Source organism: Lactuca sativa, chromosome 8 (assembly GCF_002870075.4).
Source record: "Lactuca sativa cultivar Salinas chromosome 8, Lsat_Salinas_v11, whole genome shotgun sequence".
Taxonomy (NCBI): Eukaryota; Viridiplantae; Streptophyta; class Magnoliopsida; order Asterales; family Asteraceae; genus Lactuca; species Lactuca sativa.
The window spans coordinates 20,895,018-20,967,106 of NC_056630.2; the positions used below are offsets into that span (position 1 = coordinate 20,895,018).

Sequence of the window (72,089 nt, forward strand, 5' to 3'; positions counted from 1 at the left end):
CTTCCCTCAAGTGCTAAGGGTTCACCTAGACTTTAGGGAGGGTTAAAAACCCTAGAGAGAGAAAGTATTTTAGAGAGAGAAGTGAATTGGTGTGGAAAATACGAGAACTCTCGCATGTATTTATAGGCTGTTGGCTTTGGACAAACGTTGGGCGTTCAGCAGCTACGCGCCACGTAGCTTCGGATAAGGTCAACACGCATCGCTTCCCTGGTGATGCATCGTGGCCACTCCTCGGACCAAGTAGAATAAGTATGCGCAGGGCTCCCTTCTCGCACACGAGGCGTTCCTCGTACGCGAGGCGCTTCTGGGCTACGTTGGGCATCCGAAGTACAGGTGTCAGCATCCGAAGGCGAAGCGTGATCAGCAAGCGTCGGCTAAAATCCGGCCACGTCATCGATTTCGCTCCAGACTTCGCAAATTCGAGTCTAAACTTTGAAAATTCATAACTTTCGCGTACGAGCTTCGTTTTCGACGTTCTTTATATCCACGCGTAGGCGGGAACGTACTCTACGACTTTCATTTAGACTCTGTCGGCTACTTTTGAAATTATTTTAAAAGTTATATTATTAACAGGCCGGGACAGGATTGGTCTGTTAAACTCTCATAACTTCTTCATCCGACGTCCGTTTTCGTCTGTCTTTTTATCGTTACGCTTGTATTAACGAGATATTCGATTATCGTGTAGGTTGTGTCGGCTAAAAACCATTCGATCTAATATTCGAACTTCGGGCTGTACACTGCTAAGCCAAAACTTTGAAAAATCATAACTTCCTCATACAAAATCAGATTTGGGCGTTCTTTTTATGGACGCTCTCAGTTTAACGTATTCTATGACTTAAAAGATGTAAAATGCCTTAATTTGTGATACCTTGTTGCATGTTTACATATTGGGAAGTATGGAAGTAATATACCATTTAATAATATTAACAGAAATTGATCATGATTACTTAAGGAGGTTTGTAGTGTAATACTTATGTGATGAATTAATAATTTATTTATTAAAAAGGGGAATACACTTAGTAGGGCATAAAGGGTAGCAACCTAGACTTAAGTGTGTGTGCCTTATCCGAATACTTGTGAGGGTCTTATAGGTTGGAAGATACCTAAAAGGAAAGAGCTTAAGCCAAATTGTGATGTCGAGTGGTTTTTCTAGACCACCACTTGGGACATGGTTCATGGACACTAAGGTGTTCAAGGGCTGGAGTGATATTGGCATAATGATGGCGATAAATCAAATATCATGTTTGGGTGGGAAGTTTCTAGTGATGAGAAACAATGACAAGTACCACTCTCGAACGACAACGGGCATACTTGTATGTGTAATGTCATTGTAGCAAACGTAGTGAACCAGGGGCAATGTTATGAGTGAGAGTCGCGCTTGGTGCATTGGGTCAAGTCGGTCACGTTAGTAGTGAATGAGGTTTTTTTACCTCTTGGGTTATTGATGGACCCAAGGTTAGTAATTGACCTAGTGGGGTAGGGTTTGGTCGGTCGCTTAGTCGTGAACGTTTTTTGCCTTCAGGTTAGTGATGGACCTACATGTGGGGTGTATTCCTTACGGGTTAGTGATGGACTCATGTGTGGGGAATATATCTTTCATTCTAGTGATGTACCCAGGGCTAGGTTAGCACTAGGTAATATTTATCCAATATTAAAAGATAAATAATAACGATAGACCTTAACGATACTCCAGTGATGAACATGTGATGTGTGTAATGTATATGATGTGTTTGATGTATGTAATGTATGTGATGCATGTGATGTAAGTGATGATATGATATGTGTTTTTTCCTAACATTGTACTTATGGTTGACTCACTTAGCATTTGATGACACTTGTTTCTTTTCTTGTTGTTGCATTGAATTAGTACAGGTAGCATAGTTTGTCAGTTTGGTGAGGAGCGGCTTTTGAGTAGTTACATTCTAGTTTATGTCTTAGTATTGATACCAATTGGACATGTCATTGAGTTTTCTTAACACTGGTTTTTTTTTAGAACTTGTTTTGATTTGGTTTATGAACTTTATTTTGATGAATGGTGTTTTTGGTAATAAAATTAACATTGGTGATGCTCTCACAAAATTCAAAATAAGACTTCCACTAACGTCTTCTACTTCAATAAATACTCTAAAAAAACATTAGGTGAAATATTACGATGTTACAGGTTGGTATCAGAGACATTTCGCGGGTGAATTGAATACATAGGTTGGTGTTCAGACTCACAATGTAGATTGGCTCAATTAGGTGATTTAGGATCTTCAGGGGGAGGGTGTGTGCTGAGAAATTTAGAACAGTTTCTTGTAACATTTTGAACTTTCCTTTCTTAAATTGTTATGTATACCTAAAATTCTTCGTTATTTAGGAACATGTCACACGCTGAAGGGAATTTCAATGCTGAAGGAGCTGGTGGGGTCATGACAACCATACACCCGAGACACCACCGTTTATTTTTCAGACCCCACCTATTGGTCGTTATCCACAAGCCCATCCAACACGTAGCGAGCACAGAACCGCGAGTGTTGCTATCATTACTAATCTATACAAGCATCTTGAGGCACAAGATGCTGAGTTATGGAGACGTAATCGGGCTATGGAGTGGATGCAGCAGGCTATGCAAGTTGTTGGTCTCTTACCCCCGTAGGATAAAGAAGTGGAGAATAAGGAGCCACGATAGGTGATAACTGAGAGTCGCTCAGTTTCCCAGGAGTGGAGTAGGGAGCCCACTAGAGATCGTGACAAGGTTCGAGGTAGTTCCTTTAGAGCATTCACGGACCACAAACCCCCTGTCTTTTGAAGAGGAGATAACCCAACATTGTGCATGCAATGGTTGCAAAAGATGAGATAGATTTTTTGTTCAAGCTACTTCACAGGAGTCATGGAAAGTTAGTTATGCAGCACTGAAGTTGGATGGTGATGCTCTATAGTGGTCGGAGGCATTAGATTATGTTGGTCCTAAGGCTACACTTCAAGCCATGACCTAGGAGGCCTTTAGCCAAAGGCTTCAGGAGTGTTTTTGTCCACCGAGGCAGATGAGGAGGATCGAGCCAGAGTTTCTTGCACTGGAAAAAGGAACTATGTCTGTTGTGTAATACAATTCCTAGTTCTATAAGAAGCTACAGTTTGGGAATAATTACTGTCTCACCGAGGCAAAATAGGTGGAACACTATGTTGAGGGGTTACCGGCTGAGTATAGGGCTAGTGTCAGGCAACACATCACTTTGGCAGATGCCATGGACGAGGCTATTCATATTGAAGTTGATATGGAAACACCAGGGCATTATGTTGCAAAGAATGGTGAGAAGAGGAAGTGTGAGGGTTCGTCTGAATCCTCTCGAACAAAGAAGGGTCACCAGGACAAGAAGGCTAATAGGTCGAGCTTCTGTATAAGGTGTCATTCCTCACACAAGGGGTCGTGCAGTGATAGTACTATAAGTTGCAGACGTGGAAAATTGGGCCATAAGTAGTTAGATTGTAAGAATGTTGAGCCACTCATATTTAACTGTCATCAAACAGGGCACATGAGTGGGAAATACATAAATCCTAAAGTGTATCGAAGTGGCAATGGTGAGAAGACTGATGCACCAAAAGTGAAAGCGTAAGCATTTCAGATGATCATCGAGGTGGCTAGATGCAATGGTGAGGTACTCTCATAACTTTATCATCTATGTGTTTTATTTATTATGTGTAAGTCTCTTTGTTGCTAGCGGTGGTAGATCATTTGTATTTGCTACTTTTTGTGCTTGTTTGGTGTCAGTTCAAAGTTTTTCTGAACTTTTGTGTAGACATTGTGATAGTGGTAGGGAATCTTGTTTTCGTGCTTGGGGATATATCTGATGATTGTCATATTGTGATGGTTAGAAACACTTTTTCCTTTTACATGGACTCTGATCAAGATCAAGTCGTGCGATGTCATCAATGATATGTTTTGGTTGTCTAGTAGTCGAACTAAGATTCTCTATGCTAAAAGTGTGTGCAAGTTCCATGTTTTGTGTGAGGTTATGTCTGATTTGTGATGAGAGAACTCTAAGGTTTGTTTCCATCATCTGTACTTTAGGTCGAATAAGTGTCCAGCGAGGAAGTGTGAGGTTTCCTCAATTCATGCGATGGTGGGCTCAAGGAAGTCACTGGCTACCTTTTGTTGGGGTGTTCAAGGAGTTTCGATTGTAGACTGTCGAAGGGTGACATTGACAGGCCCTCATTGGGTGAGAAGTAATTCCTTTGAAAATCGAGGGAGATTAAGAGACGAGTGTCCTATTGTTAGACAAGTTGTAACTCGACTAGTTGACGCAAGAGGTGGAAGAGTTGGTAGATACCCTGATTAGAGAGAGAGACCAAGAACATTACATGAAACGAGTCACAATCATTAAGTTCTAATGGAGGATGGATATAGGTCAGAAGTGACCTAGGGGGTCAGAGGAGACATGAACTTTCGTTACCCTAAGTTGTTCATATCGACATCAGATTTCGAGGACAAAATCATTTTAAGGAACGGAGAATTGTAAGGACCAGAAAATCCTTCTGTTAACGAGGCTAACCTTCTGTTACTCGAGAATTAATTGTATAAATCTATTTTAATTATGCGAGTATTAAAAAGGAATAACTAAAAAAAGATATTAATTAATATCTAAAAGGAGTCATTTATATTTAGCAACCATATAATTTAATTAAATGATTTTTGGTGGGAAATTGAGGTAATTTCTATTCATTAAAAGGTTTATTATGAAGTGAGGGGCCAAGGGGTCATAAAAATGAAACGTTAAATGTTAGATTATTAGGGTTAGGGAAGCTTGGAAATAAATTGTGATATTGGAGGTACCAATTGGTAAAATTGTCGTTTAACTTCCGAGGAGGAGGATCGATACTCCTCCTTACGTCCATTCCTCCTACTCATTATTCATGGGATTAAGAAGCTAACTCAAAAAAATCAATTCTTGGCTATTCCCTTGAGTTGCGATGTACGAACAGAAGCAAGAAAAAATGGCAACTTGGGTTGGAGAGGGGAGCAAAGAGTCAAGAAGAGATCGAGAAAAAGGGAAGAAATCTTCGATCCTTGGAGGTCTTTTTGGAGCTATGAAATCAATCCTGATCTTGGTAAAACTCCTTATTTCTTCTTCTTCTCATGTTTTCATTTCAATTTCTTGAGGATTGGTGGAATTGGTGAATAAATTTTGATGTTAATTATCATATCTTTGTCCTCCTTATAATCTCCGACTGTTCATATGGTTGAATTCAAGTTTATTGTGAGAAATTTGATGTTTTTTATGTCAATTTCAAGAATGAACTCTCCCAAGAATGTTATGATTCATGTTCTTGAAATATTCCAAGTTTTTTAGAACATTGTATTCCTTGGTGATTGATAAAAACTCATGTTATTGCTATCTTGATTCAAAGGAGTAGTTTTTTTTTGTAAAATACCATGTTTTGATCCATCCAAAAGGTCTTCAAAACATTCCCTAAAGGTCTTAATATTAAGCTTAATGGTGGAGGAAACTCAATCCTTAGTGGTGGTTTCTCTTTTAGCAATGAACTTTGTTTTCCCATAAAAGCAATGTACTTTGAATCATGGCTTGAGGTTGATTTTGTTATTTTAACTTCTTGTCATTATGATATTGTTAAGAACTCAATTTCCATCTTTATAGTTGATTTTGGTTACGGATTAATAGGTTAAGTTGTCAATTAACCCTTAAAATGCAATGTTGGGAAATTCTGAAAAAATACCAATATGTCCCTGCTTTGAAAAAAAATCTATAAAAATAATCAAGAGTCATATTAGGGATCCATAAACACTAAGAGTTTGAATATTTAGTCTATTTTATCCATGATATTTTCCAAGACCTAATATTGTCCCTAACCAAGGTTAAAATCATCTTTTTCACTGTCTGATCAGAAATTAGATGCACGGACATGTTGTCATGTAAAATTCATAGAAAAATCGTATTGACTTGTGCGAGCGCTTTATGAAATACTAAAGGTCTTGTCTACTATAATATAAAAATATATTGCAACTTATTCAAGCATAAGTTGGGCTAAAATGGCCTTGAACAGGCTGTTGTTTCAGGTCAAAAACTGAGAATTTGACCTACTAATCAATTTGCATGTTTGGGTAGTAAATTGTCATTATTTATTCATGTAAACTTAATAATAATCCATATATTTATATTTTAATAAAGGAAGGTTTGATACCTCATTTCCTACAAGATTTGAAGTGAGGGAAGGGTGCTTGTTTGACAAAGGTGAGTCAATCTTTGTTGTTATTTAAAGTACTTGTTAGGGATTCCACATCTTAGAGGGATTGGAATGAACCTAGGTTTTTTAGGTTGAATGTACCCAAATTGTGAATGATATTTTTATTTGAATGATGTTTCCTTCATGCTATACTTTTTGGTTGTTGTTTTGATGTGAAGGGTGTGATAGGTCCATGATACAATGAGAGATTTGTGTTGATTGTATGTGAATATATGCATGCAATAATTTATTGGTATTATTTGTCTATGTTGGTTTGGAAAATGCATGCTAGTAATATAATATGCCTTACTGATGAAGAAATGATGTGAGCATGATTATACAAAAGATGTAAAATTCCTTAACTTGTGATACCTTGTTGCATGTTTACATAATGTGAAGTATGGAAGTAATATGCCATTTTGATATTACTAATTAAAATTGAGCATGATTACTTAAGGATGTTTGTAGTGTAATCCTTATGTGATGAATTAATAATTTATTTATTAAAAAGGGGAATACACTTAGTGGGGCATAAATGGTAGCAACCTAGACTTAGGTGTGTGTGCCCTATCCAGATACGTGTGAGGGCCTTATAGGTTGAAAGATACCTAGAGGGAAAGAGCTTAACACAAATGCCAAGTCCATTCCTAAGGTACATAAGGGACCAAATCTTCTTGTGGTGGCTTCATGTTCCCATTTGTTTCAACACCTTGTAATAAGTTCATAAAATATAATTTTATAAAGTTTATAAAGCTTTAATAAATTAAGTGCGTGAACTTTTGATCTTCAAAATGGTCACCATCTTCATTCTTGTTACATTTTTATTAAAATAAACTATTGTAACTACCTATTACTTATAAAATAAACAAAATGCAAATTATCTATTTAATTATTACACACCATGTGAATAAATAAATATTACAACCATCTTAAAAAAACAACACAAATAACATCATAATTGGTCAATGACTAGTTTATGCACATCATACACACACACGCACACACACACACACACACACACACATATATATATATATATATATATATATATATATATAGAGAGAGAGAGAGAGAGGTTCTTTTGAGAACCAAAAGATTTACGAGAACTTGTGAACTCATAATCAGCTCATCATTTTTCAACACCAAAGCCACCAATCTTCTCCAAATGGTGCGTCTAAACCATATCTAGTCTCAAAAAAAACTAACGATTTTTTTTTGGTTTTTTTGTGTGATTGTTGATGAGCACAATCAGTAGTCATATTGAATGCTGATTGTGCACATCCACGGTAAATATGATTGTTGATTGTGCTCATCAGCAATCCATGTCACTACTGATTGTACATACATGCAAATTTCAAAAAAAAAATGTCAAATTTTTGTTTGAGTTTAGATATGGCTTAGACGCACCATTTGGAGAAGATTGTTGTTTTTGGTTTTAAAAAATGATAAGTTGATTATGAGTTCGCAAGTTCACATGCTTTTTTTAGTTCTCACAATAACTCAGTATATATATATATATATATATATATATATATATATATATATATATATATATATATATATATATATATATATATATCTTTATTACTTATTATGCAAATTTGGTCAAAGGCTGAATATTAAGAGGTACAAACCATTAGTGCATCATGTACAATGACTTTATGCATTAAAAGAATACTGAATCTTATCCGGTCAACATTTATGAAAAAGTCAAATAAGATGATGATAAGATTTTGAATTGGTCAAAGTTTGACCAAATGTTCCTCATATCCACTTCAATCGGTAAATACTAAATTTTATCCGGTCAACATTTATGAAAAAGTCAAATAAGATGATGATAAGATTTTGAATGGGTCAAACTTTGACCAAGTGTTCCCCATATCCAATTGAATCGGTAAATACTGAATCTTTTCCGGCCAACATTAATGAAAAAGTCAAATAAGATGATGATAAGATTTTGAATGGGTCAAAGTTTGACCAAATGTTCTTTATATCCATTTGAATCGGTCTAATACGATGTACACGTTATAAAGCATTTCATATAAACTGGAAGAGACACATTGATCTAGCATTCGTCTATCATGAATGCCTAGCCATTAACCGCAAAACCTTGGTTCTCTCTCATGCTCGCTATCTCCTCCTTTGGTTTTTCTTTCTACTAAAATCGAATGAGCCAAAAATTTCTTACGTTTAATCCTAGCCCAGGTATAAGAAATCTCTATCTGTTCGTCCTTTTGTTTAACAAATTTTTTATATCATTTTGTTGATTCGCACCCGTCGCTTTGCGCAGGTAAACGACTAGTATGTGTGTGTGTGTATACATATATATATATATATATATATATATATATATATATATATATATATATAACAACACTTTGTTTTTTTAAGACAACTTTTATGGCTAAATCAATGCATGAAAACTTTAGTCATAAAAATAATAATTATAAACATTTTAAAGTTGATATAGAAAACATATTTTCTTATAAAAGAAAATCAAGCATGTTTTCCAAAAACAAAGATTATACCAAATAATATAATAATCGAATCCAAGCTTGAAAAAATGGCTCGAATACCAGGGTTTTTTTCAAAAATATTAAAACTACGAAATTAGTAATGGACGTATTAAAATTTTAATAATAATAAAACTAGTTTATACCCACCAATGATCATTTTGCAATCATAGAAAAATAAAACAACTACAGAAGGAAAAAGAATTACAGCGTTTGAAGACTTTGATTTCTCTCGAGAGGTTAGAAGTTGATGAAGATGATAAGAACACAAAGGAGGGTTCATTTATGATTATCGACTAATTAAGAGTAAACCACTTCAAGATGCTAGAATTCACTTTTATTAAGCACTATTTACGCCTTAAAGAACTTATACCAAATAAGCCTTAAAGGAGAAGCAACTTAGAGCACTCGGACTACACAACACATTGCAAGAGAGAATAGAGGGAATGCCATGAAACACCCATGGTTTTTTAGAGGAAAATAGGAAGAAAAAAAAAGCAACCATTTCACTAGATGAAATCATATCTCTTTGTAAGATGTATGGTGTGTAAGATGCAAGTCAAATAAGCAATCCCTATACCCTTACAATCCTTGCAGTTTTGGTACAAAGAGAAGAGACTTTAGAGTGTCTTTTACTCAAACTTAATACTAGCATGTGTATCTTTCATATAAATAAACTAGCTTTATATAAATGGACTTCAATAGGTCCGAAAAGATGTACACAACATATAAACTCATACCTTATGATTTACTAGTTGTTTTCTCTCTAGAAGAATATTATTTTTCATAAATAATAATTTTCCAATTAAATACAAATGTTAATAATATTTATTAATAATCAAATTACTAATAAATTAGTGATAACTTGCTAGGAGGTAATAAATTAGTGATAACTTGCTAGGAGGTGTGACCCTGTAGGATCATATATCATTAGCAAATATCCTTCTATAATTATTCTTGGACATATAGATCTTTCAAATCAATGATGACTTGATATCAGGATCTTCATCAGATGAATGAGAAAGTAACATAAGAAAGAAATCGATTAAAAGCATTTATAGAGCACTTGCAAATGAGAATGTCCTTCTTAGTGAGTCATTTTACCTTTTCCAAACTTTTAACTTAGCTGAAGAGGTTAAAGAGAATGTGAAACTTCATGCTACAGAAACGAGAACAGAACTAGTTTTAGAAAAAATATGGCAAGAAGACAAGCAAATTATGTGTCATTACCAAACCCTTACAACTTGTAAGCTATATTATGCTCGAGAAGACAAGTTAACTAAAAATTAACTATATCTTAAGCTTCAAATTCTTTGTCTAAAGCTTTTGTTTGACCTAACCATACTTTCAATCGTCAATGCTTCACGACTCGTATTCTCTTTTTCCACCCAACAAATAAATCCACTAAGAGGTCCCTGACATCACTATTTTGAGACTGAGAGACTAAGAGTCAAATTACCCTTCAATGATGTAGTGTTATAGTCGATGAAATTGAAATCACAATGTACCTTTTGTGGACAAGCATAAAAGGGTCTTCTGTGGTTGCTCGGAATGCATGAGGTTCGTATTATAGTAAGGGTGAGCAAAAGCAGGTACCCGCCCTAATTCTTTAGAACAGGAACCGGCGGTCCTTGAAATCTTGGAACCGGAACCGGTGGTTCTTGAAATCTTGGAACTGGAACCGGTTCTGGTACCAAGTACCCGGTTCGTATTTTTCTTTCTTATAATTTAATTGTTATAAACCATAAACTAACCATATATTATTAACTTAAAATTAATAGTGAACATTATAAATTACTTATCAATACGATTATCATGTTATACTAGGTGTAAGACCCGTGTACTACACGGGTTTATTAAAAATAAAATTTTAATATCAATATTTAAACATTAAATTTAATATCAATATCAATTTTAGAGCTCTCATTAATTATGTCATTTATTACATTATAAATATATCATTTCTTTTTCAAGGAAGCATTTATTTCTCTCAATATTGTAACCGAAATAAGTTATGATATGTGAACATATCAGAAAATTCCATATGGAAATAAATAAATTCTAAAAATCTATTAAGATGTCATGTGTCCAAATCAATGAGGACATGACATGTGGCAGAAAATGGGTTTTATTTATTAGTATAGATGCGTCGAAAACCAAATAGCGTTAAAAATGTTGAAAACAAATGAAATTTCTTAGTGGATGTTTACATATTGTCACTCTCTGTTACTCTATCAATATTTAATTGATTTTCGAATTCTTCCATTGTTACAGATTCTCATCGTTTTAACATATGTAAATAATAATTAGCATCTTATTATCTTATTAGCAAACCATTAAGATTAATGTTTACAATGGAGTTTCTGTAAATGAAAAGGTCTACACTCGATGTCCAAAAACGAGAACCATCTTATTAACAAACTAATAACACGTCTAAATTTATGTTAGACCATTATATATATATATATATATATATATATATATATATATATATATATATATATATATATATATATATATATATATATATATAAACCGGTTCCGACGGACACCCAATGGGTAGCAGCTGCGTAAAAATGAAAACCGAAACTGAAACCGGAACCGCTTAAGGCAATTCCGGTTTTGGAACCGTCGGTTCCATGGCGATTCCAATTTTGAAAGCGGGTACCTGGTTTTGTTGCTCACCCCTATATTATAACATCACATCCAGAAGAGCATGCCACCATATTAATCGGATCCTTCATCTTTAATTTGTCTACAGATAATTCCAAAGAAAAAAAAAAAGAAGGGAACAAAGAAGAGGAGTTATTGATCATGGGAAAAAGAAACCTCAAACCTAAATTGACTAAATTACCCCCACCTATGGGGGTCGCTAAGAGCAACACTGGGTTAGAATAAGAACAAAGTGTACAACACATTTTGCGTTTAAGGACTCCACAGATGGAAACCCCAACTTAGAACCATAAAACAAGGGCCATTCGTGTAATTTACTTTAAAATTAATTAGTTTAGAAAATTAAATCATATGGATCTTTTATAATTCTCAAGTCGTTGCTAGTTTTAACTATTACAATTAAAAATTAGGAAAAAATTGATATATAACTTTATTTATGTCAAGCAAATATGTTGGTAGTGAAACAAGTTAGTACTAAGTATATATATATATATATATATATATATATATATATATATATATATATATATATATATATATATATATATATATATATATATATATATATATATATATATATATATATATATATATATATATATATATGGTTATGAAGAAAAATAAATGATACTAAACCCTACATAGGACGGTGTCCGTTCTTGATGGCCACATAATCTAACGTAACTAGTTAACTTATTGGGCCTAAGTATGACAAATTGGGCTTATGTGAAAAGCCTGGGCCTGGCTGTGAACTCCAAGAATTGATTTTATTTATAACTTTCATAACAAATCATTCATGAAAATGTCTTACAAAATAGTGAAATACTACAATACGTAAATCCTTCTCGCTCCACCATTTTACCAAGGGTTCAATACTTCAACCATAACTGAACCACCACCAATCGTTAACATAAATTTGGGATACGCTGTTCAAAAAGAATATGCAACATATTCTATAATCTAATAAAAAGAAAAGATGAGCAATTCCTCAATCTTTTTACATTTACTAAATCATGAAGAATTAATTACAAGAAATCAGTTCAAACAAGAACAAATTGACAAGTAACATGGGAATTTAACAAACAACTACATATAATTACTATCATAATTATCAAATGCAAGCTTCTCGTATGGGTGTGGGTGGCATCGCAAACAGAATCTCGAGATCAGGTGGCTGAAAATATCCATTTTCTGGTGGGTTCCGCTGCTTCGAATATGCCTGTTTCTTCCTCGGCGCTGGTGGGCATGTCGCCGGAATCCTACACCCACTTTGTTTCGGCGTCCGACAACCATCCTCAGTCGACAAATAACCACCGTCTACCTCCATTAAATCGAAATCAATGGGTTCTGATTTTTGTTTGAGAGAGTAATTTGGTGGCGAGTTTCAATGGGGTGGGAATTCGGAACATATCACATATGATATGATTATATATTTATATGAACGCTAACTTCTTCCGGAAGCTGTAATTTTGACACTGAAATACGCGGGATCAGGGTGACGTGGATCCTAGCTGGAATCAGAAACCGTGTTGATCTGCTGAGTCGGTGTACAGTGTCGGGGTGATGGAAGGTTCAGGAGAAGATGGTGACATTCGAATGTGGGGACTCAGGACTTTTTGGCGCTTTTATTTTATCACATATATGTTGAATGTTTTTTTTTTTTTTTTTTTTTTTTTTTTTTAATGTTAGAAAATGAAGACGTCGAATTAGGAGAGGACTCATCAAATAATCGAATTTCAAAAGTTGTGAATGATATCATGTCATGCACTTAATATGTTGCCGAATAATATATAGCAAGTTCGTTAGCACAAAGGAAGTGTCGTAATAAGTTACAAGGATAATATTTAGTCTTTCAATCCTCTGACCACCTTCACACGCAATCACATTCATTGCTTCACGTCCCCAAATTGTCCTTTCGATCAACCTCCTTTCTTCAACCGCATGTCTCCCACATTCGCTTCAAGCAAATCAAACAATGATGAAAAGAAAAACAAATGCTCTCTAAATCTAGTCACAAAAAAGGCGTATTATATGAACCATTCACAATCACATGTATAAAGGTTTGTGGACTCTCTTCCTTAATAAGTTTGAAGTTTCAAAACTTTATTCCTAGGGCTATCATTATCTGCCATTGTTGTCTCATCAAGTAAGTTTCTAAAACGATAATTCACAATTAGGGTACTTCACTATCAATTGTTTCCCATGTTGAGTTATGGCTTTGAATTTGTAGAAATTCAAGCTTCCATGGAGTTGTTTTGAGGATTTTCTATCCTAGTTTCCATGGTTACCGAATTTTGTGTTTCCTTTGATGGTATGATAGTTTTTTCTAGCTTAACTTGTTATAATTTATCAATTATTTACTTTATCTTGTGAATCGTACTTCCATTGGTGTCTATTTAGCTCTTGGTGGATTTTTGACCTCCTTGTGTGTCATTAAATACTTGGGACTTAATGGCAACCAACGATTAAGTCGTAGACCTTCATAACATCTTAATCTTATGTGAAATAAGTTATATATCATGTTTTGGTGTCATTTGGTAGAATATCATTCGTCACATGTTGTAGAAATACCAATGTTATGTTGGTTGTGTGATTAATTGTCATTTTGATATAGCTTTTTAAAAAAATAAAAACTGGTTTTTTTTTTTTTAAAAAAAAACTATGAACCAAACTAGTTTTTTAATATAATTTCACTTCATAAAATCTTGATTATAACCGAAACCAGTTCAGACAAAATCAGATTTTTGTAAAACCGTTTTTTAACCGAACTTTGTTAAGAACCGATATTAACCAGACCAATTATATTTCAAACACATTTTAAAATAATCTAAAATAATAATAAAAAATGATAACATTCCATAAATACATATAAGAAAGTTGCCCAATTTTTAATTTTTTTTTTTGGAAATAACCGTGTTTGAAAAGTGGTTAGTTTCGAACTCATTTTCTCTGAAAAATTAGTTTCAAATATTTGGTTATGAAAAATAAATTCTGAAATATACATCAGATCGTGTTGGAAACTATTTCTCCAACAATTCGTTTGTTGTAGCTATTGTTATATATTGCTTATTAAATGCTATAACACATCGGAATCTTGTTCATTAATTATTCTGAAATACGAGTTTGTACATTACGTTTGGCACTATTACATTAATTATTCATTACTCCAAATGTCACTTTAACTCCATTCTAAACAACTACAACCTACCATCTTTCCCTTCTTCATGTTCATGTTCATGTTCATATTCATATTCATATTCATATTCAATAATCAACATGGTTTCCAACAAGAAATCGCATACAAAATCCTTCCTTTCCACCCCTGCAACATCCAACCACCATCTTCATCAATCACAAAATCTTTATGATACCCCAACAACCTCGTCTTCTCTTTAGCTACCTCCAAAATCTCCCGATCAAACGCCACCTGGCGAAACCCTATCCGTTGATTCCTCACCTGCCATTGTTTATAAGTCTCGGGTCTCTCAATCCTTTCACCACCTTCACACGCAATCACATTCATGGCTTCACGTCCCCAAATTGTCCTCTCAATCAACATCCTTTCTTCAACCTCACGCCCCACATTCGCCTCAAGCAAATCAAACAAAGATGAAAAGAAAAACAAAGCCTCTCTAAATCTTGTCACGAAAAAAGGCGCGTTATATGAACCATTCACAATCCCCTGTATAAAGATTTGTGGATTCGTTTCTTTAATTAGTTTCAAAACCTTATTCCTCGGGCTATCATTATCCGCCATTACTGTCTCATCAAGTAAGTTTCTTAACCTGTAAGGACAATTCACAATTAGGGTTTCTTCACTATCAAGTTCAAGATCTTGGAGTGTAATTGTTTCCCATTTTTGAGCTATGGCTTTGAATTTGAACTTTACACCAAACGTTTCCGCGTAATTGGATAACCGAGACCCGGTTTCTTCGACCCGTTGTGAAGGTCGGAATCCGGGACAGGGGAAATCGATTCCGGTGATGCGCAATTCCGGTGGGCCACCCGGTCTAGACGAGAGACTTTGGATTACAGAAGGCCATTGAAATCCGTAAAAGATTCCGAAATCTATGATATGGAGTTTTGTTTTGTTTTGGGATGTTTGGATGATGGTTTTGTTGGAAACGAAATGTGAGAGTTTAGTGAAGGGGAGGATTCCAAGGAATAAATGGTAAGCTTTTAAGATGTCGATTGCTGATGTGGGTTTGGAGATGAGGGAATTGTAGATTCCGGTTCCGGAGCCAGCCATTCTTGCTTCGAGACCGATGGAAAAGTAATGGGCTAATCTTTGCATTCCGTCTCCTGTTGGTGATGCGTGTTGTCTTATTTTCTTTAGTAAATCGGTTACACCAATTTGATCATTTGTGGAAACGGATTGTGCACAGAGGGTTAAAAGTGTTCTTAAATCTACTACTTCTTTTTTACTACCTTGTTTCTTACCACGGGATTTGACCGGTTTTGATTCCTTTGGTTGACTTTTGAAAGGATGAGTTTTGTTTCCACCACCATATAGTAGGATTTCATCAAACATCTTTGATCTAACAGTTGGTTCAGCATAAACTGCAGATTGCTTGGAAGTTCTTTCATCATCTGAATGATCTTTGGAATGATGATTCTTCTTTCCTCTTGATTCATCTGGAATGGAATTGATTTCATGTTTGATCTCTACTTTGACTGTATCGGGAAAACTTAGAATACTCACAGGTGAATCCACGACATTACTAGTACTGCTTACTGAGGGATGGAATCTAGACTGTGAATCAAAATCGATCAGAGGATTAGGTAAAAGAGGAGAATCGGTAACATCACAACTAAGATCTCTACCATTAATGTAAGTGATGGATTCTGATGTAGCATATTTATCATACGGAAGTTCTTTTTTCATAAGAGCATCATAGAAAGATTTCTCTGTGGCGTGAAGAGCAGCGGATTTTTGAAGCATGCAGTTCTTCTCTTCTATATCTTCTTCCATAAGCATCTGGTTTATGTACTTGAGAACTAAGTCACTGAAATCGAGATCTTCATGATGATCTCCTTTATCGTTCAAGGAAGATGGAAGGATATGATTACTAGCGGCTGAATCAGGTAAGCTTGTAATGGAGTTCCAATCTATAGATGACTCGTTGAGATTCATTGCGTTTAGAAAATTCTGATCCGATAGAATTGAAGCATATTCGTTGCGTTTCATTGCATTCAAATTCAATGAACCGTATTCCACCTTCAATCGCCCATCCATGACCATCTATTCAAAACCATATAACCTAAATCCCTGAAAAACAAAACAAATTGAAACTTCAAAATACTTAATTACGTCGGATTTTAACATGAAAATGGAAAAGAAGTAGAGATTTCAGTAACTTAAATTAGCAACAGCTGAAGTAAATGAACATCAACAGATGCTAAGCGAGTTCCATGGTTTTCATTTTATAAAATTAGTCGGAACAAAAGGAATCAAATACGAAAGGAAATTGCTTCATAAAAGTTAAAACCCTAAATCATTTGTAAATTAAAGGATCAACAGTAATACATAGACATACGAAGCATAAAACAAAAAAGTAGCTTTCGTTGAATATAAGAAGATTTACCAGAGCCAAAACTTAGACGAGATCAAGAGAAAAGGTAAAGGAGTCGAGAAATCTTGGTTCTGAAGAGAATTGGGGGTTGACTATTTAAACCAACAGAAAGAACTTGAAAAAAGTGTTAATAAGACAAAATTTGGCGAATGATCCTTCTGGTTTCAAAAATTAGCAATTTTAAGACAACTTTGTAAAACGCTACATCCTAGTTTTATGGTTTTAAAATTTTACATGGAAATAAGGTGGTATTTGTTTTTTATAAGATTTTTTGTTTATTTTATCTGGGAGTTGTAGACCATGAACACACATTGTAAGGTATTAAACTGGTAATACCTTAATGCCCAAGACCAAACAAAGGAGAAATAAGAAAAACTGTGGCAAATGATTGTATTGCTATAAATCTCTATCTAAACTAAGGAATACATACCATTATTTATACTAATGAAAGCAGTAACCTAAACCAATAAGTAATATTTGTTAAGCAAGCAGACAACTTCCTAATATAAATCAAATACTTCAAATAAAAAGAGTTTTCCCAAAATAACAATGCACTCATAAATCTGATTAACCCAATAGACATTAGTATTTGTAGACTGTTTATTTTTTAGAAAACCACAAACCTAAAAAGGTTTGAGTTTCTTCTTTTTGACGAAGATTTAAACTAAAGTCTTCTAATCTATTCAAAAAATTTATATTCTTATTTTGGTAAATGACCACCATCCCTTCATGTCCTATTCCACTTCATTCATCTTCTCTAGTGGCTATCACTGATGACCAATAACAAATTAAACTGACATAATGTGGATATGCATCTAAAATCTGAATATCTTCGTAGTTTACAAAAGATGTGATTTACCAAGAAAACTTCATGAAAAAAGCATCATCTTCGTTGAAATTTTCATCATTATTCGCCAATCGAAAAGGAATAGGTTGATTTAATTCAAAGCATTAAAGTTTGGGTTCTGTTCAAAGCTTCAACGTTGATATTCCATTCAAAACTTAATTTCTTCCTTGATTTTATTGATTAAAACCCCTAATTTTTTTGAAAATTCGAAACAAAAAAAACAAGATAATCATCTCACTACATGTGATTTTTGATGAATCTATCTTCCTGTTTGGTTCCATGATAGTCATTACCCCTCACTCATACATGTTTGTTGAGGACCTTAATGATCCATTCCTTGGTCTTTTCACTTTCTCCGCCCTCCATTTGTACCCTTTGCCTCAAAATGTCCCCATTACCGAGGTTTCTTCGTAGTAGCCTCTGTTCCGCCTCCAGTAATACACAGGTCTCCTACAGCCACTTCGGTTAGTGCTAGACCTCCTCTTAATAGCTCGAACTTGGTTGTCCCATTATCTCCCAATCAATCTAACAACCCCTTGGGTGATCCTCAAACCACATTCTTTCATCCTATGACTACCCCTAAGCTTGATATAATCGAATTCATTCAAAGACTCAACGTTCATTTTGATTTCTCATCTATAGTTCCCATTAATTATGTCTAAGTTGTTAAAGATTCTAACTTGTTTAATGCAATGAAATATGGGTTTAATGTATTTATTACTAATAAAAATTCTTCGATGTTTTCTCCTCGGCTGATAAGGAAAATATTGTTAACTCCATTTGGTTATTTAAAAAGAAACAATATGAATGGCTCTTTTTCCTGATATAAAGATCATTTTATGGATAATGACAAGAGTCAAAGTCCAATAATTTAATTGATGAGACATTTAGTCCCACTGTAAAACCATTCACCATTCATATGGTTCTATCTTGTTGTCTCTTATCACAGGTCGGTTCACCAACTTAATATGAATAACTTATTTCTTCATGAGCACCTTCAATAAATGGTCTACATGCAAAAACCACATGGTTTTAGAGACCTGAGATTTCTTAACCATGTATGTCGACCTGTAATGATCCTTATATGGCCTTAAACATGTCATGCATGGTTTCACCACTTCGCCTCGTTATTGTTTTGTACGAATCACTTCTCGTTCATCAATAATATCGGCTTCTCTCATATCTACATAAATTCTTCTCTTTTTATGTATTGATATGGATCCAAGTAACATTTTGATGATGAGGTATTTTCAATTTTAACCCTAAGTATGAAGAGCTATTGCATTTTAGCCCTTATGTATGAGAAAGCTTGCAAAATGGCCCATAGTGGCATTTTTGTAATTCTAGCCCGAGGTCACATATGTTGGGCTTACGTGCGAGATCTTCAAATCCTAATTTTTAGGGTTTGGACCCTATATAAACATCATTAAATCTTAAATGCTCACTCCCTCACCAGCCTCCATTGCAACCCTAATCTCTTATGTGTGTTCCTTTGAGCCTAAAACTGTATCTTTGTGGTGCCTTTGAAGCAAGGAGAAGATAGAGGCACCAACTTGGAAGATCAAGGCCTCATAGATCAAGGAACACCTCACCTCCAAGTTTCATTTTGAGGTATAAAGTTCTAAACTTGATGATCCTATCTCTAGATCTTGTTTATGTTAAAACTATATGCTTATTAGCCTCATATTTTTGGTTCTTTTGGGTATGAGCTACCCTAGGCCCAATGAGTTTTCCTTTTGGACGTTTTAGGTTGTTTGAGTGATAAAAATATGATATTGGCTCTTAGTTCTCCCCCATGCATGAGTTTGGTTGCTTTAATGGCTTAAGATGTTGGGGGTTTTAGTGTTAAGCACTTAATGGCCATGCAAGACCATAAAGTTGGAAACTTTATGGTCAAGGACAACATTTGGGACTTGGATCTATAATTTGGACATTATGGATTAAGTATTAAGAACTTAATGAGTTGGTTGGCTGACCAGGTACGTACGATGGGTGTACCAAAGGGTACGCTACGCGTATGCAGTCTATGCTCGACTCCTCGGTCAAACAGAGTACACCTCGTGTACACATTGTGTACGCCCCCGCGTACGAGGCTGGGTTGAGTCGGCCGGTTTGTTGAGTTTGACCAATTTTGACCAAAGGGTATTTTGAGTAATTTGGTATCAATTTAAGTTAGGCAATATTTTGAATAATAGGTGTCAGTTAGAGATGATTTTCGAAGCAAAGATTTTATTCAGCTTGTGTTCAGACTGAGAGGTGATCTTTTGTCACTGTACTCGTGGGTCGAAGGCGCCAATGTCGTCCCACTAGATTATGTATCGTGGTTATAGGATAGCGATATGCTAGTATAGGATTAGTTAGTGGAACTATATGGATATCTATATTTGTTGGTTTTGTGTTTATGTTGTTTGTTATATATGTCAACATATTTGTGGTTGGGTTGAGGTGGTTCTGCTTTGTACTGCAAGCCAAGACACCTAGGGCGGTCCGGATAGGATGTAGGCCCTGCGAGGTGGTCCAGTCAGGCCTAAGGCCTGTAGAGCAGTCCAGATAGGTTGTAGGCCCTACGAGGCAATCCAGTCAGGCTGAAGGCTCATATTTGCATGCTTTGTTTGTTATGTTGTGTGATGGTACTTTGAGGAACTCACTAAACTTTGGCTTACAGTTTTAGTTTATTGTTTCAAGTACTCTAAAGGATCAAAGGAAAGCAAAGGCCTGATTGTGCACATCTTCCTATTTTCATGATATTGATTTTTAGGACACTCTGACATGACTTTACTTTAAAACGATGGTTCCTTTTTTGTAAACAATGATGGTTAATGGTTGTTTTTGAAAAGTTTTAAATTTTTATGATTTTTAGAGTGTTACAATTTAGTATTAGAGCCTTGGTTTGAGAAAATTGGATTAAAATTTGTGTGAATCCAAACTCAAACCAGGGAACTACAAAAGTTTTTTTTAATGGTTTTCAAAATTGTTTTCAAGAGAAACCAAGGAAGGATGCGATGTGTACAGTCATTCGGAGCAAGAAAGTATACCCTAAGTTACCCACACTGTTATTTGATATTATGTTTATGGTAGAATAGAATGCTAGTGGTAGGCTAGGGATCTTCATGAATTACATGATAGAATTGTCTGATATGTGATGCCAGATAGCCTAGGATTATTTCTTGTTAGTGGCTCAGTGTATGTATTATAGTTGTACATAACTAAGATTCTATAGCCTGAGAATGTTTGGTTTAGCATTATTTCATGTTCTTGTTTGATGAAAAACATAGGTTAGAATCAAGTATTCGACTGTCTATAGGATCCAGTGTCATACACGAGTGTTGTAGGGTTGGTGGAAGTTGCACGGAGGAGTTTATGTGTGAGCAGCCGACCAATTAAGGAATGTGTAGGGTTTGATGAATTGAACGTGCTTTTTGAATATGAACCATCAAAATAAAAAATAGTAAAATGTTGATATCATACAAATTCTAAAAAAATTTCTCGAATACCTTTTTTAACACTTTTAAAATCATCATCAGCATCCAATACGATTGCATCAACAACTGTGTTTGAAAATTTTGATTTGTATCCCTTCTCCTTCATTATTGAACTTCTTCTAGGTATCTTCATTCCTGCTAAGTACATTGCAGTGAATATATAGTGTTAAATATTATGGGAAATTATCTCAAACAATCATCAGATTATTCGATTAAATCTTTTCCAACAGAATTCTAGAGTGGAAGAGAATATATGGTTGCTTACAAAGATTTGTAATCTTAGATATCTTTTTTTTTTTGAACGGCAAATACAAATATATACTAAACTATCTTAAATTATTCCATATATGCCCATAGTGGGACTTGAACCCTTGACCTCAATGAGGGAGGACAACATTTGATACCGCTGGACTAGAAGCCTCTTTACAAGCACAACACCATCGCATATAATTTATAGCTTGTTGTAAAATCCTCTCTAATAAATGAATGTTTTTTGTCACTTGTCACATTCTCATTCAATTTGTCAAATGTCATTTTTTGTTTATTTTGAATTATTTTTTTTTCCACATGTCATTTTATGAGTTTTTTCTATTTTATTAAATTTCACATAATATTTTAATGTAATAATTGTAATAAATATAGTAATAAATGGATATCAATTTCATTAATGAACTTGCTTTTTAATTTAAAATTCTCAATACTAAAGTTCGTTAGTTTCTTTTATTTATTTAAAGTATTTGTTTAAATTTAAAAGATAAAAAATATTTCCATTATAATAATTCATTATTTTTCTTATAAATTCAAAGTTCTCAAATATTTTGACTTTTATATTTAACTTTTATTTAAATTAACACATGTAATACATGAGTCTCGCAACTAGTTTATAACATTTACAAGCAGAACATCATCTCATATAAGGTTTGGTTAAAATGTGGATGACATCTATTGTATAGACGTGTGTGGACACTGTTATTTTATGAAAATAATTAAGAGATTATGTTATTTGGTAATGTAAATACGTTCAATCTCACATAAATATCGTTATTATCATGCATTCTCACTAAAAAAAAATTCATTTTTGTTCTCAAGTATCGTTTTTATAGAATACGATTATCAAGAACACATTCTGACAAAATAAAAATAATAAAAAAACCATAATATCATTATAGACGATTCAATTAATAAAAATCATAAGAAAAACCAAACAATAAATTCTCTTAGTTATTCTCACATAATAACATCATCCACATGTCTACACAATAGATGTTCATGCACATATGAGCCTAACTCATCATATATATATATATATATATATATATGGGAAAAGTGAATATACCCTTGAGGGTACTAAGGTTGTGTACCCTGATTATTAAAACTACGTAGTTTTGACTTTTGATGTTTTACTCCTTTTATTTTTGTTTGACTTTACCCACCATCGTCCCCTTTTCCTCCTCCCTTATCTCTCTTCATCAGAACCGTGTATTACACCTCCTCCATTCATTCGCTACACCTACAAAAGAACAGTCACCGTCGATTCATTCATCACACACTGATGCATCAAGAACAAAATTTTCTTCCCTTCCTTTACCCACCGATGTTCGCATCCGCCACGACCACGAATGAAACTGGAATCTAAGCTCCCTTAGCTAATATTTAGACCTGCTTTCGCTTCAATTTTGGTTTACCGCCGCAGCCACCGACGAAGCACAGAGAAACCCTAATTCGCACAACTCCACCACCAGCAACTCGGCTGAATCCACCGGTTTTGATCAAACCTGCAAGACATGTGCCTATATGTAGCCATCAACCAGCGATTTCTGCTACAGAAATGTTGCTGATAAATCAAGAAAATCTTGAAACAAACGAGAAAACCCCAAAACCAAAATTAAAACCTCTTCATTGGGATAAATTGAGAGCAAGCTCTGATCATTAAATGGTGTGGGATCACCTCAAATCCAGCTCCTTTAAGTAAGAAACCTGTCGATATTCTCCTCCTTATATGTTTTTGTTTTTTCTTCTCATGTTATGATTTGGGGCCAGATTCTTTCCTCAACAATCAACCATGAAAACCAAGTTCTTGATCCAAAGAAGTCTCAGAACATCGCAATCTCATTGAGGGCACTTAGCGTGACAACTGAGGAAGTTTGTGATGCACTTTTAGAAGGTGAGCTTCTTCATTTCTATTTACACCACACCATAATTTATAAACGACACTGTATCAATCACATTATGCACCGATTATACAGGCAATGCAGATACACTGGGCACCGTGCTCCTTCAAAGTTTAATGAAGATGGCTCCAACAAAAGATGAAGAACGTAAACTTCAAGAACATCAAGACGATTCACCTCTCAAAATTGGTCCAGCTGAGAAATTTGTCAAGGCTGTTCTTGATGTGCCTTTTGCATTTAGAAGAGTTGGTGCAATGCTCTTTGTTTCCAATTTTGATTCAGAAGTGGAATACCTCAAACAGTTGTTTCAAACTCTAGAGGTAAATTTTAAACACCATAGCTCTATTTAACATCAATTGTAAATGACAATATTCATTGATTTCGTGTTTTAATAACTCCCAAATGTTTCAATCTAAATCAGGTTGCTTGTGAAGAACTTAAAAACAACATGATGTTCCTAAAACTGCTAGAAGTTGTGCTCAAAAGTGCTAACCATGATGGCAATCAATGCCAGAAACTTGGTCTTCAAATTGTTTCTAGTTTGAGTTCGGGTCTTTCAAATGTCAAGAAAGCTGCTGGAATGGATAGCACAAGAGGAGGTCATCAAGATTCATGCCCAAGAAGAGGTGTCACTTTCTGTAGTCAAAGAAATCACTAAGTATTTCCATGGAAACTCAGTGAAATTTGAAGCTCAGCCTTTTAGAATATTTATGGTGGTGAGGGATTTCTTGACTGTTCTTGATAGGGTCTGCAAGGAAGGTGGTTCCATAAACATGGAATCCACTCAGAAACTGCCAGTATTGGTAAACCGAGGTCTAGTTTTTGATGGATTTCATGGAAAGCGACAGTACTTTACTCTAATTACCAATATACGTAATGTACATTGTTTTTATTGGTTAAAAGAGTAATTACATTGCTATTTCTTGCAATTTGTCTTTTCTAGTTTTTTAATGAAAAAATTCTGTTTTTTTTTCTATCTCAGGTTGAACAAATTTCTTTTACTTTTTTTTTTTTTTAATTTTTAATTTTTATCTGTTTTTGCTATCCAACATTAGGGGTAGTTTTGGAAATGTTTGTTTATTTATCTTTACTATGAACATGGATCACCATTTTATTCTACAAATATCATAACATAACATTTGGTTTTGTGATAAACTTAAAGCCAGAAGATATCAGCTGGATTAACCCTCGATTGCTTCCCATTTGCTTGTGTATCATTTGTTTGTTTGTTTACCCGGAGGTATATTGGGCATAACATAACAATTAGACCAAATGCAAAGAAGTTGAGTGTTTTATTCTTGCAAAGATAGAAGATATCATGGGGGGGTTTCTCAAGTAAAGTGAAATCAACAATTTTCAAAGAGAAAACCTTGAAGAGAAAAAAAGATGATGATTTTTTTAGAATAATGGTTAGCAATTTTTTAGAATAATTGTTTGTCATTTCAAGTCACTTTACTCATTGTGTATTTATATATGCGATTTTTTATGAACCAAACATCCATGAATGGTATTTGATTATTGATCATAATAGATGATATTTCGCATGCTCAACAAGTGTTATGGATGGAAATAACAGATTTACGGATGTTTTGACAAAAAGTATATAAAACATGTATTTTGTGGATTGAGCTGAAATACCAACAAAGTTACATTTTTAACCCAAAATGACAACAAACTTTCGTTTTTAACCCGTAATTGCAGCAAATTTACATTTGTAGCCCAAAATGGCAGCATACTTCCGTTTTTAACCCGTTGTTGCAGCAAATTTACATTTTTAGCCCAAAAGGACAACATACTTTCGTTTTTAACCTGTAATTGCAGCAAATTTACATATTTAGCCCAAAACGACAACATACTTTACTTTTTTCACAAAATACCCTAATACTTTTGTTTTTTCACAAAATACCCTCGTACTATGTTTTTTTTTCACAAAATTCCCTAAAATTTTCGTTTTTTCACAAAATACTCTCATACTTTTGGTTTTTTCACAAAATACCCTAATACTTTTGTTTTTTCACAAAATACCCTCGTACTATTTTTTTTCACAAAATACCCTAAATTTTTTGTTTTTTCACAAAATACTCTGATACTTTCATTTTTTTCACAAAATACCCTCATCCTTTCGTTTTTTCACCAAATAACATCATACTTTCATTTTTTTTCAAAAAATACCCTCATATTTTCGTTTTTTTCACCAAATACCATCATACTTTCATTTTTTCACAAAATACCCTCATACTTTCGTTATAAACAAATTGTGGCAGCCAAATTTCAGTTATAAACACACAAATCATAAACAATCAAGAAATTTCATTCAAAAACATTAAAATTGTTAAGAAACATCAATAACTTCTATAATATTCACATATCAATTGTGCGTAAAACATGGAAAAGGTGTAGTTAACCAAAAAAAGAATGTCATTAAGCATCTACTTTTTCTTTTGCTTATAGTAACAACATGTCTCATCATTATGTATCTTGCAAGGATTCATCCGCCTGATCCATGAAAAAAATAAATAATTGTTAATATAATTGTTAGAGTTGTAAATCATGAATATTAAATTAATATAATAAGAACCTTTCTTTTTAAACAACTAGTAGCGTAATGGCCCAATCTTTGACAGTAAGAGCATGTTCGTTTTTTGGGGGCTTCTAAAGAAGACTTGATTCTACTAGCAATTTTAGGACGCCCTTTTGTAGTAGTTGGACCAAGAGGATCACGGACAGATAACTGTGGCATCATATCTATTTGCGAAGCTCCCATACAAGAACCTTGAGATGCATTCTCCAAAGACATAGATTTCTTTCGATTTGTTTGATCATCTAAAAGACTTATCAATAGCGTATTGACTTTTTGTATCTCTGAAGGGGAGTCTCTAGCTTGTTCAATTAGTTTTGTAAAATTTGAACGGACACACCATAGTGTGTACGCACTAACTCCATTTTCATTATTCATTTCTCCGATTCTGATACTATCACTACCTAGTTTGTACCTAGCATTAAGGGTCCATCGTGGTAAAATATAGTGACTCGGGAGTTCTTTAACATGCTTCTTCTTCATCACATATAGGCTATGTTTACATAAAATCCCATTTGTCTCATACTTAGCACAGGAACATGTGACGCTAACTTGATCCAAAGAACGAAAGGTAACAATGCGCCAATATTTTTTATCAACATCCAATTGCCCAACTCGATATGTGCTTTCTTCTGTAGTTTTTCCTATAGTCTCATGAGTCAAATTGGTAATAGCTTCGGTCCATTCTTTTTTGAAAGTATCAAACATCTTTCTAGTATAATATTGACCTGCTTTTGCTTCGATTGGATGCACTGAAGAAAGAACCGGCCTCGAGTTCATAGTCTTGAAGTCTTCATCTTCTTCAGCGGCCCTTCGAGACTCAATTGCTTTGTCGTATTGTACAACAAATTCATTCAACATGGTCCTCGAATTAACAAATCCATCAAAAAATGAATTGATGCTCTCACTTCGTCCGGTTGTTGTCATACCAGCAAAGAAAGTATCTTTCAAGAAGGGTTTAGCCCAATGTATACGTTGGTTATACATGTCACTAATCCAACAATTGCTTTCCAGTTCATACTTACTACGCATAACCTCCCATGTTGCTTCAAATTGTTCAATGGTGTCGCTATTTATCCATTGTTTGTGCGTTTCTTGAAAATCACTGTAACGGGAAACATACGATCGAAGGTGCTCGGTTTCATGCTTCATGATATGCCATGAACAGAAACGATGCCGAGTCTTCGGAAACACTTTTTTTATTGCATTTCCCATTGCTTTGTCTTGATCTGTTATAATTGCCTTCGGATACTTGTTAAACATACATTTGAGGAAATGTTTAAATAACCATTCAAATGTCTCTTCCTTTTCATTTTCAAGCAATGCTCCACCAAAAAGTATAGACTGCCCATGATGATTGACCCCAGTAAAGGGAGCAAAAGGCATCTTGAACTTGTTAGTCATATAAGTGACATCAAACACAACAACATCTCTGAATTTTGTATAAGCATCTCTTGATCTACCATCAGCCCAAAAGATATTTCTAGGATACCCATCATCAGACAAATCCACGACAAAATACTGGTCACTATCAACTAATGTTTTATCTTGAAAATGTTTTATAAGTCCATAAAACTCCTTTCCTTTATGTTGTTTTCGTTGCTCAGATAAGACATCAGCACATTGCTTTGAAGTAACATCAGCTATATTTGAGGTTTTCATTGTATTAACAGCCTTTTTAATTTGAGAAGGTTTCAACCCTGCTTGACCAAATTGCACCATAAGAGATTTACCTTCTATTGAACGGTGGAAACTGCTATGAGATCGATGCTTCATCACCTTTGTAGGTGTCATGGTCAAGTCGTGATTGTGTGTGTCATTAAACGAGTCCACCAACCATTTTCCATCCTCCTGTCTTGTTATTCGAAGCTTTGCTTGACATCCGGTTCTAACATCTCTACGACGTTTTTTCTCATTTTCACTTGAAGCATTTTTGTCCATCCTTTTGAAACCTTCTTTGTTGCATACATATATCTTCCGAAAAGGCTCATTTGTTTTAGGATTTTTAATTGTGTCATCTCTACGTATACCAAAGCCATGTAAAAATGAATAATCATTATAAAATGTATAGGCATCATCGGGTGTATCAAAAACCTTTCCAAGTATACTTTCTTTGTTAACTTCATCTTCGTCAAATTCAATGTTCTCACCGATACTATTTGTTTTTTCACATTCATATGTTGCTTCCAAGTAATCATTTGTGTCACTATCTTCGGTTATATATGGCTCTATAGCTTGATTAGTTGCTTCGGCTTCACTCATTGTGGTCTGCAATAGACAACGATGCATATTTCCAAATAAAAGATTAACACCAAATTATTTTATATTGAATATAATGGAAACATTATACATAAAAAAACAAAATAACAAAAATTTGCAATTTGTATGAATTCTTGTCAATTTCAATTTGTATGAATTCATGTGAATTACAATTTGTATGATTTACCTTAATTGGCTTCCATGGAATCGGAGCAGAAAAAAATCATTCATTAAAATACATTACAGCTCATAACATAAAAAATCATTCGTTAAAATACATTACAACTGATGACTTCATATTCAATTCATTTGTTACTTTTTATTATTAATTTTTCATTGTTTGCAATAAGTTGGATCAAGTTCATCCAAGTTACCCCAAAATATAGACTTTAGATGGCACCATGAAGTTAGCTCTTTAGAATAATGAATTGCCTAAACTAGCTATAAACAATGAAACTGTGTTTAGCAATGAGGTATATATCTTCAGCAGCAGCAGCAAAAAAAAAAAAAAAAAAAAAAAAAAAAAAAAAAAAAAAAAAAACGCAGCATTGCAGACCGCACGCACACAGGACCAAAAAATTGAAATTAAGGACTACATGTATGAATTGAAAACGATTCCAATTAATAACAAAAAATACAAACCTTGAAACATCATAATTAGTTGATATAAAAAACAAACGATTAGAATCAAGGAAAGTCACATACTTTGAAGCCGTCGAATTAAAAAAACAGGGGAAGCAATCGATTCCTTGTCGATTACAATTTTTTTGATTTCAATTTGTTGTAATTTTTTTTCCAGCTCCCTGAATTGCGATTCCAGATTGTATCATTCGATTTTAGTTGAATCCGATTTCTTGAATATGGAACGAATCAGGAACGTGATCACGTAGTCGATTCCTTGTCAATTTCTATTTTTTATTTCAATTCGTTGTAATTTTTTTCAGCTCCCTGAATTGCGGTTCCAGATTGTATCATTCGATTTTAGTTGAATCCGATTTCTTGAATATGGAACGAATCAGGAATGTAATCACGTAAGGAAACCTGCATACTTTTTTTAAGGATTTGTTTTATTTAGAAAATTAACCCAATAATCAAAACTACGTAGTTTTAATAATCAGGGTACACAACCTTAGGTACCCTTAAGGGTATATTCACTTTTCCCTATATATATATATATATATATATATATATATATATATATATATATATATATATATATATATATATATATATAGGTTCATACGAAAACATAAATATTACGCGAAAACGCGAAAACAAATTTTATCTTAAAAAAATCAAACACATTGACTATAAAAATTAAATTTATTTGCAATAAATTAAAGATAATAAGTTTACATTGAATTGTGTTATGATAATATAGATTTAAAAACTGTTTTAACAATTATTTTTTTTCATGTCCTTAAACACTTTTAAATTAATGTTCTCATAATAAAAATGTCAAAAATCATGTTTTGTTAATATGAAACAGTTTCTCATGTATTATCGTTTATCATCATGTAGTTCGAAGTTTGGATGGATTATTGTCCAAAATATATGGTTAAGGTGGCACAATTTCATAGTTTTTTCTTGTTTCCGCGTTGTCGCAAATTATATATATATATATATATATATATATATATATATATATATATATATATATATTAAAAAGATAATATAATTATGTGACAGGTAGTTAAAAAGATAATATAATTAATAAGTGTTTATAAGCAATTATATGAACTCTATATTAAATACAAAACGGACATTATTGGGCAAGAAAAATAAGTGTTATGAAAAACTGTAGAAATTGATTTTTTTTTAATTAAGTTAAATAGGCAAGTTTATTTTACAATCAAAAGTATACAGTAATTTTTTTATATATACAATAATTTCTGTTTTATAATGTTAGTACAATACAGCATTTTAAAACACAATTTGTTATGTATAAAAAATAAATTTGTTATATACGAATCACTTCCATTTTACAATCACTAATCATCATTGTATGAAACTGATTATTTAATTTCATAAATAATCATATAATCATTAGTTCATGACAAGTTTATCCCAATATAAATTATAATAAGCAAATCTTTCTCACAAGATGCGGTTTAACTATCAAATAATTAGTTTCAGAACTTGATAATATAATTAACACTAAGATAAAAATTAATACACTTACAGTGGAAATTTATTTCCATATTCCGATAAGAAAATGAAAATTACTGTTTGGCATCAAATTCAACTTGTAGGTGAAAATATCGTAATTTCCATATCTATGTAAAGAAAAAAAATACTCTGACCTAATCATTTAAGAGCATATCAAAATAGATAACAATCATATATATTTTATCAATTTTATTTTCATATACTTACATATATGGATACGGAACCGTTAGAACCGGAACATTTAGAACCGGTCCGGGTTCTAAGTTTAAAGAATGGTTTTATCTGGGTGTCGGATCCTTTGGGTCAGGTAAACGGGGCTTAAGAATCAGAACCGGTTTCTGTAAAAAGTTTAAAACATACATATCTTATTCGTTTGAAATTGGTTGGCATGTGGTTTTTTCAAACCTATAGTTTAAAGTTTATACGTGAATTTAAACTATAATTTTTTATTTTTGGTTTCATATCCATTGACTTACAATCCTCTAAAATTGGGATATCAATGCTGCATTTTTTTTTGTATTATGTGATTTTAACGTGTAATTTAGAGTTTATATATAATTTTAGACTATAATTTTGTCATTTTTTGTTTAATATTCAATGACTTACAGTCCTCCGAAGTTGGGATATTCAATGTCAATAGACTAAACAATTACCAAAAGATTCTGGTTTTCGCAGGTTTTCCGGTTCTAGACCCACTTTACCTAGAACCAATTTCTATATACCGGTCCGGTTTCCAGTCCTACAAAATCTTATTAACCAGTTTCCGGGTTTTCCAGGTCGGGTTTAGACCCAAACTATAAAGAAGATAAAAGCATAAAAAAGAAAGCGAATCATGAATCAAAACAAAGTTAAATACATTAGAAAATTTACAAAATGCACAAAGGAATCAGATGAGCAAACTTACAGTTGTGTCAGAATGCCATTATTTCCCAGTCCCAAATAATTTACAAACGGGCCCCTTAGCAGTCCCTCTGTTACGTTACCTGGTACCAGTACCAGTACCAGGTACCGGAGGGACCACTGTTTGGGCCAAACGAATCACAATTACTAAAAAAGATGGACAAATGAAATTACATCAACTTCTTTACATTGTTGTCTTCTGATGTTTCTCATTTTGATGTTGAGACCAGTAAGCATGTGCTGCCAGGACCCGGTCAAGAAGCTCCTGTGGGACCGGCTCTCCCCTTCTTTGTTGAGGCGAAATGCTTGCTGTGTGAACCAAAGTTTTCCACTTATCCTGTTCATAAACCAAACCATTATTATATTATTTTTTATCCAAATTTTTTATTTATGGAAAAAAAACAGAATTTCGTATTTGTTACCTTCAAGTCCACGTATGTTCGATGGTTTGCATCATCAAAAGCACGCATTTTAACATCACGCCATCTGCAATTTTTTTTACAAACAAATATTATAAATAATAATAATAATAATAATAGGATTATTTTTTAAAAGTAAAAAAAAAAAAAAAAAAAAACAGAGACCTTCCAGCTCCAAGGGTTTCAACGGCTTCCACAAGTGCTTCTACTTCAGACACTGAAAAAGGTCTTCTGGTTCTTCTTTGTGAAAGTTGATATCTTTTGGTAGGTTTTTCACTCAAAGGGACAATTGAGAGTATCTCAGGATCTACAACCACAAGAGCTTTTGAATCTGCCACTTGTTCTTCTCCTTCTTCTTCACTTCTTGCATTCACATGTTCTACTTCATTCTTCTCCAAAACAGGACTACAGGGTATCAACAATGGAGTTTCTTTATGTATAGGAGATGGAGATGGAGATGGAGAAGAAGGTTCAGGTAAAGTAGGCTCCAATGTGAATCCTAAAGATTCAAGATTGCATTTTTGGGAAATCCCTGTTTGTTCTAATGTTCTGTTGTCATCTCTAACTTTCTTGCCTTGAACAAGTACCCCTACATGTAATTGACCTTGTAGAATAGCTGTAATAGCCTCCATCACACTCCTCTAAAAAACATAATTTCCATAACATAATATATGTTTAGATCATATGAATCTAGAATTTAACAAAAAGATACTCAAAACTTGACTAATTTCATTAACATACCTTAAGTGAACCCACAGTTGCAGTCTCGGGTACCTCAACGTATAATTCTGGCACTTTAAATGACTTTATGCTAAATTTCACTAAAACCAAGAAAAATCATACGTTTCAGAGACTTATTAATTATAAAACCTAATATAATATTCAAGAGAGAAATACCATGAGTATCTTTAGTGTTTACAGGTTTTGAGCAATGATGGAAAGACTTCCTCCTTTTAGATGCTTTATCTGCTTGATACTGTTCTCTCATGTATATATTTTTCCTTTTATGGTAAAAGGACCTAACTTCACTACCTAAAACAACCAATAAAAAGTATCAAATAAAAATAAAACATCAAAATATTTAGTTTACTAGAATGGAATATTGTTATTACCATAATCCTTGGGTTTTGGAGCTACTTTACGATATCTAGAAGTCAACATATTCCTTATTCTTTTGTATCCAGCATGTGATCGTGACCCAAACGCCCTCCTTTTACTATTATAATGATTATACCTAAAATAATTTTCATCATCATCTCTAATATCTATCTTCATATTGCCTCTATTATGCCTGTGAACATGATCGCTGTAGAAGGATAGATGTAGCCTACTAGAAGATTTCTTTAATACATGATTATTTACACATGATTCCATTTCCACCTCATCCTTTAACCCATACGTATTAACTGCACTTAATGCTTCTAGATCAGTGGGTTGACTAGCTAGTTGACTCTCTATAGGAGTCTCGTTGACTATGTTTTTGTCTTCAGAAGCTTCCATTCCCAAATTAGTATCGGTTTTCTGTATGACATCACAAGTTGTAGAAACAGAAGCGCGTTCTAAACCAGAATCATTATCGGAATGTGGGAATTCGTTCACGGTTGGGTCAAGATTAGTGGGTTGACTTTCTGTACCACTTCCTTGATCATGATGCTCATGTTCTGATGTTGCAGGTTTGACTTTGACTTCATGTGGTTCGTGTTTATCAGTGCTGGAAATAGAACTTTCACTCTCCTGTAACAACTTGCCAGCTACAGCTGCTAAAAGCTCAAAAGCACAGATTTCACCACCTTCTGATGGTTTGATTTGTGAACTCCTCCTCCTCTGAAAGAAACAAACTGAATGTGTTAATTGAAATCTGGAGTTTAAGATTGTTTGGTGAAGGAAATTTTTTAACTTTTTTTAACTCACCCTCAAGGATCTAGGAGCTTTAGGTATCACAGGGGGTATCAAACCATGAAATCCTCCATAATATATTCTCTTCTTCACCACCATATCTTAGGAATGCATGCTAATGAAAGACCATCAACTATAATCACGCACCAATTGTGTCTGCTATAATATCATCAAACTCAATAATTCAGTTTAGTGATGTAAATGACTCCTTAAACAAAAAGGCTTTATGAGCTAAAAGATCATGAATGCCAACAAATGTAAGTAACCATCTCAAAAAGTTGATTATAAACTTAACATTCGATGATGTTTGATTGGTTAAGGAAAGAACATTATTGCACTTGCAACACATTATGCAAAAAGTTTACTTCTCAAAGCTAGATTGTAATGGATACTCTTCAATGGTATGATCCAGAATTGAACAACTAAAAGTAAACGAGCAGATAATTTATAAACCATGCTGACCCATGAGCTAGATCTCAGGATCTGGATATAAGATCAATGATGATAAATATAGGGAAAAAATCTATAAAAGATGACCTTAATTAGTCCCCACACATGAATTCAATGTTGCGGTTAGTCAAACACTGTCAACAGAATATACGAAAATGACAAAAATAAAAAGAAAAGAACTCAAAACCCATGCAACATCGAGTTAACATCTTAAGAAAAGCTGTCCACAGATATAATCCAGCATTAAAAGTTCATAATTGTTATGAATTAATCAAATCCGATTTCACCGTGATTTTTAGCGGAATTTCGCATTAATTACATCGTAAAATTGTTAACCAACAAGGTTTAATCGGTAAAGGACACAAATTCAACGCGATCGGAGAAAATAGTATATGTTGTACGAATCCGATCCGATCTCCATACGATTTAGGGAATTCTCGTAACAGAAAAAAGGAGGTTTAGCTTAAACCCCACGGAGATCGGACCAAATCTCGGCAAATTGTACCTAACAAAACAGCGATTTGCTAGCGAAAACCAAGGAAAACAAATCCATCGAAAAGATTGACGAGAAATAACATAGATCAGGATCGAATTACCTGTCCGAAGAGAAATTGATTGATCCGATTGATTCGTATGTAACACGTAACTGTACAGTTCGATTTCGATAATTACGGAGAATTTTTCCAAACAACCTGTATTAATTATAAACAGATTATTGCAATTATAAGGAGGAGAAGATCATTTTAGAAAAAGTAATAAAAACAATACTCAAGAAATGGAGAATTGCAGTGAGATGGAGTGCTTTAAACCCCTCTTATATATTTGGGGATGTGGTTTTGTAGTCATTCACCATAGATTCCGAAGATGGATATGTGTTAGTTAAAAGGGTACAAGCGTAAATTTCCCATGGGAATAATGTTCAAATTTCAATTATTATTATTTGGTTTTAATAGATTTATATTTGATACATAATAATAGATCACAAAAGTACTTTCACTTTTCATGCGTAGTATCAACTAGTTATGTATTAATTTTTTTTTTCTTCTAAACTGAAATATTTTATTAAACAAACACTATCAAGAAACTAACAATAGGAAAAACCAAACGTCATGAAGAATTAAATTTGTTTCTTTTAACTAATATGACCAAGAACCATTAAACTTATTATATTGAGATTTAAGTCAAGAAAAAACAATGATATATGAATCAAAAGATAACTTGAGGCATTGTCTTTCATCCCTTAAAATGTCGGTATGATGTTTCCTAAATAAGTATCATGCATCTTAAATAACCAGATTATGTATAAAACAACTGTATATCGGTGTCTGTGTAATCTTCTTAACCTAATAGAAATATATCATCTAAATAAGGACGACATGTCCATAAAAGATCTATATGTAATTGAAAGTATGACAAAACGTTAATTTAGATTAAATGAAAGATTGGCACCGTATAGAAGGTGTTAATAAAGGGGTTAGGTTAAAGGAATTGATTGAAATAAAAATTTAGTACTAATTTTAACATTTTTAGATTATTGTGATATTAAATACATATCTTTAATACTCGGACATGTATGGATGTGAAAGCTGGGTAATACAAAGGTGGAGGTTAATTTAGTTTTAACCTCTTAAAATGAGTGCATATGTATTTTTACCCGTTACGATATATATGTCACTTACTTATAGCATGAGCCTTTTCTTTTAAACTGAATTATAAATGTATGTTTTAAACAGCGTCTTTTTGAAATGTATGTTCTTATGAAAGATTTTGTATGATAATATATTAATATTGTTATAGTACATTGCATACACTTTGCATGAATGATATGTGCAAAGTGAAGGATTCTTGTGGTGTGCTCATACATACATAATGAATGTGAATTTCATATTATTTGGCATTGATGGGTTGAAAAACTCAACACAAACTCAATTATTTTGTGTCGTGTCGCGAGTTATGTCGAGAATTGTCAGGCTTATATCATACTTAGTTTTCAACACGTGGCTTTTATGTAGGGATGAGGCTAAAGGTACATAAGGTAGGTCACCTGACCCAAATAAAATATCTTTTTTTTTATTAAAAGTTATATATAAAAATAATTTTGGACATACTTTAAATATTTGAGAGGACATACCTTAATATTTTTGGCATATATATATATATATATATATATATATATATATATATATATATATATATATATATATATATATATATATATATATATATATATATATAGGCTTAGGTTATTCTATTCAAAGTCATTATTATGTTATTGTATGTATAAATGTGGACCAATCAATTTTACTTATTTTAAGAAATTGATTAATATATATTATTGAATTAAATATAATTGAAAAATATCATCTAATTTAATTGCAATGGTATTTTAGTCAATTAATATAATTTTAATAAAGGAAAATTGCATAATTTAAGGGATCATAGATTCTATTAATTTTAAAAATCCAATTTTAGGAATTATAATTCTTTTAATTCGGACATTCTGACAGAATGTGTTTATGAGTATATTCAAAAATAAAAATATTCTTGAACCATAAATAATAAAAATATTCTTGAACCTATTTCTTGATCATGACTTTAAAAACTTCTTGTAGAATAACAAATTCTTGAATAATCAATTGAAGAATAAAAACAAAAAATACATTATTTGTTATAGAATACGGGTAACAATTGTTAAGAATTACCTTTAGTGTTAAAAAATAAAACTAAAAAAACTTTCAAAACGGGAAAGAAAACATCAAAATCTAACAACGACACTAATACATTCTAAAAGAATAATGTTGCTTATAATCACTTTCAATTTTGTGGTCCGTTCTTCAAGCATCAACTTCTGTGAAAACAAAACCAAATTGTAGTTTAGATTTCCAACATAATTAGAATTCATGATTCCATTCCAACCGAATTGGAATTCGTGATTCCATACAATTCGTGAACAAATGTCATTGATCTTCTTCAATTGTCCATAATCGATTGATTTCAACCATTCTTACGAGAATGACATTTTGTGAGACTAATACCAGATGAGAATTACGTTCTATAAGAATACCATTCTATTAGAACACATTTATTCTCCTTATCTGATATACGAAAACTTGCAGGCCTTGCTTTTGCTTCTCTCCTTTACCAGTTCCAACCTCCAGATCCTTTTTTGATAATCAAAAAGAAATATCAAACTAATAATCCAACTTAAAATTAAAGTTCAGTGAAACTTCCAAGTAGTCTTACTTGATACCAGTAAAAATAGATGACCTTAAAAAAGTAATTGGAAGAGATGCAAAATTTCATTATGGTTTTCAGGAAATTACCAATTGCATGTGATAATGATGTCAAAACATCGTTTACTGAAGCAAATGGACCAAATGTCACCATAGAAAAAGGCGATGGAGCAATAAGCTTTGTTGTTGATTCTTTACGCAGATCAATCTGATAAATATGTTCCAAAAAGATAATGGCTAAATACAAACTCATTTACAAAACTGAAAAAAATGAAATAAGTTATAGGAGTTTTGAGCACCTCACAACGTTTTGTTTTATCAACAAGGAATCCTAATGCCTCTCCATTAAGAAGAATGGCTAGAACCCCCATGCATCAGTATTCCAAGTAAAAATCAGTGTTTATTGCATTTGTTATGATACTCCAAATATTTGTTATGAGAAAAGAAGTAGATAAAAACTTTGAAACCAACCTTATTTCCTGTTCTTTCAAGTTGTCCACTAACTTCACCTGTTCCATAAAACAGTGGCAGAGTCAGGGTCAACGTAAAGGGGTATCCCGAGCCACTGCCATTGACGCGCACATGCCACCTGGGAAAAAGAGTATGAGGGGTATAATGATTTTCATCAGAAACTGTAAATGGTATTAGGCGGAGGAAGCAATGGCGAGAGGACGATTAATTGGTTATTGAGACAAGTAGGAAGGTGACCTACGACGCAGAGGGAAGGAGAAAGAACCAATTGTTAATGTGAGGAAGAAAGAGGCGGATTTAGTTCGTCGTTGTGATCTGGAGGTGGATTTTAATAGGGCTAATAAGAAATGGATCCCTAAAATAAAGGGACTATTTATAGAATTGATTTACCAAATTACTAAATTACCCTCATTGATTTATTTAATTATTTAATTTTGATTGGCCCACTTTTATGCATACAATAACACAATAATTACTTTAAATACTTGAACCTAGATCTCTCTCTCTCTCTCTATATATATATATATATATATATATATATATATATATATATATATATATTAGAAAATTTTGAGGCTCGTGCTAAGCATGACCCATGAATGGTATTTTTGGTATTTCCTGGAAAAACCATAAGATTATCCTGATACACCATACTCAAAGTCTCAAACAAACACAATGCATGTTAAATGCAACAAATAGCAATGAACTTTCATTGATAGTTTTCATACTTGATTATTTTGATAAAAATAAAGGAACAATGATATTATTGGAAGCTCTCTTGATGAAGTACAAAAGGGGAGATGTGCTCCTGGATGCCTCATATGGTAAAAAAATAATGGACCAACATGTTACTTCAACAAATAAAATATCAAATTTAACACTCAAGAAAATGGAACAAAGTAAATTTCTTTAGTGGCGTTGCTTTGATATGAAAATAGCATATAAAGTGGAACACATAAATGTTCGCCTAATGGCCATTGGGATTATACCTGAAATACCCTTTCTAAAGTTGGTTTAAAATAGATTATCTCAGGTACATAGGTATGCCTTCATCATCTATTGTTTTAATTGTAATGAAATGACTCTACATTGGAAAAAACTACTCGTAACATCACAAGAAAACATATTTTCAAGATGCACATGATTTTGCTAAGGGTTAAATGTAGAAAATAGCAAAATGCTTGCATTTCATTGCTTATTATAGCATCATACTTTTATGTTTTCCTATAAAAACATTGTATTTAAAAATCAATACATTCACTGCTATATTTTAATAGAATTTCAAAATACAATGTCCAAATTAAATAAATAAAAGTACAATGTTGTAATTGGGTTCTCAAAGTACGATTTGTTAATAAGAAAAGAAAATAAGTACAATATGGTAATAGAAAGAAATTAAAGTAAGTTTCTACAATAAACAAATAAATAAAATTTTGTTGCTATTTGGTTGCATTATGCTCATTCAAAGTCAAGGACCCATATCAAAAATACCCATAGGAAGAAAGAAAACATTTCACAAAATATTTGTACTTTATACTAATGAAAAAAATTTTAAAAAATACAGAAAAATAAGGAAAAATAGATTACTCAACATCTATAGTTGTCTCTTCCAAGTAAGGTTGTTGAGGAGGGGCAGCATAGCCAAGTTTGTAATGTATTATGAAGTAAAAAACTGAACTTTTTAAAGTTATTGGTACTTGAAATAATGCATATTTCAGTCATTATAAAAACTTATAAAACGATGAGGATTTTATATATACTTGATAACAAAAGCATACCTAACGGCGTATCTCACAAGTTATGTAACCATTTTCGTTGCATTGTTATTGAGCACGCATCCTGTTAGCATATTACATAAAGTATAAACTTATTTAATATCTTAAAATTTCATATAAAACAAAATGAAATAATTACCACAAATGGTAAATCCATAAAAGATAAAGTAATCTAAACAAATTTTAAGTTTATTTTAATTGAAAAACACATTTACGCCTTTATAAATCTTGTATGTTTTTTGAAAAACTCTTTATAAACTCAAAAATATAATCATGTGTATGTGGTTATGAGTTTTCATTCATTACCAGAAATGACAATTCAAATCTCAATTTATGCACATGAGTTTATTCTTTTTTTAATTATTATTGTCCACATATTTTATGCTATGATTGCAAATATCACAATAAAAATGAATAGTCAAGTTTTATATATCATCTCTTTTTGCAAAAACTTATTAATGTGATGGATTAATATAAAAACTTACCCATAATCCACCGAAATTACACATTCTGACAAATAATTATATTATGATATTTCTAAATTAACAATATAAGACATATTCCAAACAAAAACCATCAATTAGTTCCATTTCTAAACCATGTATTTTCTTAAATCTTCTTGTGTATTTCTTCCCTTCTCATACCCAACAAAGATTTTAACAGATTGATTTTCTCTAATCTTATAAACACAAATTATATACATCTTCCCCAAACCAAACGCGATCAGATTTGATTCCAATACAGAACTGCATGTTATTATGTTGGCAAAAATCACCAATAAAACATGAAGTTGTAACATCTTGAATGCAAGATAGGATAATTTCCAAACCATATGCAAACACATGTATACAAAATAATCATGAACTTGGTGCTTAACTGGAACTGAAGGGTGCAAATGACTCATCTTTTCAGGTAGATATGACAACATTAATTGACATAAATTTACTTATACAACTACTATCATGTAACCACATTTCATCGACTACCTTTAGGGTACACCCAAAATCATCACACTTTCAGTAGATGGTCCTAACTCCCAACCTATATCCAAAATTAAAAACATGTACACCAAACTCATTCTGAAAGGGTGTGATGGATCACCATTAATCAAAATATAATATATCAAAATGCATGCTAGTTAATATAATAGGATTATGGTACCTGTGCATCTATCTTAAGATCTTCAAAAAAAACAGGGGTGCTATGAAACATGGGGAAAGACATGCAATGAGAGTACTGAAAGCCTATTGTTCTTGGTCTACCACTAACGGGAGGGAAGATGGAACAATTCGTAAGGGAGATAATTCGAAGAAAACCGATTGTGGAGAAAGAGGAAAATAAGAGATGCGTGTTGTGGTATGGGAAAATAGCAAAAAAAGGGAGGGAAGAACAAGTGGAGGGAAAAAATACATGCTCTGTTGACAGTGAAAGAAATAGGGATTCATTTTGAACCCACCTTGACCGATATCAATGTTACAGAGAACATTAAGCAACAAAAACCTAGTGTTTTCATAACCTGCAACCAAAAATCAAAAGAAAAATGTAAAAATTAACTAATATGATTTTAATAGTATAAAAAAGAAGACAGAAGTACAACCACCGATCATTGTCGAAAAGAAATGAAGTTTGCTTACTGACCTTTGTGAGGCCTAGCGAGTTTTGTGGTTGGAAATGGAGAAGATGAAGATCAAAAATCAAATATGAAATTCACTGATTATAGGGTTCCTTTTCAGATCTTAGGGTTCTTGAAAATCATTTAAACACCACGATATCAAACTACCCATTTGAGATATCTTGATCTCTATATATAGGTTCCAAACTAAAAGCCACACCCGTTGCAGTTATCGACATAAGACGGTTCCAACTTTTGGGGTGAGAAAAGTGGAGGTCTTGACGACGGAGAAGCTAAAGGGAAACGTAGAAAAGGGAGTGGTTGTGTGGTTTTTTGGGTGAAATTAATAAACACAATAACCGCCGTAAGATGAGGCAGTAGGAATCGACTTCCATGGGCCATGGCGTCGTTTAGAGGGTAGTTGACGTGGCGCCTTAGCAACTGTCGAAATGTGGTGTTGGCGGGATGATAAAAATAAGGTTTTTATATATAATAATGATATATATATATATATATATATATATATATATATATATATATATATAAGTATATATATATATATATATATATATATATATATATATATATATATATATAGTGAACCACGTGTTTTATGTTTTAGACCCACCATTGCTTATATGATGACTATAAGAATGGGTTTTTAGTCAGCAAGAGGAAAGCGTTTATACATTAGCTTTGAATTTTAATGCTGTAATATTATGGCTTCTATATGACTTGTTGATGTAACACCCATGTGGGACATGTAACTTTTTTGGGGTTTACATTCTTCAAGGAAAATGCTAATTTCTTGTAATTACTCAATGTTGAATACCGACAGTGTTGTAGAAATCGACATTAGCAGTCGATTAATCGTTTAGCGTCATTAAATCGATTAAAATTAGGGTGCTTGACGAAAATTGGTCAAAATCAGTCAAACTTGGCCTTGGCGGTCACAGGTGGGAAATATTTAAAAAATTCAAATTTTTTAAATCCAAATACTTATTTTTTAGGATATACTAATTTTTAAAAATAATTTTATTAATAACTAAGGGTTCCCAATTAATCGCCAATTAATCTCCGCCTAGTCTGATTAATCCATTATATCACCAGTCGAGTGTCGATCCATTTTCACAATCTTGAATATCAGTAATACTCACTAAAATTTTCAAGTCTAACCTGCATATTTTGAAGTATATTCAAGTTTAAAGACTTACTTGAAGATGATGTTTTAGCATTATATATTTAGAAGATGCTTATTAGAAGTTAGAATAAACATACAAGAGTTTACTTTAAACTTTTGTTGCTTGATTATTATGTGTAAATTTCAACATTTAAACATTTTAAAATGTTGTTCTTTTTGTAACATCCCAATTCCCAGGTATGATATTTATGGCTTAAAATTCAAAATTGTCCTTGGAACTCGTCGAGTTAATGGCCTCAGACTCAACGAGTAGGAAGTTCTCTACTCGACGAGTTGTAAAGAGTAACTCGACGAGTTGACGGCTGATTATGTAACCCTAATTTTAAAGGTTTTGCACCCTATTTAAAGACCTTATGACCCATTTATGGCCTCGCTCATTGTCCCCTCAGTCCAGAAGAAACCCTAATTGTGCCTCTTTCCCCATTTTGAGTGTTTGTGAGCATAAAGAGTGTTCTTTGGTGCTTTTCTTGAAGAAGCTTGAAGTTGGTAGTGCAAGGTTGAAGAGAGAAGCTTTAGATCCGGAATTCTCAGTGTTCTGCAGCCATTTTGAGGTATAAAGTCTATACCTTGACCTCTTATTTCTTAGATCTCCTTCTATGGAAGTTTAGTGGCATTTTTGGCCCATCTTGGGACCATTCCTTGGATTGGTCATTACATAAGGTTATAACTTCAGATATGGGAGCTTTGTGGCCTCCTAGGGCTTAAAGTTCCAAGCTTTAACTGGATCTAGACCTCCTTCATGCACTAAGTCCCCTAATAAAGCTTTAATGGAGTGTTCTAGCCCTTTGATGCCATGCATGGACGTAAAGTTAGAGACTTTACATGATATCTCAACCCTAGAGGGACCAGATCTATAGTTTGGGGCTTTAGATTCAACTGGAAGGAGCTGAATATGTTAAGACAAGAAAACTCGACGAGTTGCCCTGACAACTCGATGAGTTGGGTCGGGTTTTCCCACTTTCTGGATACTGAGTAAACTAGGCAAGTGGGTGAGATGACTCAGCGTGTTGGCTAGGATTTTCTTAGTTTTCTGAACACTAAAGAACTCAACGAGTTGCTCTGTTAACTCGGCGAGTTATCTCGAGCTTTTCACGATCTTATGAGATATGAAGGAACTCGACGAGTCAGTAAATGCACTTGACGAGTTGGGTCAACATGGACTGTTAACCTTGACTGTTGACTGTTGACTTTGACTATGATTGACCAAGTTTGACTTCTGATGGTATTTTGGTAATTTGGGATTTAAATAGAATTAGTCATATGGTGGTTACAGGAAATTGATTTTGGAGCTATGGGTTGGGATTCGATTTTATCGGTTCAACACTACTTGTGAGGTGAGTTTTCCTCACTATGCTAACAGGGTCGAAGGCACCAAGGCGTGCCCTTTTGGATTGTTATCCTGGTTATCGCATGATGTTATGTCTAGTGATTTGTTAGATTTGTATCATGGTATATAGGATGATGCTATGTTTAGTGATTTGTTAGATCCGTATCATGGTATATTGTATGATGCTATGATTAGTGACTTGTTAGATTTGTATGATTGTTTGTACATGCTAGCTAGCGTTTGATATCTATGTGTTAAATGTGTGTTTGCAGGTGGGTTGAGGCGGTCTTGCTTTGTGCTCTAGGCCAACAGACCCAGGGCGGCCCATATAGACTGAAGGCCCATTGAGGCTTACCAGTCAGGCCAAAGGCCCGGAGAACGGTCCAGACAGGCTGAAGGCCCAGTAGGGCAGTCCAGACATGCTGAAGGTTCTGAGAGTGTGCCAGATAGACTGAAGGTCGGTGAGGCGGTCCAATCATACTAAAGACTCTATATGCATATTGTTTGTTATGATATTGTTCTGGTTGGGATGGCATTGGTATTTTGGGTGAAACAGACTAAGCTTCGGGCTTACAGTTTTAGATTTTGTTTTAGGTACTTTGGATGATCGCGGGAAGGCGAAGGCTTGATCGTGCACCTCCTCGCTTTTTATGATTTTGATTTTTGGGATTCTCTTATATGAAACTATTTTGAAAATATTTTGTAATAACTAATGACTTTTGGATGTTTGAAAAAGTTTTAAATTTTTATGAATTTTATGGATGATACACTTTTATAAAAATACTTTGGGAATTTTTATTTTGAATGACTAATTTAATTATCTCATATGTGGGATGTTTCAAGATGCAATGTAGTATGCGGTACTCTGGCATAAGGTTTGCGATGCTTAAGCAGAACGTTTGCAATACTCGGTAAAGTGTATGAGGTTCTAGAGAATCAAGGTATGTTCGAGCACAAAGTCTACAGTGTGTGGATCAGAAAGTATGTTCACTTGATGACGTTTTGTATAACACCCGTTTTCCAGAATGGATCGGTTTAGGGCATTAAGGAGTCAAAAGCTCGGTTTTTGGGAAAAAATCGGATGTTACGACGTAACCATAGGGTGATCACAACGTGACGAGTTAAATGGGAAGCATGTATCCGGGAATCATGTCATGACGAAACATGAGTATGGATACGTCATGAGGATGGATGCAACCCAAGGCCATGATCTTTTAGGGTTTCCTTCATATTTAAACCCCATTAACTCAAATTTAGGGCTCATTATCAGCCTCCATCACTCTCAAACCTCATAAACCCTAACCCTAATCCCTCGTGGTAGTTCTTGGCTCATTTTGGTGGTTTTGTTCTCTTTGAAGAAAGTAAAAGGATATTTGGTGCAAGGATCAAGCAATCAACACCTTCTCATATTTGATATCACCTTTCTGTACCATTTGTAAGGCTTCAAGTTTCTACCTTTATGGTTTATTCTTTTAGATCTAAGTTGTTCTAGTCCCTCTTGATTCATGGTTTTGATTTGAGTGAATGAATGGAATAAAGTTCGCAACTTTATGGTTCTCCAAAGTCCTTAAAGCATATAGTGTTGAGATGTTACACATATGGTGTTGTGAATATTGATGGTTGTTTAAATGTTGATGACTTGGTTGATATTTTGAATGAGACTTTGACCAAAAATGAACAAATTAAAATTTTGAACAAGACTAAGAATTCGACACAAAGTACACAACAAAATTTTACTAATATCGAAGATGATTCTGACAATATCAGTGAAATTGAGGAAGAGGAATGTGTAGACTGCTCAAAATTGTCTATAATTAATGTCACTTCATTAGCTAAAGGCAAAGAAATGTTGATTCAACAACGAAGCTAAACAATGATTCATCTTCGACAACCAAAGCTGATGATTCTCAAGAATCAGTTATTGTCGAGGACATAACAAACAATGATAGTGATAGCGATGATGATTCTTGTGAAAAAGAAATTCCACGTGTTGTTGAAGCTTATGTATTTGAGGACAAAGAGGGATTCACAAGATTTGGAAAGAACAAGGAAAACATTTTCTAGAACAAAATTCAGTTTTTTATCCAACATTAATTAAAGGACTTCCCAATCAAGTTTTCGTTACAACAAGGAATAGGGACAATGTAGATCCAAAAATGAAGAGTTGTTAAAAGAAGATAATACAAAAGTAACTGATGAAAGTTTTTAATCTAACCAAAATGTTGTAGAAAATGATTTTAATCAAAGGTTAAAAGTTCAACATCAAAAGACTCAAAAATCTTTTCCGAAAGAAAATAAAACCTATAGTAAAATGCGTCCTCAAATAAGAATGAGAATTAATGTTGGATACGAATTTCCATCTATAATAAAATATTTAGGACCATCAATTAGAGATTTATTTATAGCTAGATTTGATGATTGTCATTTTGATGAATCAGTGTTTCTAACATTAAGGGGAGAAATAAAGAAGTTCGAACATAAAATCTCTTGGAATGAATTATCACCTTCAGTTTTAGATCCTTGTTCAAGTAAATATGAACTTGAAGTGCAAAGTATAGTTCATTTAAAAAATACAAAAAATCAATTGCCAAATGCATTTACTAACCAAAAGAGAGTAAAAAAGTCTCATATACCGGTTGTAAGTGCTCCAATTAACTGCAAATGAATCTAAGGCAAGCTTGAAATGTCGAAGACCAGTTGGTTCCAAAGATAAAAATCCTTGAAAACGAAAGAGAATAAACATGATTGATGGTCCAAAAGAGAAATCATGATCTCTTGAAAAGATTAATAAATCTCTAAAGAGCCCAATGACATAACAAAATAAACCGAGGCACCTTGAAATTATAAAAATAAATATAACTCAATAAATTTTTTAATGATAGGAATCAGATGGAACCAACATAAGATAGACGTCAAGGATAAATTTTCATATCATGTTACGTGCGAGATTATGGAAGAAAATGAGGATATTGAACCTACATCTATGGATGCATGTAGGAATAAAAAAGATTGGCCAAAATCGAAACATGTAATAAATAAAGAAGTTAATTATCTTACTAAACGAAAAGTTTTTGGACGTATAGTCCATACACCAAATTGGGTAAACCAGTGGGACATAAATGGGTATTTGTGCATAAAAGAAACGAGCAAAATAAAGTTGTGAGATATAAAGCAAGACTCGTCGCACAATGGTTTACCTAAAGGTTCGAAATTCATTATGAAGAACCGTACTCTCCCGTGGTTGATGCAATTACATTCAGTTATCTAATAAGTCTGGCAATACATGAAAAACTGGATATGCATCTAATGGATGTAATTACAGCCTATTTATATGGTTCACTCGAGCATGATATTTGTATGAAAATCGTAGAAGGGCTTAAGGTTGCAGACGCACAAACCTCTAATTCTCGAGAAGTATATTCGGTAAAATTAAATAAATCTTCTTATGGGTTAAAGTAATTTGGTCTTACATGGTTTAATTTCTGAAGTACATTTTTGTTGAAAGTGATGGGTTTTCTAAGTTACAAACAAAATAATTGCACAACAGATTTTACATAAAAAATTTAGGTACTTGCAGCCTATAATACTATGACATTTTCTTAAGTTATAACAACATAATTTATGAAACAAAATCTAACCTATGAAAATCGAAATTCATAAGGCTAGAATACCTTTTGCAACAATCATATGGTGCAAACAACTCTCTTGAAAACCTTCTTGGAAAGCTATCTCCAATAATGTGGAAGCCTCTAATGGCTCACACCCAAAAACTAGGATCGAAAATCTGTAGAGAGAAGGGAAGAGAAATCTAAATTCTTTATGTATGTGTGTGTTGGAATAGTGTCTAAGGCTACAACTATATTAGGCAAGTATTTGATGCGATCGTGCATGGTCCTTTTGGGTTGCCTTCACCATAACAACTTGACAGGATGATTTATTATGAGAGAATAAATATTATTGATATATTATGAGAATAATATAAGGAATAATAATATTGTTATTTGATTAATATAAGTCATAGATTAATTAGAATTAATTTGGTGACTTAAAGAGATTAATTAAATAAGAGGGTATAAACTGTCAATTGTTTGATAGTTACACTTTGGGGTGTAAATCCTTCTTGGATAGGGTTGGACGATTTCTAGGGCTTGGGATAAGCCACAAATCGTCCAAGGGCTTATCTTGGAAAGTATTTGGATTGCTTTGAGTAAAGATTATCCAACTAGGGTTTAAGGGTGAAACCCTAGAAGCCTTACAAGTATAAATAGACCCTTGGGGCAAGGGAAATCGGCACCTATGCTAAAGCAAAGAAACCCTGGCCGATTTCTATTCCCTCTCATCTCTCTCAATTCATCCTCTTGCTAGTTGGTGTTTGTAAGCCAATAGAGGAGTGACATTTGTGACTCTAAAGCTCCAAGAACTAGAAGATCAAACAAGTGTTTCAAGGTATGCTTCTAATTCTGATTTTGTATTGTTCTTATACTCCATTAGTCATTAGAAGTCTTGGATCCAATGCATGTTTAATTAGAGAAACCTAGATCCAAGCATTAGGGTTTGCATGTGCACATAGGAATGTTCATATGGCCAAAACCCATCAGTGGTATCAGAGCCTAGATTGGTTTCTATTAAATTGATGCATAATTGTTTGTTTCTTGCTTGCAAAATTCGAATTTTGTGGTTCTGTGTCATGAACTCGACAAGTCCCATGGTGGACTCGACGAGTTGGCCTGACTCGACGAGTCCGAGCGTCAGGAAGGGCCAAAATCGGGATTTTTTGATATTTATCTTATGGAAACTTGCCTTTATCATATTAGATCAACCCTAATCCAATTTCTTGATATATATGACTATAATCTTGATCTAATTAAAGATATTTATCAATTAATAAAATATTTAATTTCCTTATGTGATAATTAATTAATTATTTTGATTAAATTGGTAAATTATTTTGCAAGAAATCATTAAATAAATCAAATATGGATAATTATGGAATTAATTGTTAATTAAGATTATTTGTTATTTGATCCTCCATGTTTTAAATGTTTAAAACTTGCCCTCAAGTTTTGAAATTTATGTTTTATGATTAAAAGTTTAATTTAGACAATTTAAATTTCAAACCCTAGAATTTTACAAGTTTAAAATCCAACCCTATACTAATATAATATTACAAGATTAATATATATATATATATATATATATATATATATATATATATATATATATATATATATATATATATATATATGTATAACTAAAATGCTAGTCTTACCGTTAGTAGGCCTCATTCACGAAGCCGGTCTATAAGGTGGGTATAAGGTTGCTGCCTATAAAATGACGCTTAATGGGTGTACACTCACACCCACCGCTTGCTTGATCGGTGGAGGGTCGTTAGCCGAACGGGTAGGATAGGGCAACCTCATCTCTCATTAAAAGTATAATATGAAATACAAAGTAACTACATGTTTTTCAAAAATTTCCCAATCTTAGTTACTTTAGGAAAAGTGAATTGATGCAATCCCATGAAATTACACTTTGCACCCTTGCTAAGAAGTTAGTGGAGCATGTGTGGTTTACCGGCACACTAATTGGTTCTAAGCAAAGGTGGCAAAGGGTGATTCATTGTTTATCATAGTTCGATGGAGCGTGTGTGGTTTATCGGCACATCGAATAGGTGATCGTTACAATGAAGGCACCATGTAAATTTGCATGGTAATTCACACCCGCTTTGTGATCCTTGGTATCCCAGTCACAAACAAGAGGGGCATATCGAGATTTAAACATGCCATTGAAAAGTTTCAATGAATCTCATCTAGACCTAGGAATTCTCAATACATTTAGAACTTAAAGTTATGTTTTCGTGATGGAGAATTAGTGAATCGTCATTCACTTACCTTCAAATTGTTTGCATGTTAGATTACGGTATCCCTTTTCTAATATGTAAATATTGTTGTTGGATCCTAGCCCTAATTTTCTTATTGGGTGATAATTAGGGATTCATATTCTAATCTATCTTTGTCCTTTCTATTTGTAGATGTCAAAAGCAAACAACGCTGCTGCTAGTTCATTCACATTGATGAGCCTTTGTCAAAAGGTCACTTTCGATGGGACGAACTTTAGCGAATGGATAAGATACATTCGCACTATTGCTCGCTATGAGGACAAGGAGTATGTCCTCGATGAGAAGCTCGAGAAAATCAACCCTGAAATCGTTACTCCGGCTGAAATGACCGCTTTTGAAACTCACGAGCGTGATGCAACGAAGGTACATTGCATCATGATAGCCACTATGAACTCCGAATTCCAAAAGTCCTATGAGGACGTGTACCCGTACGAGATGCACCAAGACTTGTTGGAGAGATACCACCAAAATGCGAGACAAGAGCGTTATGAGATTTTCACTAACATGATTTCCACTAAAATGGGTCATGGAGAGTCTCTTACCGTGCACCTACAAAAGATGCAAAGGTATGTCGACCGTCTTCGCAAGTTGAATGTTGACTTTGGGGAAGACTTGGCGATCGACATGGTGCTTCACTATTTGCCTCCAAGTTACAATCAATTTAGAATGACCTACCACATGAACAAAGAAGAGGTCACCCTAAGCAAGCTCCAAGGTCTCTTGAGGGTCGCTGAGAGCAACTTCAAGGACAAGTCTGTTGCACCAACTCCCAATCCACCCGCTGCTCCTGTTTTGGCTATTGGACAAGGAAGGGGAAAGAAGAGGAAGGCTTCGTCTAAGAACCATCGCAAGGTTAAGTCCCGAGATGGTGCCTCTTCTAGTGGGACCAAAGTTGATCCTGCTAAACCATGCCCTAACCCAAAGGAGGCAGAGTGCCACCACTGCCACAAGATAGGACATTGGAAGAGAAGCTGCCCAGAGTACCTGCAAGCCATCAAGGAAGGAAAGATCAAGCCGTCTTTCGCAGATATATACACAATTAAATCTAACGATTCATCTCATGCTATTTCTTGGGTTCTTGATACCGGTTGTGGTTACCACATTTGTTCTAATGTGCAGGGACTAAGAAGAAATAGGGATGTGGAGCCTGGAAGGATAAATCTAATCATGGGGAATAGAAGATCGTCGCCTGTGACCAAGATTGGAGTGTATTCTTTAGTCCTTAGGAATGGTTTATCTTTAGATTTGAACAATTGTTGCTATTCGCCAGAAATGGCTAGAAACATCATTTCATTTCATGGTTTGTTTAGACAAGGTTTTAGATTTTCTTTTAATAATGAGAATGGTTCTATTTTGGCTTATCTAAATGGTGTCTTTTATTTTGAAGCTATACCATGTAATGGAATTTATGAAACCGTTATGATTTAAGATAACTTAGGAAATGATGTTTTATGCATGGATTCTTCCAATAGTATGGATAGAGCATCCTTGTGGCATTGTCGTCTTGGACATGTCAACAAGAAGCACATAGCCCAACTCCAAAAGGATGGAGTGTTGGAGTTATTCGACCTTAGGGAAGATGACACATGCAAATCTTGTTTGCTTGGAAAGATGACTAAGTCACCCTTCACAAGTACGTGTGAAAGGGGTGAGGGTCTATTGGACCTTATACATACCGATGTATGTGGACCGTTTAGATCAACCACGAAGGATGGGAACCGCTTCTATGTGACTTTTACCGATGACTATAGTAGATATGGGTATATCTACTTAATCAAGCAAAAGTCAGAAACTTTTGAAAAGTTCAAAGAGTTCAAGAATGAAGTGGAGAATCAATTGGGCAGGAAAATCAAGATGCTTCGATCCGATCGAGGAGGAGAGTACCTAAGTCTTAAATTCCATGATTATCTCAAGGAGTGTGAAATAGTTTCACAATTGACGCCACCTAGGACACCACAATTGAATGGTGTGGCAGAAAGGCGTAATCGAACCTTGTTGGACATGGTTCGCTCTATGTTGAGTCGTGCTTCACTATCAATCTCTTTTTGGGGGTATGCCTTAGAGACTGCCGCCCATATCCTTAACCGAGTTCCTACTAAGAAGGTTGCCAAAACACCTCACGAGATGTGGACAGGGAAAGCTCCCTCGTTGGCACATATCAAGGTTTGGGGTTGCGAGGCTTTCGTAAGATGAGATACTCACGACAAGCTCGAACCTCGTAGTGAGCGATGTATTTTCATCGGCTACCCGCAGAAATCCTTTGGATATCTCTTCTATAGACCAAAGGACAATGTTGTCTTTGTTGCGAGGAGAGGAGTTTTCCGAGAGCGAGAACTCATAAGCCAAGGAGACAGTGGGAGGCAAATCGAGCTTGAAGAGATTCAAGAATCGATAGATAACGGAACCTCTACCGCTGGCACTCAACCCGAGGAGGAAACTCCGGTTGAACCGATTGACGAATCCTTACCTCTTAGACGTTCCAAAAGAGTTAGAGTTCAACCCCAGTTTTATGGTTTTCATATTACTACCGAAGGGGACACGTATATTAGTGATGGTACACTAATAAACCTTGATGAACCTAATAGCTATAAGGAAGCCATGGCAAGCCTGGAGTCTGCGAAATGGAAAGAGGCGATGGATAGCGAGATCCAATCCATGTATGATAACCAAGTTTGGAATTTGGTTGATAATGTGCCCGGACGTAAGACCGTTGGGTGCAAATGGATCTTCAAGAAGAAGACCGACGTGGATGGAAAAGTACACACGTATAAGGCGCGATTGGTTGCGAAGGGCTTTATTCAAACTCCAGGAGTTAACTATGATGAGACCTTCTCACCAGTTGCGAAGATAAAGTCTACTAGAGTAATGCTAGCTATTGCCGCATTTCATGATTATGAGATTTGGCAAATGGATGTCAAGACCGCTTTCCTTAACGGAAAGTTGGCTGAGGATGTTTACATGGCTCAGCCAGAGGGGTTTGTGGATTCAAAGCATCCGAATAGAGTGTGTAAGCTTGAGAAGTCCATTTATGGACTTAAGCAAGCATCTCGCAGATGGAATCTTTGCTTCGATGAGAAAGTCAAAGAATTTGGATTTGTACGAAGCGAAGATGAATCGTGTGTATATGTCAAAGCCAGTGGGAGTATAGTAAGCTTCCTCATTCTATATGTCGATGACATATTACTCATAGGAAACGACGTCCCGACTCTGCAGGAGGTTAAGTCATGGCTCAGGAAGTGCTTCGCTATGAAGGACCTCAGAGAGGCTTCTTATATTTTGGGAATAAGGATAGTAAGAGAAAGAAGTAAGAGACTAATTGGACTTAGTCAGAACACTTACTTAGAGAAGGTACTAAAACGTTTTAGTATGGAAAACTCGAAGAAGGGAGAATTACCAATACAAAGTAATGCCAAGTTGAGTAAGACTCAAAGTCCAAGTACCGAAGCTGAAATAGCAGAAATGAGCCGAGTACCATACGCTTCCGTAGTTGGCTCAATCTTGTATGCTATGACTTGTACTCGCCCTGATGTAGCCTTTGCTTTGAGCATGGTTAGCAGATATCAAGGGAATCCTGGCAGAGCCCATTGGATTGCGGTTAAGAATATCCTTAAGTACCTTCGGAGGACGAAGGAATGGTTCTTAGTCCTCGGAGGGAGTGATGACTTGAAGGTGCGAGGGTATAGTGATGCCAGTTTTAGACCGACAGGGACAACGACCGTTCGCAGTCGGGCTGGGTCTTTACCCTAAACGGAGGAGCAGTAACTTGGAAAAGTTCCAAGCAGGAAACCGTAGCTGATTCAACGTGCGAATCAGAGTACATTGCAGCGAGCGAAGCGTCGAAGGAGGCAATATGGTTGAAGAACTTCATTGGTGATCTTGGAGTTGTACCTGCCATAAAGGAGCCCATGGAAATTTTCTGTGATAATGAAGGAGCGGTTGCCTTGACCAAGGAACCAAGGGATCATGGTAGATCTCGACATACTGACAGAAAATATCACTTTATTAGACATCGTGTAGAAGAAGGATAACTCATAGTGAAGAGGATATCATCAGAAGATAACCTAGCAGATCCGCTTACGAAGGGACTGAGTAGGGTTAAACACTTGCAACATGCTAGGAGTATTGGGCTGAAGGATGATATTAGCATAGATTAGATAGTAGTAGAAACGTGTAATAGATAAATGTAATTAACATTTGATGATTAAATAAAGGAGTATTATTTATGAGTAATGTTACTGTCTTGTGTTAATTGTTTAACTATTGTTTCAATTTTTGCATGTTTTGACTTCCAGAATAATTGAGTTTATTAAGAATAATCGAATTATTCAAATTGTCCACAATCGTTCATATGTTGGAAGTAGATATGAATGAAGATTGTCATGAATCGGTGTGTAGATTGTCTAAATGGTTTTAGACATAGCAAAAGGTTGCTGCAACGTTCGTGAGTGCTTATGAACTGGTTTTGAGCATTGGAACAAACCCACGCTTGCTGGAATCACCTTATGGAATATGATATAAAAGGGTGATCGCAAGACGATAATATCATATAGTCTTAAAACCTAGATATATGGTTTGTTATTTGTTAATTGGTTGTACATTGATAATGCGAAAACGCATCAGTAACTCGGTGTTATAAAATGCATTGTTGTGTATAGTTGATTAATGAATAAGTAAATGCATATAAGTCGAATTTTATCTGTTACTTTTATCCCAAGAGGGTAAAAGCGATATCTCGGCCGCTCGATGATTTGATTTGACTTATGTATTGGGCCCGGTCAGAACTGAATTGATGTGTTCGATTAAGTTCTATGTCAAATGAATCAGAGATCGAGAAACTAAAATGCTAGACAAATTATTCCGTAGAATTGTCAGCATGATATCTAACAGAGGACTATACGATCCCTTATCTAAAGGACAAGATTGATTAGATCAGAGTTTGACAGCGTCTTTGAGAGCTACGATTGCAAATCGAATTGTACTTGTGCATATAGTTACTAGACTTATCCAAGTGGGAGACTGTTGGAATAGTGTCTAAGGCTACAACTATATTAGGCAAGTATTTGATCCGATTGTGCATGGTCCTTTTGGGTTGCCTTCACCATAGCAACTTGACAGGATGATTTATTATGAGAGAATAAATATTATTGATATATTATGAGAATAATATAAGGAATAATAATATTGTTATTTGATTAATATAAGTCATAAATTAATTAGAATTAATTTGGTGACTTAAAGAGATTAATTAAATAAGAGGGTATAAACTGTCAATTGTTTGATAGTTACACTTTGGGCTGTAAATCCTTCTTGGATAGGGTTGGACGATTTCTAGGGCTTGGGATAAGCCACAAATCATCCAAGGGATTATCTTGGAAAGGATTTGGATTGCTTTGAGTAAAGATTATCCAACTAGGGTTTAAGGGTGAAACCCTAGAAGCCTTACAAGTATAAATAGACCCTTGGGGCAAGGGAAATCGGCACCTCTGCTAAAGCAAAGAAACCCTGGCCGATTTCTATTCCCTCTCCTCTCTCTCAAATCATCCTCTTGCTAGTTGGTGTTTGTAAGCCATTAGAGGAGTGACATTTGTGACTCTAAAGCTCCAAGACCTAGAAGATCAAACAAGTGTTTCAAGGTATGCTTCTAATTCTGATTTCGTATTGTTCTTATACTGCATTAGTCATTAGAAGTCTTGGATCCAATGCATGTTTAATTAGAGAAACCTAGATCCAAGCATTAGGGTTTGCATGTGCACATAGGAATGTTCATATGGCCAAAACCCATCAGTGTGTAGGGGATTGGTTTTGGCTAAGGTATATCTTTACTTGTAGCTGCCAGATATCCTAGAAACCCTATATTTGAATATTAAAATAATTGTATTTTAATCTAATTCATATATGTTTCCTTATCTGATATAGGAGGCTTCCAAAACCTTTCTTTTGCCTCCTCGAAACCGTCCATCTCTAGGGAGGTTCTAGAATTGCCTCCCTTGCTCAACTATTGAGCATTTGCAATTCAACCATTTAACCTTTAATAATTTTAATTAATTCAAAATTATTTTCTAGTTAATTCTGATTAATTCTTAATTCTTAATTAACTATTTCTAATTAATATATCAATCATATAATTTATTAACAAATCATTTTATCACTCACACACACACACTCTCTCTCTCTTTCTCTCTCTCTCTCTATATATATATATATATATATATATATATGTCTATCTCTATCTCTTAATATCAATCCTAGGTATTTTATGGTTATGAGGGCAACCTAAAAAGAAATTAACTTTTATTCATTAAGATACCTTAATTCAATAGTCTCCCTCTTGGATAAGTCTTTAACTACAATTGAAAATATTGTCTTTAAATAACTAGTAAAGAGTTTTTTCCAAATCCACTGCCAAACATTAATTAAATTTATCATCTTCCTTAAGATAAGTGATCAACTACTCCTTGTTTCAAGATATCATATGGACACGAGACATGGATATGAATCAATCTCATGGTCCAATATTCTTTTTCTCGATTTCTAATTTTTGATGACAACATTAGAATATGAATTCAACACATCAGTTAGTCCTGGCTGGGCCCAACACTACAATATCAACATCGAATCACTGAGGGGCCCAAAGATATCATTTTTCCTTAATAGGAAAAATGAACGAATAAACTTTGACTATATAATCACACCTTTTACTCATTATGCCATACATGGAGTTGCATTTTATCACTCCCTGTTACAGATGCATTGATGCAAAACCAATGCACAATAGATTTGGAAGCTTTGAATTATATATCTTTGTTTTAAGAATACAATATATTATCGTCTTACAACTACTCGAGATTGAATCCATGAACTAATCTCTAAGCGCAAGCTTAACCAAATCTCAAAATCCCTATTTTCTAAGTACTCGTGAATATTACATCAATCTCTATGCAATGTCTAATCACCATGGACAATCTACACATATTTCATGACAGTCTTAAATGAATACATACTCCCAAAAGTATTACTAACTATGGTATTTTGAATAAATTAATATTTAGGAAGTAAAACATGCAAAGTGAAACACAAGAATAAAAAATTGAAGATGGTAGTTAAAACTCATAAATAATTCTCTATTATTTAATCACCAAAAACAATTACAATTTATTGTTGTTACATTATTTCAAAACTATCAACTAATTTCTAAATATATAAATCTAATATCATCTTTTAGTCCAATGCTCCTAGTATGCTTAAAGTGCTTTATCTTACTTAAACCCTTTGTGAGAGGATCATCAAGATTCTCCTCTGATGACACACGATTCACCACGAGTTTTCCTTCTTCAACTTGATGCGAGATGTAATGGTATTTTCTTTCGGTGTGCCTTGATCTCCCAAGATCCTTTGGTTCTTTTGTCAAAGCAACCTCACCTTCGTTGTCGTAGAAAATCTCCATGGGCTCTTGGATTAATGGAACTACTCCAAGGTCTCCAATGAAATTCTTTAACCAAGTTGCTTCCTTTGTTGCCTCACTTGCTACGATATACTCCGATTCCCAAGTAGATTCAACCAATGTTTGCTGCTTGGAAATTTTCCAATGTTGGGTTTTTATTTAAAATAGTCCAATTATAAACACAAAATTAGGCATAATTAACAATTGAAGCATTTTTGTTTGAATAAACAAAATGTAACATCCCAAAATTTAAGACCAAAAATTTCTTTTTAATAAAACATTACTTTAACCAAAGACATCATTCCAAAACATAATCTGAGTATAGGTTTTCAAAACACATGTTTATTATCAGAGTAAACATTTCCCAGGTTGACTAATCTATGGTGTGTGTCATGCGATCACCCCGAGCTCCTCCCTCCGCTACTGGAAGTACCTGAAAACAAAATTGAAAATCGTAAGCACGAAGCTTAGTGAGTTCCCCACCTTACCACATACCATGCAAAACCACATACTGCACATACTGGGCCACGCCCGCTATCCTGGGCCTCGCCCTCTACTTCGGGCCTCGCCCGCTACAACGGCCCCGCCGCTCCAGGCCCCGCCTGGCTTCGAGCCCCGCTCGGATACAGATCTGTTTCACTTAGGCCTCGCCTGTCACAGGGCCTCGCCCACTAACATATAATAGCACATAAACGTATCACATAACATTACATAAGCTAAACATATACTAACAACCCTTGCTCTAAGGCCTCGCCTATCTCTGGGCCCCGCCCGAGTTCTGCTACTGAGGAGTCATGGAACCTCGTCCATACTCCTGCTGATAGTGAGGTTCGGGCCCAGCCCACCCTCACTCCTTTCCTAACTTGGGCCTCGCCCCTGCTCTGCTGCTACTGAGATGTGGAACACCATCCACACTCTGCTATTGGTGAGATACGGGACCTCGCCCTCTCTCACCTCCCTACCAGGCACATACAAGAATCACACAGACAACAAGTATAGACTATCGCATAAACCGCTCCTTGGGCACCCGCCCTCTGTCATTGGACCTCGTCCAAATATCATACTAGCATACTGTGCCTAGGGCTAACCCCCGGGTCTTCTACTCATAACTACATGGGCCGGCATTGTGGCCGTAGACCCATTCATACAAAAAGGAAACTCACCTGATATTGCTGAACTGCCGCTGCTAACCCCTTTGACCGCTACCTGACCGCTAACTCCGAACTGCTGCTCCGCTAGCTCCCCGAGCTACCAACAACAACCCAACACTTAGTCTAACTGACCTCCAAAGGTTAACCAAGTCAACTTTGGTCAAAGTCAACCTTCCAGGTCAACCCTGCTCGCCGAGTCACCCCACTGACTCGCCGAGTTCATAAATCCAGAGTCCTTCCACTCGCGACTCTACTCGCCGAGTCAGCCCCTGACTCGCCGAGTTTACTGATTCCCGATTCCTGTCCTGACCAACTCACTGAGTCCTGGCTCGACTCGCTGACTCGAGTCTTAACTCAAAGGGTTTGGGACCACGCGACCTGACTCGCCGAGTCTAAGAACAGACTCGCCGAGTTCATGCCTATCTTCATCCGACTCGACGAGCTGTTCATCACACTCGTCGAGTTCCTCCTCATCTTCAAACTACTCGCCGAGTCCACTCGAAGGACTCGCCGAGTCCAATAAGATCCACTTACATGCAGAGGACTTCCGAGTCATGCATGAACTCCAAACTGTAGATCTACCCTTCCCAAGCCTATTCCCCACGTAAAGTTGCAAACTTTACGTGTAGAGAGGGAGATCTAGGCAAAATACACCCATAGCTAGGGTTTAGGACCAAGAGGCTCCAACTTCCACCCAATGGCTGATACTTTCTGGGGTTACAAACCAAAATAAACATGGATCTGAGGTAGCAACCTCAGATCTGGACCTCAAGCTCAAGATTGGTCTTAAACATGGCTTAAAAGCCCCAAAACTCATAACCAAGGGAAAATCTGGAGGAGAGAAACGAATTGATACCTTCTAATGCTCTGAAATGCTTCCCAAACTTCAGATCCAAAGCCACTCCCTGATGCTTCAAGGATTCCCACTCCTTCTTCCTCCTTAAACCCACTCAAAATGGCTAAAAGCTTGAATGAACCCAATGGGGGCTTAAGGTGCGGCGTTCTGGGTGTGAGGGACTGTAAAGGAGCCCTAGGAAGAAGATTGAGATGATTAAATAGGCTCCAAGCCCCGGATTTAGGGTTTTCCTCGCACAGACCAGACTCGCCGAGTCTACTTGGCCGACTCGTCGAGTTGGTCACTTTCTTATCGACCCGGACCCCGCTCCGACTCGCCGAGTCCTTCCTTGGACTCGCCGAGTTCCTCCCAAATTTAGGGTTTCCTTTACTTTCTTGGCTTTCAAAATCTTGGGTGTTACAACTCTCCCCCACTTAAACTAAACTTCGTCCTCGAAGTTTACCATGGCCCACCGCCTGCGATCTGCCTCCAATACCCAACACCAGCCGCTAACCTGCGCTGGTCTTCCACCGAATACTGCACTGAACCCGCAGAGGTTCTCCACTTCTTTCCTTGCGCAAATCCCTTGCATTCCCAAGGCAAAGCCTCATAACTGACTTTTCCTTTGACACTGTGAAGGTCCTATCCTTCACTAACTCCATCACCTCCCTGCTATTCCCAGGACGGGTCATCGCCGTCAGCACTCACTGACACTCCTTCCTGCCAACACTTGGTGTCGAGCACCCCTCGACTCAACTAACTGAAGTCCACCATACGCTGCATACTCACACTGCCACCGACTGGCAATTCAATTATTCCTCGACTGACTTCCTGATAAACCGGGACCGCCCTGGTCCCTACCAACCTATCAATGACTGAATTACCGGTTCCCACCGATAGCTAGTCCCAACACCATCATTGGTCGCTCCCAGCGACTTCCAAAGAACCTCGACCACCTATAATTGTTCATACAATCCTACCATCCAGGCACTACAAACCTGGGATCCCCGATCCCCTAACTTGACACTAAGATCCCGACCAGGTCCCACCTGCGCTGCTAAACTCACGGGCCTCGCCCACGGGTCCCACCCGCCTCTATCCTTCTAGTCTCACTAGTCTAGTCACCTTCGCGCGGGCCTTGCCCACGGGTCCCACCCGACCATACAACTGAGCACCCTGCTCCCAGGTCTCATCTGCACTGCTAATCTCATACGGGCCTCGCCCACGGGTCTCACCCAACTATATCCTGGAACGGCCTCTCCCAAGGTCTCACCTCTCTAGAGCTATACAGGCAACTCCCTAACATTCTTATCCACTACCCAATCTGGATCCCTACCTGGTCACTAGGAGATAAGGGCCTCGCCCCAACTCCACTAACGGAGCTACCAAGGAATGCTACGGCTTACCCGTAGTCTTACATCACCAACCATTGCCGACTGCTAATACGAAGGCACCCACGTGACATCAGCTTCTCAAGATCCTTATTCCGACTCCCGGGAGTCCTTCAGGCGATCCACAATCTGAGTTCGCAACCATAACTAACCATTACCATCTCACGCACTAGCTGATGTGGAGTTTCTCAAACTCCCAACCCTGAAATCCTCAATCCAACAAACGCTGAACTACCTCTCTCTTCCCTCTCGGAGGTCACGCACTCATTCTGGGTCTGTGTGCTCCTCCCTGGGCACACCCGGAGAATTCTCCCCCACTTCGATCCTGCTTACCCCTTGTTGCTCAATACTCAAAGAGATCCCGATCTTCGCTACCATTCCATAGCCCATCTACTGAGGAACCCAAGCCTGCCATAGCTAGGGATTTAGACAATCCATCACAATCACTGCACCACTCTGAACTAGCGAAACGTACCAAATCCCTCCCAAGCATGCTACAGTTACTGCATCCTTCAAAACCTTCTTCAAGAGAGCACATCCCCCTAACTACCATACAAATATCCAAGGTATGCAGATGGCATATAACTCGATCACAATCAACCAATCAAAATAAAATACTCATACCGATAATGATGCAGAACCATAACAATGAAGTCATGCACAAAATAAAAGAACTGAGAATGGAAATTGCATACCTGCAACGTCCGGCGATGCTCGCGTCTCCAAGGTCGTCATCTGGAAAGCCCTGCTCCCTGCTGCAGGTGCCTCTACCCGGCCCTGGCGGCCATCCGTGATCCTCAAGGTCGCAGGGGCGGGTGCCATCACCCGTCCTGCTGAAGACAAACTGGGGCACCGGGCCTTCTTGTGGCCCCGCTGGTTGCAGTGAAAACATATCATGTCTGATCCCTGCGCGGCGGTAACAGTACAATCCCTGCTAAAATGACCAGTCCGACCGCACTTGAAGCAGCCAGACTCACCACCGCTACCACTCCTGCACGCACCCCCGTGCGCCCTGCCACACTTTCCGCACCGACTGCGGTCCTGATGATCCCTCGATCTCGAATCCGATCCCTTGGGCCTTTTGCCCGAACCTGCTGATACCTGAACCTCATCCGGCTTCCTCTTCCGGATCTGCTCCAAATCAATTTCCCTTTCCCTAGCCCGAGAAATCATATCTTCCAACGTCTTACAGCTGGACCTGCTCACGAACTCCCTGATGTCGTCCCTCAACATCTCATGGTACCGAGCCTTCTTCATCTCCTCATCCGCTACATACTGCGGTACAAGAAGAGCCCTCTCCCTGAACTTGGCGGTGATCTCCGCCACAGTCTCAGTAGTCTGCGTCAAATCTTGAAACTCTCGTGCCAGCTGCTGCACCTCAATAATCGGCAAAAACTCCGCCCTGAACCTGGCCGAGAAATCGCTCCAAGTCATCGCGTCCAACGCGGCATCATCCCCCAAAGCATGACCAATCTCCTCCCACCAATCCCTCGCTCTGTCCTTCAGAAGACAGGAGGCGAGTCTAACCTTGTCCCCCTCGGGACACTTGCTCGAACGAAAAGCGTTGGCAACATCAGCCAACCATCTGCTGCTAGCAATGGGGTCCCTAGCCCCATGATAATCCGGTGCCCCGCAGGCTCTGAACTCTCGAAATGTCAAGGTACGCGCTCCCATCAATGCCATCATCTCAGTACGGAAGGCTCCCAGCCTCTCCTCCAAGATCTCCAGTATGCCCTCCTTGACCGTGCCAAAGATCACAGGAGTCTGAGCTAGAATACTGTGCGTAACCTCAGCTGATATCAACTCTCTCATCCGCTCCTCGAGCTGCTCGGTCCCTGAACCCAAGCCTGATCCCTCTCCGGCGCCTGATCCGCCCGCTGGTCTCTCTCGCAATGTCACCATGCTGAAAAATATACCACAACCACAATCAAAATACTCATCACTGATGCGAGACCAAACACACCCCTTACTAGGTTCCCGGTCTTGTCTTAGCCCTTCCTGAATCAAGTACGGATCCTCTGCTTTCAGTAGTACGGGCCCATACTACCTTCCACATCTATCCGTACTTTCCTCAGGAATTGCTTTGACTCCACCAGGTCCCTTATCCACTAATATTGCTCCCAACTCTATCTCATCCTAGGCTTACCCTAGGGGAAACCTCTGACTCAACTCAAACCAGTCCTCAGCTGCTGAAGGTCTCCTCGTGATGCCAATCAGCCATCACCTGGATACCATCACATGCGACGAGGCTCAGATAATCCTTAAAGTAAAAGACTCGTCCCTACAACGGTTGGACTCAAACGAGAGCTGCGCAATAGGGCCAAATCCAGCACTCTGAGATTATTCAACCCTGATCACATGTGACGTGACGTATCCACCTAATGGCTAACTCCCATCACTCAAAATCCCATAATGCACAAAGCAAGCAGCATTCGGACAAGGGGAAAATCTAACCACAACATACTCAAACAATCATATCCACATAGCAAGAATCTGAACTAGCATGCAACACAAACTCATAAACTCAGGCATAACCTAAACAGGCTATCCTACTACTGTCTAATCAGCACTATCGTGCAGCTCAAAAGCACAAATAACAGGCACATAAGGCATCATCCCTCGATCCTTAGTCCTATTCTAGCATGCTGTTCCATCAACTGATGATCATAACATAAACTTGTATGGGTATTTTGGGGTACTTACTTGAGCTCGGTTGATTGCATGCACCACACCTCTTTTCTCTTTTCAAAGTTCTTTTCTTTCTGGATTCTTTTTGCTTTTCTAAAACTGTTTTTCATTCTCAAAATTCTTTTTTTTTTTTTTTTACAAAACTGTCTTTTCACATTTTGAAAACTTTTCATCCGACCCCTCAGTTTGAGTTCAGGCACACCCGAGAGTATGCCCGAATCCCTCAAACCAAGGCTCTGATACCAACTTGTAACATCCCAAAATTTAAGACCAAAAATTTCTTTTTAATAAAACATTACTTTAACCAAAGACATCATTCCAAAACATAATCTGAGTATAGGTTTTCAAAACACATGTTTATTATCAGAGTAAACATTTCCCAGGTTGACTAATCTATGGTGTGTGCCATGCGATCACCCCGAGCTCCTCCCTCCGCTACCGGAAGTACCTGAAAACAAAACTGAAAACCGTAAGCACGAAGCTTAGTGAGTTCCCCACCTTACCACATACCATGCAAAACCACATACTGCACATACTGGGCCACGCCCGCTATCCTGGGCCTCGCCCTCTACTTCGGGCCTCGCCCGCTACAACGGCCCCGCCGCTCCAGGCCCCGCCTGGCTTCGAGCCCCGCTCGGATACAGATCTGTTTCACTTAGGCCTCGCCTGTCACAGGGCCTCGCCCACTAACATATAATAGCACATAAACGTATCACATAACATTACATAAGCTAAACATATACTAACAACCCTTGCTCTAAGGCCTCGCCTATCTCTGGGCCCCGCCCGAGTTCTGCTACTGAGGAGTCATGGAACCTCGTCCATACTCCTGCTGATAGTGAGGTTCGGGCCCAGCCCACCCTCACTCCTTTCCTAACTTGGGCCTCGCCCCTGCTCTGCTGCTACTGAGATGTGGAACACCATCCACACTCTGCTATTGGTGAGATACGGGACCTCGCCCTCTCTCACCTCCCTACCAGGCACATACAAGAATCACACAGACAACAAGTATAGACTATCGCATAAACCGCTCCTTGGGCACCCGCCCTCTGTCATTGGACCTCGTCCAAATATCATACTAGCATACTGTGCCTAGGGCTAACCCCCGGGTCTTCTACTCATAACTACATGGGCCGGCATTGTGGCCGTAGACCCATTCATACAAAAGGGAAACTCACCTGATATTGCTGAACTGCCGCTGCTAACCCCTTTGACCGCTACCTGACCGCTAACTCCGAACTGCTGCTCCGCTAGCTCCCCGAGCTACCAACAACAACCCAACACTTAGTCTAACTGACCTCCAAAGGTTAACCAAGTCAACTTTGGTCAAAGTCAACCTTCCAGGTCAACCCTACTCGCCGAGTCACCCCACTGACTCGCCGAGTTCATAAATCCAGAGTCCTTCCACTCGCGACTCTACTCGCCGAGTCAGCCTCTGACTCGCCGAGTTTACTGATTCCCGATTCCTGTCCTGACCAACTCACTGAGTCCTGGCTCGACTCGCTGACTCGAGTCTTAACTCAAAGGGTTTGGGACCACGCGACCTGACTCGCCGAGTCTAAGAACAGACTCGCCGAGTTCATGCCTATCTTCATCCGACTCGACGAGCTGTTCATCACACTCGTCGAGTTCCTCCTCATCTTCAAACTACTCGCCGAGTCCACTCGAAGGACTCGCCGAGTCCAATAAGATCCACTTACATGCAGAGGACTTCCGAGTCATGCATGAACTCCAAACTGTAGATCTACCCTTCCCAAGCCTATTCCCCACGTAAAGTTGCAAACTTTACGTGTAGAGAGGGAGATCTAGGCAAAATACACCCATAGCTAGGGTTTAGGACCAAGAGGCTCCAACTTCCACCCAATGGCTGATACTTTCTGGGGTTACAAACCAAAATAAACATGGATCTGAGGTAGCAACCTCAGATCTGGACCTCAAGCTCAAGATTGGTCTTAAACATGGCTTAAAAGCCCCAAAACTCATAACCAAGGGAAAATCTGGAGGAGAGAAACGAATTGATACCTTCTAATGCTCTGAAATGCTTCCCAAACTTCAGATCCAAAGCCACTCCCTGATGCTTCAAGGATTCCCACTCCTTCTTCCTCCTTAAACCCACTCAAAATGGCTAAAAGCTTGAATGAACCCAATGGGGGCTTAAGGTGCGGCGTTCTGGGTGTGAGGGACTGTAAAGGAGCCCTAGGAAGAAGATTGAGATGATTAAATAGGCTCCAAGCCCCGGATTTAGGGTTTTCCTCGCACAGACCAGACTCGCCGAGTCTACTTGGCCGACTCGTCGAGTTGGTCACTTTCTTATCGACCCGGACCCCGCTCCGACTCGCCGAGTCCTTCCTTGGACTCGCCGAGTTCCTCCCAAATTTAGGGTTTCCTTTACTTTCTTGGCTTTCAAAATCTTGGGTGTTACACTAAAACTATTTTATACCCACCAAGGATCATTTTGCAAGAATTTATAAAGATTAAACATAACCAAAGAAGAAGAAAGTGAAACAAACTTTGAATACTTTGGTTCCTTTTGACAATTAGGAAGTTGATAAAAGTGGATTTAAGCTCTAAATTAAGCTCTTTATAATGTATCCACCAAGCATGATGAAACCACCACTATATGCTAGTAAACACTTGTAAATTAGTGATTCCTAAGCCGTAGAAACATACACTAAATATGTGTTCAAAGGCGAAGCAACTAATGGTCTTTTATCTAGAATCAAATGCAAGAAAGGAAAAAGGAAGAGAGGGGCTTGAATTTAAAATTTTGGCAGCCTTTGGGAGCTCATTTTTCTCATAGTTTGGAATACCAAATATGAGGAAACAAAGTTCAAGACTCTTAGCTCTCACACTCCATTCATTTGCTTATATCTTATACAAAAGTAAGAGGAGACATTAAAGCAAAAGTAAAAGCATCCTCTTTACAAGCATGTAGTATTGAATAAAATAAAGAAAAAGCAAATCTAGACCATGTCCCTCATTATTGTCATATGGGAGAAAAATCAAATACCATTTACTTTAATTTGGTTACCTAAAGTGTCCAAAAGTTTGTACACAACTTTAATAACCATACCATATGATATATATATATATATATATATATATATATATATATATATATATATATATATATATATATATATATATATATAGTTTTTGTTCTCTATATTATTATTTCATTGAAATAATAATTCCTAATATGTTGGTAAAATATTATTTCCCAAAATAATGTTTTTTTCTAATCAAATACAAGTGTTCATATATTTATTAATAATCAAATTGTACTAATAAATAATCAATTGATGGTAACTTGCTATAAGGTGTGACCCTATAGGATCATATGTTATTAGTAATATCATTCTAAAATGTGTAACGACCGTAAAATTTAAGCTAAATTAAAACATTTTAATCCATTCAAAAACCATTAAGTTCATACATCTTGTTTTCAAAATAGTTTAAACATCAGAGTATCCCCCATAACCATATTACATAAATCATAAAACATGAGGAGCGGTATGATCACGCCTTCGCCTTGCCACGATCTCCTAAAGTACCTGAAACAAAACACTGAACTGTAAGCCCGAAAGCTTAGTAAGTTACCCCCAAAATACCAACCACACATAAACATACTCATAACATAGCACAAATAGAACAACCATGCACATCGGGTCTACTGTGGGACTGGTCCGCCGCACCAAGCCTTCAGTCCACCTGGTCCACCCTTCGAGTCTAGCCATGTATATCGAGTCTACAGTGTGATTGGTCTGCCCGCACCGGGCCTTCAATCCACCTGGTCCACTCTCTGAGTCTACAGTATGACTAGTCCGCCCGCACCGGGCCTTCAGTTGGCCTGGTCCACTCTTCGAGCCTCGGCACATCTGGTCTGCCCTCTTAGGGCCTTCAGCCTATCCGAACCGCTCACTTGGCCTTTGAAATATCCGGTCCGCCCTGGGTATGTTGGCCTACAGCACAAAGCAGGACCCGCCTCAACCCAAACCTCCGTCAAACAACCATGTGCACATAAAACAATTAATCACATAACAAATCCTTAACCATACAACAATCTATCAGATCACATAGCATATCAACATCCTAACCAGGATTCCGACCTAACCGGTCACTAGCATAACATTACCCTATATACCGGGTACCGACCTTAACCAAGTCACTAACATAACACCATCCTAAATACCAGGACGCAAATCTAGCAAAGCAATAACATAACAAACAACTCCCGGATTTCCATCCGATAAAGGGTCGGCCTTGGTGTCGTAGACCCTGTCGATATAGTGAGGATAACTTACCTGCAATTGCCGACTAAAGAGATAAGGCCAAGCTGCTTCGACCACCGACACGAACCTCACGACAGAACACTACCAAAGAATCAATTCCATAAATACGAAAATTACCAAAATACCCTTGGGAGTCAAACTGGTGAACTTTTGGTCAAGGTCAAAGTCCTCAGTCAAAGTCAACCTTCCTGGTTGACTCTACTCGCCGAGTCACCTCGTCGACTCGCCGAGTTCCCATACCCAGAAAACTCTCATTACACAAGTTAACTCACCGAGTCGCCCCAAGACTCTCCAAGTCCAACGATCTCTGAGTCCCATCCTGTCCGACTCACTGAGTCGCCAACCGACTCACTTAATCCAAGGCTTTAACCAAAAGTGGTTGGGTTCTGTGACCAGGCTCGCTGAGTCCAAGGCAATCTTCAACAGACACGCCGAGTTGTTCTTCCAACTCGCCGAGTCCATGCTTATGTTCATACAACTCGTCGAGTACACCCATCTGACTCGCCGAGTCCCTCCAGTTCTCAACCCATTCAGAGGCTTTTCGATCCATGCAGGGGCTCCAAACCATAGATCCACCCTTCTACAATCTAACCCTCACATAAAGTTGCATACTTTACGTGAAACCAAGGAGATATAGGCTCAAAACACACTATGGCTAGGTTTAAGGACTAAGGGGCTTCACCAACAACTCAATGACTAAAACTTTATGACATTATGGACCATCACAAGCCTAGATCTGAAGTAGTAACCTCAGATCTAAGCCTCTAACTCAAAATAACTCTTAATCATACAAAAAAATGCCCCAAAATTTCAAATGATAAAAGATCTAGATGAAAAAGAACCCAAGCAACAGATTATTACCTCCAATATAAGCTCCAACTGAAGTAGATCCCGGATTTACACCACTCCTTTGTAGCAAGCCTTTAATTCCTCAAGCTCTTTCCCGCCAATTTCCTCTTCCAAGCTCCAATCTCCTCAATAATGAAGCCTCACACAAAATTAGGGTTTTCTGGAACTTTCTGGGGGAATAAGAGGCATAAAGTCCTTTAAATAGGGTGCAAACCCTAAGATTAGGGTTTTTATCATTCCAACACCAACTCATCGAGTCCAGCTTCCGACTCGGCGAGTTGGTCACTTAATTCGCGACCCAACCCCCTCCGACTTGGCGAGTAAGCGTACCTACTCGTCGAGTCCATTCTTCGAAGTTACACTTTAAACCCTTAAATTATACTTCTGAAATTCAGAATGTTACAAAATGATTCCCGTGCACACAAGATCTTTCATCTAAGTCATTGCTCCATTATTAAATAGGAATACCCATTTAGATTGTGAATAACTATTATCCCAGCTCGTTGAAAACCGGCATCACTATAACCACTCACCTCGAATTTATCTTTGCCATCGAAAACTAATATCATATCTTTGGTATTCCTTAAATACTTAAGTATGTTCTTCACTGTTGTCCAAGGAGTTGTGCCAGGATTTCCCTGATATATGCTAACCATACTCAAGGTATAAGACACATTAGGGCGAGTACAAGTCATAGCATACATGATCGATGCTATAGTCGAAACATATGGAACTCGACTCACCGAATCTATTTCCTTATCAGTATTGGGACATTGAGTTTTGCTTAATTTTACAGTATGTTGTATAGGTAAATCCCCTTTCTTGGAATTCCCCATATTGAATCGTTTCAATATTTTATCCAATTAGGTACTCTGCCTAAGCCCTAACAAATGTCTCTGTTTATCCTTGTAAATTCTTATTCCAAGAATGTACATTTCCTTACCTAGATCCATCATAGCAAAACATTTTCCAAGTCAAGACTTCACTTCTTGCAAAGTTGCATCATCATTTCCTATAAGGAGTATGTCATCGACATACAAAGCTAGAAAGGTCACTACACTCCCGTCGGCTTTGATATAAACACATGTTTCATCCTTACTTCTAGAAAATCTAAACTCTTTGACCTTTTCACAAAAGCAAATATTCCAACTACGAGATTCTTGTTTAAGTCCATAAATGGACTTCTCAAGCTTTCACACCTTATCAGGGTATTTGGCATGTTCAAAACCTTCTGGTTGAGCCATGTAAACATCCTTAATCAATTTCCCATTAAGGAAGGCAGTTTTAACATCCATTTTCCATATTTCATAGTCATGAAAAGCAGCTATGTAAAACATCACCCTAATCGACTTGATCTTGGAAACTGATGAAAAAGTCTCATCATAGTCAACCCCTTGGGTTTAAGTATAGCCCTTCACAACCAGTCTGGCCTTGAATGTTTGTACATTACCATCTTTAGTCTTCTTCTTGAACATCCATTTACAACCTACTGTCTTCCGACCAGGTGTATGACTAAACAAGGTCCATACTTGGTTATCGTACATAGATTGGATCTCGTTATCCATTGCCTCTTTACATTTAGCAGCTCCAGGGTCTATTATCGCTTCCTTGTAGTTAGTTGGCTCATCGAAATTTACTAGTGCATTATCACTGATAAATATGTATCCATCCACAGTGATGTGGAAACCATAAAACGGGGGTGGCATAATAACTCTATCAGATCGACGAAGAGGTAACAAACTTTCAATGGTTTCAACATGCATTTCATCCTCTGGTTGATTGCTAGTGTCATCTAAGGCAGGGGTGAGCGTGGTGCGGTTCAATGCGGTTATTAGCCAAAACCTCATCACTAACCGCAAATGCGGTTAATCCATGTTTAAAACCGCTTGGTGCAGTTAGGCGGTTATTTGCGGTGCGGTTTTGTTTTTTCTATGTTGTGGTTATTAACTGCATGGATTTGGTGCGGTTATTTTGTGTGGTTTTTAACCATAGTTTAGAGCTCAAACGGTTTTAAGAGTTCAAACATATTACTTGTAATAATAAAAAAACCATAATGTATAAGACAATTAACTTAAATCACAAACAATTAATATCTTAAAAACGTCAAATCAATAGTAATTAACAATAAATTTCTTAAAATTGTCTAATTTCACCATTTTTCAAAGTAAAACATAACAAAAAACCATGCTTTTGTCTTCTAGTATTTTATTCAACTTTCATTCATGAAACTTGTTTTATTTTTAATATTTAATACATTAATAATTAATAAAAAAGGTTGTATACAATATATGCGGTCCGGTGCGGTTTTTTTGAGATTTTTGAAAACTAATAAACGCACCGCACCGCAAATTTGCGTTTTTTGAGAAACAAAAAACCTCACCATCGGTTTTTATTGCGGCTGCGGTTTACTGGTTGCGGTTTTTTGCGGTTAATTCTAGTTGCGGTGCGGTTTTTGCTCATCCCTAATCTAAGGTTTCCTCATTAGATGATTCCTAAATTTCTTCAAGTTCAATCATACTCCACTGCCCTCTTTGGATATGACCTCTCTCTCACGAAAGACTCATATTCGAACTACAAATACCACACTATCAAAAGGTCTATAGAACAAGTATCCAAACGACTTTTGTGGGTAACCAATGAAAATACACCTCTTAGCTCTAGGTTCCAGTTTTCCATGGGTCTTGCATCTAACGATAGCCTCACAACCCCAGACCATGATATGTATGAGTGAGGGAGGTTTCCCAATCCATATTTCATGAGGTGTTTTGGTAACCTTCTTGGTAGGAAAAAGATTAAGGATGTAGGTGGTTGTCTCCAAGGCATACCCCCATAAAGATATAGAGAGTGAATCTCGACTCATCATGGAAGGAACCATGCCAAGTAATGCTCGATTTCGCCTCTCAACCACATCATTAAGTTGTGGTGTCCTATGAGGTATCAATTGTGAAATTATTCCAAATTCCTTAAGATAGTCGTTGAACTCAATACTAAGATATTCTCCACTTCTATCAGACTGGAGCTTCTTTATCTTCTTGCCCAACTAATTCTCTACTTCATGCTTAAACTCTTTAAAATTTTCAAAAATTTCTGATTTATGCTTAATTAAATAGATATAGCCATATCTATTATAATCATCAGTAAACGTCGCGTAGTAGCAATTAATATCCTTTGTGCAGATCTGAAAGGGCCACATACATCAGTATGGATGAGGTCTAACAATCCTTCACCTATTTCACAAGTTCCTATGAAAGGTTACTTAGTCATCTTGCATAATAGACAAGATTCACATTCATCATATGACTTCAAATAAAATGATTCCAACACTCCATCCTTTTGGAGTTGGGTGATGCATTTTTTGTTAATATGCCCAAGACGACAATTTCATAAGCATGCCTTATATAAACCACTAGAACAATGAATACTAAATACATTATTGCCAAGTTTATTCACACACACATCAATTTCATACAGGCCATTAGAAGGATAAGCTTTGACAATAAGAACACCATTTTTATAAACCAAAATTGAAACATCATTATTGTCAAACACATAACGATAACCCTGTCTAAATAAAGCGTGAAAGGAAATTATGTTTCGTGTTATTTCTAAGGAACAACATCAATTGTATAAATCAACCCTAACAATATCAATTTAGGGGTGAGCATAAGCGGGTACCCGCCTATATTTGATGGAACCAGAACCGGAGGTTTTTTACATGTTGGAACCGAAAGCGGAACCAGCTATAGCAATTCTTAATATTTTGGTATAGGAA

The 72,089-nt window shown here is 36.2% G+C and overlaps 3 protein-coding genes and 1 pseudogene across 6 annotated transcripts; 1 reads left to right on the plus strand and 3 right to left on the minus strand.

Annotated features, from left to right (window-relative positions):
- Positions 1 to 14,492: 14,492 nt before the first annotated feature.
- On the minus strand, positions 14,493 to 17,147 carry LOC111893308 (scarecrow-like protein 9). Its single transcript, XM_023889368.3, has 2 exons — positions 16,994 to 17,147; positions 14,493 to 16,677 (listed from the first exon to the last, which is right to left on the minus strand). Exon 2 carries the CDS (start codon positions 16,648 to 16,650, stop codon positions 14,680 to 14,682), a length of 1,971 nt encoding a protein of 656 aa, XP_023745136.1. The 5' UTR covers positions 16,651 to 16,677; positions 16,994 to 17,147; the 3' UTR covers positions 14,493 to 14,679.
- Positions 17,148 to 23,335: 6,188 nt separating this feature from the next.
- Positions 23,336 to 24,455, plus strand: LOC111893293 (formin-like protein 1; annotated as a pseudogene).
- Positions 24,456 to 25,950: 1,495 nt separating this feature from the next.
- LOC128127659 (protein FAR1-RELATED SEQUENCE 5-like) lies at positions 25,951 to 28,321 on the minus strand. Its single transcript, XM_052766316.1, has 2 exons — positions 26,060 to 28,321; positions 25,951 to 25,977 (listed from the first exon to the last, which is right to left on the minus strand). Exons 1-2 carry the CDS (start codon positions 28,319 to 28,321, stop codon positions 25,951 to 25,953), a joined length of 2,289 nt encoding a protein of 762 aa, XP_052622276.1.
- A 2,999-nt stretch (positions 28,322 to 31,320) lies between these two features.
- LOC111893290 (telomere repeat-binding protein 4) lies at positions 31,321 to 35,041 on the minus strand. 4 transcript variants are annotated; one of them, XM_023889351.3, is made up of 9 exons: positions 34,921 to 35,041; positions 34,749 to 34,844; positions 33,718 to 33,858; positions 32,919 to 33,630; positions 32,704 to 32,838; positions 32,548 to 32,627; positions 31,972 to 32,447; positions 31,810 to 31,873; positions 31,321 to 31,724 (listed from the first exon to the last, which is right to left on the minus strand). In XM_023889351.3, exons 3-9 carry the CDS (start codon positions 33,799 to 33,801, stop codon positions 31,572 to 31,574), a joined length of 1,704 nt encoding a protein of 567 aa, XP_023745119.1. In that variant the 5' UTR covers positions 33,802 to 33,858; positions 34,749 to 34,844; positions 34,921 to 35,041; the 3' UTR covers positions 31,321 to 31,571. The 4 variants fall into 4 exon arrangements, with proteins under 4 accessions (XP_023745119.1, XP_023745117.1, XP_023745118.1 ...); XM_023889349.3 differs by having other exon boundaries at positions 33,718 to 33,861; XM_023889350.3 differs by having other exon boundaries at positions 34,749 to 34,973.
- Positions 35,042 to 72,089: the final 37,048 nt, after the last annotated feature.

Coding starts and splice junctions, on each gene's coding strand:
- LOC111893308 (XM_023889368.3), bottom strand. CDS start 16,650: ATGGTCATGGATGGGCGATTGAAGGTGGAATACGGTTCATTGAATTTG.
- LOC128127659 (XM_052766316.1), bottom strand. CDS start 28,321: ATGAGTGAAGCCGAAGCAACTAATCAAGCTATAGAGCCATATATAACC. Junction 25,978..26,059: donor CTAGTTGTTTAAAAAGAAAG/GTTCTTATTATA, acceptor TTCATGGATCAG/GCGGATGAATCCTTGCAAGA.
- LOC111893290 (XM_023889351.3), bottom strand. CDS start 33,801: ATGGTGGTGAAGAAGAGAATATATTATGGAGGATTTCATGGTTTGATA. Junction 33,631..33,717: donor AAGCTCCTAGATCCTTGAGG/GTGAGTTAAAAA, acceptor TGTTTCTTTCAG/AGGAGGAGGAGTTCACAAAT. Junction 32,839..32,918: donor TCCAAAACCCAAGGATTATG/GTAATAACAATA, acceptor TGGTTGTTTTAG/GTAGTGAAGTTAGGTCCTTT.